At 44.1% G+C, this 72,089-nt stretch overlaps 1 protein-coding gene across 2 annotated transcripts; it reads right to left on the bottom strand.

Moving 5' to 3' along the window:
• Positions 1-27,901: 27,901 nt before the first annotated feature.
• On the bottom strand, positions 27,902-67,310 carry LOC147628708 (protein CNGC15b-like). 2 transcript variants are annotated; one of them, XM_086813936.1, is made up of 8 exons: positions 67,022-67,310; positions 66,241-66,438; positions 54,741-55,284; positions 54,454-54,657; positions 30,035-30,321; positions 29,441-29,552; positions 28,860-29,096; positions 27,902-28,765 (listed from the first exon to the last, which is right to left on the bottom strand). In XM_086813936.1, the coding sequence occupies exons 2-8, from the start codon at positions 66,294-66,296 to the stop codon at positions 28,061-28,063; spliced, it is 2,145 nt and encodes a 714-aa protein (XP_086670062.1). In that variant the 5' UTR covers positions 66,297-66,438; positions 67,022-67,310; the 3' UTR covers positions 27,902-28,060. The 2 variants fall into 2 exon arrangements, with proteins under 2 accessions (XP_086670062.1, XP_086670063.1); XM_086813937.1 differs by lacking the exons at positions 29,441-29,552; positions 30,035-30,321 and having other exon boundaries at positions 67,022-67,272.
• Positions 67,311-72,089: the final 4,779 nt, after the last annotated feature.

Raw genomic sequence — 72,089 nt, 5'->3', positions numbered from 1 at the left:
TAGTACTTTCAAACCACTTAACTGTACTTCTAAACCACTTCGTAGTACTTTAGGACCACTTAGTAGAAGTTCAGGACCACTAAATAGTATTTCAGGACCACTTTAAAGAAGTTCGGGACTAGGAAAAAGTACTTTAGGACCACCTAAAAATACTTTAGAGCTCTTAAAACTACTTCATAGCCTTTGCAAAAAGTACATTAGAATTAGATATAAATATTTTAGGACCATTTGATAGAACTTTAGGGTCACCTTGAAAAACATACAAGTTCTCTAGAGATATTAAAAGTACTTCAAGATCACCTAAAAGTACTTTAGAGCTATTAAAAGTACTTCAAAACCTTTTCAAAGTACTCTAGGATCGTGTATAAGTTATATAGGACCACTTGTAAGTACTTCACAATCACTTTAAAGTACTTATAAGTTCTTTTTCATATTGAAAACACTTTAGGACCACCTAAAAGTGCTTTAGAGCTATTAAAAGTACTTCATAGATTTTGCAAACTACTTTAGAATCTTGTAGAAGTACTTATCAATGGTCCTAAAGTAATTTACACTAGCCTTGAAGTACTTTTAATTAGGTGGTCCTACAAAACTTTCAATGGCACAAAAGAACTTGTAAAGTATTTAAAAGTGATATCGAGTACTTCCAAGCACCGAACTTGTAAGTATTTTAAAGTGATACTGAATACTTCCAAGTGGTGCTTAGAAGGACTTAGTATCACTTTAAAATATTTACATGTTCTTTTGTATCATTGAAAGTTGTGTAGGACCACCTAAAAGTGCTTCAGAGCTATGGCTAGTGTAAAGTACTTTAGGACCATGTATAAGTACTTTAGGACCACTTGGAAGTGTTTCAGTATCACTTTAAAATACTTACAAGTTCTTTTGTGCTATTGAAAGTTCTGTAAGACCACCTAAAAGTGCTTCAGATCTATTAAAAGTGTTTTAGGGCCAGTGTAAAGTACTTTAACTCTACATTATACAAGCTGAAGAGTGTCTTAACGTGCTCTGTGGCTACTTTTAATTTAGCTTTGATAAAAGTAAAGTATGAATATGAGGCTCCTCAAGAAAATGTATGAAGAGGGTGATGCCAGATAATTGGGGCAACATTCTTGCTGATCACTAGTAGTTATAAGATACTACTATGAGAGAGTCCATGATGATGTGTGGAAGCTACTTGTCAACAAACCTCCTGTTCTCATGTACTTATACCTAGTGCGGGCCATCAACTTGTTAGAAATTGTGCATCTTAGTGTATTTGGGGAATGCCTATTTATGGGTTTTATCCTATTTTTCTTCCTTTTTAGTTGGTCATGGGTGGTCAGCTAAATCCTATGAAGTCGGCTAGCTCCCTTGCATTAGTATATAAAAGGGCCCCTCCCATATTCGCTTGTTATCCATCTAACCTATTTGACAGACACATGTTCTACACCATTTGCTGGCTGATATTGCCATTGTAAAAGCCTCTTGCTATATAACATGATGTTCATTGTCTTCTCTCTCTCTCTCTCTCTCTCTCTCTCTCTCTCTCTCTCCTATGTTTTGCTTTTGCATTGTGTAACTTTATCATGGCATCTATCGCTTAGGTGACAGGTGGTGGGCGATGAGTTTCCTTATTGCTAGAAGTTTAGCATTTTGGAAGCAGAAGAAGACTTTCATTTTTACTCCATATGCAGCAGAGGGTTGCATTTTGTTTAAATTTCCAGGTAGTTGTGTTTTTCCTCACACTTGGCTATTGTGTTTTCCTCTTGAATGCTGCATTTTCACATTGGTGGTTGCATTTTTCTTCTAGGGTGCTGTGCTTCAGCTTTGGTGGCTACGTTTTTTGTGGTGGTAATAACAGCTCTTTCTCCCCTATGCTATCTTCTCCATAATCCACTGTTGTTGGTGGTGTGTGGGTGCTTTTAGCCCTTGGTAGCAAAGTGGAGGTGTTTCTTCCTATGTGCTTGAACCTTGCCTTTGCTTGAGAGGGGCTATCGCTCGGCTATCGGTCATGTGCTTCTGCGGTGTTGCCATTTGGAGAGCAGATCTTTGGACAATAGTTGGTGGTCCTCTTCTTCGCGTGTGTGGAGCATCACAGACTTGTGGCATCTTCGGCTTGCCTCTTCTTCGATGGATCCACCTACTTTGTGGATGTTTTTTGGTAAGATTTGGTGGACTATTCACTTCTATCTAGCCCCTTCCTCTTAGTTTTTGGAGGGGGCTGCTTGTTCCTCATACCTTGTTCCATTGGCGAAGTGTTGGAGATTAGTTGTGGAGTGTTTAGATCATCAGTGGCACAAAGGCTTGCTTGCAGAGGTGTGTATGGGTTCCCTCTTGGAGGAGGCATCTATCCTTGTTTCTCAAGAGCAGGTAAGGTTCCCTCCTAGTGGATAGGATCAGTCACTATACAGTGCAATAGACAGGACGGTGTCACTACGACTCACTCTTTTGAAAAGTAGGTTCATTTAGTCAAGGATTACAAGACCAAAGGTAAAGGCTAGGCTAGGACCAAGTTCTCAAAGACGGGCAATGATCATATACAGGATGATGACTCTGATACTTCTCATGTCTCCAAGAGGCTACAAAATCCAGGGAGGACTTGGATGGTCAGCTTCTATAGTTATATAGATAGTTCTCCCCCATGTGCTTCTAGCCAGAGGAGGTTTGTGGGCGGGAGAGGGGGCTATTAGTAGCTCCATGTTTGGTGCATGGGAATCATGAGTCGGAGTTCTAAGCATTAAAAATATATGACGAGACAAGTTCATTTTAGAGCTATGGACTGGATGTGTTCCATGTCTATTGCTTGGCATAGCAGAGATTATGGACTGGATGTGTTCCCATGTCTATTGCTTGGCATAGCAGAGATTATGGACTGGATGTGTTCTAAGTTCCTTGTTTAATTTTTTTTTGGGACACAGTGTGTTCACAATCCATTGTTGGGGGATATATAAGTAGTCGGCTAGCTCCTATAACAGCTGGACAGCTCCCTTGCATCACTATATAAAAGGGACCCTCCCATCCATCTAACCTATTTGACAAGCACATGTTCTACACCATTTGCTGGCTGATATTGCCATTGTAAAAGCCTCTTGCTACATAACATGACACCATTTGCTGGCTGATATTGCCATTGTAAAAGCCTCTTGCTACATAACATGATATTGATTTTCTGATGTCTCTCTCTCTCTTTCCTTTTCTCTCCCTCTCTCTTATGTTTTTCTTCTGCATTGTGTAACTTTATCACAAATTTCATATGGATCCCATCCTAGGGGAGGAAAATCTATTCAGGTTATCACCTGAGGTTGAAGAAAATATATATAATAGCATACTTTTCATCAAACAACTAGGTTCAATTTTATGCAACTCTCTTGAGCAAGACAAAACTTCTTCAATTTTGCAACATCATGTTGGGGTGTAAAGGCCCTATGTAACATTTGTAGTTTGTATACAATGTGAAACCGGTTCGTTGAACCGGTTCCACCCTAACTCTAACACATGAATAAAACTCATGGGTTGTGGTGTGCCCATCATCCATTCTTCACACCCACACATTGTTGACTCTCGTCTCCTACTCTCCTGTCCACTCTCTCCACTCACGACATCAACTGGTATCAGAGCTCGGCTTCTCGACACCTTGAGCTTGGCTCGTGGCATTCTCAGCTTCCCATCGACTCCCTACTCGCATTGGGTCTCCTTCCTGCCGCCGCCGCCGGCAGCCATATCCGACTCCTTCGAGCTCCCGTCACTCCCCGGCTTCCCGAGCACCTTCTCGGCCCCTTTGGGCACCCTCACGGCATTCACACAGAGGTATTGCTTCATCCCCCACAGGGTTTTACTTCAGTTTTTCAGTCTGCAGGTCTGAGAAAAGAAGGGGCAGCCACCATTGAAGCTTCATTGCTTCATATCTCCACTTGGGCCTCTTAAGGGGCACTAAGGCTTGACTTGTGGCTTCATTGGCTCCCTATTGAGCCCCCCTTCACCCTCCCTTGTGCCACGTTGGCTGCAGGCCATCAAGGAGCAGCAGTGCAGATTGCGCCAGCCTTACAGGCTGTGACAAATTTGTTTTACTGCCCACCCTCCTTCCTAGCATTCAGAAGCAACCTTCATGGTCCATTTGGCTTGGTTAAACACTTGCCAACAACCCCGGGACTTGGCATTGAACATTGAGGCTTTTTGCTTCAGGTTTGGGACTGTGTAAACAGTCTACAAACAGTCCAAAACAGGGCAGCACTTATCTCTTGAAGTCTATGCTTACCGGGATTGATCACTTGTTGATGCCCGTATGATGTCTACATGTATGGAGATGCTATGTTAATGGTTTGCCATCATTTTGGCCATGATTTAGGACTGAGAATACTCAGTTTTAAGCAGTGAATCACTGCTGTCATACAGTGGGCTGAAGCTATTTTACTCATGTATGCTTATGCCTATGCTATTCGGGTTATGTCTTGGGTATATGCTTTGAGGTACTGACCATCGGGGATTGGAAAAGAGTTCGACATTGCTTCTTACTCATTGGTTGAGCTTTTGAGCTCGTACATACAGCTTTTGTGCCAGTGGGAGCATCTTTGGATGCTTGACAGACATTGAGCAGGCGGTCTATGCTATTTGAGCTTTTGAAGACAGAGGTGTTATTGTGCATTGGACAAACTGCAGCAGGAAGTACATGCCATAAATCCTCGTCAAAAGTGTTCAAATCAAGGGGCTTTTGCCTATTTGCAGTTCTGAATTGTTTGCCACAGTTTGGGGGACTGTTACATGCCTTTTGGTCACTAATTGAGCACTTTAAGTTGGGGAAATTGTGCCATTTTCTAAGTAAAACAGTCATTTACTGTTTCTGGACAGTTTTGGTGGAGCTTTCCTACTGCTGTACCGCATTTCGAGTGCTATAAGTGTCATTAAAGCTTGCTGTACCGTTTCTGCAGCAAGTGGGAGGTGTTTTTTATCTGGGAGTGTTTTCGTGCTTTGGAGATACTTTGCTGAGCACTTCTAAGTGCTTGCAGGGAGCCATACACTTTATTTCTTGGTTCTATTTGTTAATATGGCTTCATTAGGAGAGAGCTCATCTTTGCTCCACATCTGGAAGCTTGAGGGTGCTAAGAACTACGACGTCTGGAGGACCCAGGTGTACAATGTTTTGTTGCAGAAGAGTCAGCATCTCCCTATAAGAGAAAAGGGTGTCAAGCCCTCCGCCATTAGTGATGAGCAGTGGCTCAACAGTGATGAGCTTACGCGTTCCACACTCATGCTATTAGTTGTGGATTCTCTTCTTCCTGGGGGATACGAGATATGCCCAATGCATGGGCAATGTGGCAACAGCGGTTAGAGAACACTTACTCTCAAAAGAGTGCCACAGGCAAGGTTTATTGGCTCAAGAAGCTTACAAGCCTCGAGATGAAAGAGGGAACATCAGTGAGTGCACACATAAATGAGTTTAAAAGCATCTTCAACCAAGTTCTTGCACAAGGGCTGAAACTAGATGAGGAGGTACAGGCTGTTATTCTCTTAGGTTCATTGCCAGAATCTTGGGACACTTTCAGGACAGCCACAAGCAACTCCAATCCTCTCTTAAATGTGGCAGATGTGGAGGGTGCCATCCTGCAGGAAGATATGAATCGAAAGAACAACTCAAATGGGAAAGGGAATGCATTGCAAGCACGTGGCCGAACCAAGAATAGAGGCAAGAGTCAGGACAGAAATGGTAGGAGCAAGTCCCGCTCCAAAAAGGATGTTTAATGCGATCATTGTGGCAAAAAGGGACATCTTAAAAAACAATGTTGGAAGTTGAAAGCAGAAAAGAAAGAGGGCAAGCAAAAGGCAGATGCAAGTGATGATTCGAAGGCCATTGTGCCTCATTCTAAAAAGTCTTCTGTCAAGATAGAGGAGCTGAATTATGTGTCTAATGGCAGCCACTGCTCTTCAGATCTTCTTTTTACCTCTACTATCAGTGCACACTCTCTACATGCAGGATGTCTCTCAGATCTTAACACATGGCTGATTGATTCAGGGGCTTCTTTCCATGTTACTCCTTTCAAGGACAGCTTCAGCAAGTACCGTGTTCGGAAGCCTTAATATGTGTATTTGGGAGATAATCATGCATGCCTCATAGAGGGAATGGGTGATGTGAAATTGCAGCTCTATGATGGTTCAGCTTTCATGCTTCATGATGTTCACTACATCCCTGAACTTAAGAAGAATCTCATTAGTACGGGACAGCTTGATGATATGGGATATCACACCACCTTTGGTGCTCAGAAGTGGAAGATAGTAAAGGGCTCCATGGTTGTTGCTAGGGGTCCTAAGATGGACACTCTCTATCCATTAGTTGCTGAAAAAATTGTTGTATCTGGTGATGCTTCTATTGCCGAGCTGCCAAAGGTTTCATTGTGGCATAGCCGGCTTGGACACATGAGTGTCAAAGGAATGGAAGAGTTGTCTCGTCTTGGTTACATCTCGTCTCTTAAATTTTCAGATTTGAAAAATTGTGAGCACTGCATTTATGGTAAACAGAATATGTGTCCTCATAAGAGGGGTTTGGGTAAGAAAAGCTCACAGTTAGAGCTTATGCATACAGACACATGTGAAATGCCAAATCTATCACTTGGGGGGGCAAAGTATTTTATTATATTCATTGATGATGCCACACGTAAAGTGTGGGCCAGTCCTCTTTGTTTGAAGAGTGATACCTTCATGAAATTTAAGAAGTGGCTTGCCTTGGTTGAGAAGACACTCAAATGCCTGCGTTCTGACAATGGAGGGGAGTACGTGTCGAAGGAGTTTGATGCATTTTGTGACTCCAAGGGTATTAAAAGAGAGATCACTGCTCCTTATAACCCACCTCAAAATGGAACTGTAGAGCGTATGAATCGAACCATTCAAGAAAAGGTTCGGTCAATGTTGTCACATGCTGCACTATCCCATGGATTTTGGGCAGAGGCCATGCAAACGGCCATTCACCTCATCAATAGATCGCCTAATAAGAGGCTGGATAATAAGGTGCCAGAAGAGATATGGAGTGGAAAGCCTCCTTCTTATTAAGCATCATGCACAAACAGCCTATGAATGCTCCAGAAGGCAGAAGGGTTATATATGATGAAGATGCACATCCTGGACAGCAAAACGAGAGGGCTGTACCATAGAAAGAACAGCCCCAAAATCAGCCCAATCATACTGCAAATGATGGTCTTGATGACCAGCAGGAAGAGGGAAACGATTTCCCAAATGTTATGCCACCACTTGAGGAGCTTCCTGACATTATCTTACAACCGTACCTTGAAGGACACATGCCAAATGATGATGATATGCAGGCTGAACAGCCAACAGGAGGTCAAGAACATAGGGTTCAGAGGTCCACTAGGATCACAAGACCACCTAATAGGTTTGTCCCCAGGGGCTGATTATGTCATGCTTATGGATAGTGGTGAACCCTCATACTTCAAGGAAGCAATGCAGAGGCATGATAAGCTCAAGTGGGAGCTTGCCATGAAGTCATAGATGGATTCTCAGAAGAAAAATGGAACTTGGGATTTGGTGCCATTACCTAATGGTAAAAAAGTATTGCCATGCAAATGGGTTTACGGGCTCAAAGAGATACCAAATGCTAGGCCGAGGTATAAAGCCAGACTGGTTGCCAAAGGCTTTAAGCAGGAATATGGTGTTGACTTTGATGAGATCTTTTCTCCTGTGGTTAAGATGACTACCTTGAGGACTGTCTTAGCCTTGGTTGCACATGAGAACATGGAATTGGTCCAGATGGACGTGAAGACTGCTTTTCTTCACGGTGATCTCCATGAGGAGATATACATGCAGCAGCCTGAGGGTTTTGCAGTAAAGGGGAAAGAGGATCTTGTGTGTAAGCTCAAGAAGAGCCTTTATGGTTTGAAACAGGCACCAAGGGAATGGTATCATAAATTTGATGCTTTCGTGAAATCCCAAGGCTTCAGGCGAAGTGACACAGATCACTGCTTGTACACCAAGAGGGTATCAGCAGATGCTTGTACACCAAGAGGGTATCAGATGGTAGTTTGCTAATTCTCATTTTATATGTTGATGATATGCTTATTGCCGGTAAATCTCTCAAGGAGATGGATGTCTTAAAAAAGGGTTTGCGTCAGACCTTCGACATGAAGGATTTGGGACATGCCAGCCACATTTTAGGTATGCGTATCACTCGGGACAAAAATCAGCATTTGCTTTATTTGTCTCAAGAGGAATACATTGGCAAGGTCTTGCATAGGTTTCATATGGAGGGGGGAAAGACTATTTCTACTCCGTTGCCTCCACACGTGAAACTCAGTGCTAAGGACAGCCTGCAGAGTGATTCTGAGAGGGCAAAGATGGCCAAGATACCTTATGCTTCAGCTTGCGGTAGTCTCATGTATGCCATGGTTGCTACACGGCCCGACATTGCCTTTGCAGTGGGAGTCATTAGCAGATATATGGCAAACCCTAGAGGAAGAAACATTGGGATGCAGTGAAAGGTGTCATGAGATACGTGAAGGGTACGAAGGAGATGTGCATTTGCTTTGGTAAGCATGATGCCATTGTTCATGGGTACACAGATTCAGACTACACAGGTCATCCAGATAACCGGAAGTCTACTACCGGTTATGTTTTCACTTTTACAGGTGGTGCAATTTCATGGATATCTCGTGTACAAGGATGCATTGCCTTGTCTACTACTGAGGCAGAGTATGTTGCAGCTGCTGAGGCTTAAGGAGGCCTTATGGCTTGCTCGGCTTGTGGCAGATTTGGGATTCCCTGGTGATGTTCCGTTCTTGCATTGTGACAGTCAGAGTGCCATCCAGCTGGCACGAAATCCTATTTTCCATGCAAAGACGAAGCATATTGATGTGAAGTACCACTTTATCCGTGAGGTGATTGATGGCAAGTTGCTTCAGCTTGTCAAGATTCACTCGGATGATAATCCTGCAGATCTTCTGACGAAGAGTTTACATGCCGAGCGGTTTGCACACTGCAGATCACTCATGGGTGTTGGATGAGGCCATTTACAGATTTGTGTTGGTCTTGTATATCATTGTATACTTGCTGTATTTTTTTTCTCTCTCTCTCCTACGGGCATATTGCCTTTAAGTGGGAGGTTGTTGGGGTGTAAAGGCCCTATGTAACATTTGTAGTTTGTATACAATGTGAAACCGGTTCATTGAACCGGTTCCACCCTAACTCTAACACATGAATAAAACTCATGGGTTGTCGTGTGCCCATCATCCATTCTTCACACCCACACACATTGTTGACTCTCGTCTCCTCCTACTCTCCCGTCCACTCTCTCCACTCATGACATCACATCATAGATTAGAAGTTCCACACTTACAACTCAGCGTGATGTGTCTTTGACATTGGATAGAATGAATGTCCAACTATTCTGAGGTTCTGAAGCTCTGAATATTTTGATAGGTTGTCCAAAAACATGTATGATTTTGGGATATCAATGCATAAGTGAGTTGCGATGATTGGTTTTGGGTATATGATGCTTGATGTTTCTCATATTTTGTAATGGTTAACATGTGGGCTAATTGGTTACACTCTAGATATGGGTGAGTCTGTACAAGAAACGTGGGCTCTCTGGATCTAGTAGTCTTCAAGAGATGAGGAGACTCTCTTGTCTCATATGTATTTCTGTATTCTCATATCATATAATTCTCACACATCAGATCTATCTATTCTCCCACAGCAGATGCAATTCCGTATTCCGTATTCCTCACTGAAAAAAGAACTAAACTTACAAAATTTAATTGTGAGTTCCATGGAAGTACCTTATAGCACTTGACTCAATAAGCTGTACAGCACTTTCCACTTTTTACCACTGCATTTGAAGTAATTCATTATAGTTTACAATATTTCTAAGTATTTTACAATACTTTAAACCACTTTACAAAACTTTAAAGTATTGTAAACCACGTTCTTTAAAAGAAATATGAAGAACTTACTATAAAGTACTTTTTATAGTACTGTAAAGTATTGTAATTTTTTTTCCTTGAAGTACTTTAGACTACTTTATAGAGCTTATAAAGTACTTTACAATACTATAAAGTGTTTCATGAAGAACTTACTATAAAGTACTTTTTATAGTACTGTAAAGTATTGTAATTTTTTTCCTTGAAGTACTTTAGACTACTTTATAGAGCTTATAAAGTACTTTACAATACTATAAAGTGTTTCACAAGTAATATAAAGTACTTTACAAGTACTTCATAAAACTTTACAGTTCTATACAAGTAATATGAAGCTTATAAAGTACTTTACAGAACTGAAAATTACTTTGAAGCTTATAAAGTACTTTATAGAATTAAAAAGTACTTATAAGTACTATAAAGTGCTTATAAATTACTTATAAGTACTATAAAGTGCTTATAAATTACTTACAAGCACTATAAAGTACTTATAAGTACTATAAAGTGCTTATAAATTACTTACAAGCACTATAAATAACTTTAAAGTATTTTTCAGTACTTTACAGTACTATGTATCAAGCATATATAAAGTACTTTAAAGTATTATTTAGTACTTTATAGTACTACGTATAAGGTATTGTGAAGTACTTATATTGATAGTACTTTATAGTAATATCAATATAAGTACTTATATTGATAGTACTTATATTTGATAGTACTTTATAGTAATATCAATATAAGTACTTTATAGTACTACGTATAAGGTACTATGAACTACTTATATTGATAGTACTTTACAAGTACTATGAAGCTTATAAAGTACTTTATAGAACTAAAAAGTACTTTCATAGTACTTTACAAGTACTATGAAGCTTGTAAAGTACTTTACAGAACTAAAAAGTACTTTCATAGTACTTTACAAGTACTATGAAGCTTGTAAAGTACTTTACAGAACTAAAAAGTACTTATAAGTACTATAAAGTGATTATAAATTACTTACAAGTACTATAAAGAACTTTAAGTAATTTTCAATACTATTTATAAGGCATATGTATAGTACTTTAAAGTAAATTTCAATATGTACTGAGAAGTACTTTTTTGTAGTACTTATATTGATAACAAAAAATTACACATGAAAAGCCATTGAAACTAAGAAATTACACATAAAAGTACAGTAATGCTAGAAACTTCTTTTATAGATACCAGCAAACTATAACAAATTACATATATGTGTTCACATAGTCAAGGGAACATATGTACATAAGGTATAAGGAGGGGTACATAAATTTCTCTTCCTTCTCTTTTTTCTCTGCCCTAGCCTATTCCATGCTATACCATTCTTCATAAGCCATAATCATTCCTCAATTGAGCAGAGACTCATGTACAAGCTCTTCTTCAACCCATAGGGATGATGTATCCCGCACATTAAAGGGGTCCACACTGACGCCCATTCCACATGATCAATTGTTGCTAACAACCACTTATACAATCTTGGCCCAAGCTCTTTCATCATGAACTATGCTTCAGAATGATCCTCCATCGTTGCTACTATCACATACGTTTCAGGACTATTTTGGCTGCACTTGTATAGAGAGTCATCCAATAACAGAGTGTTGGACTTATTGTACCACTACCAAAATTGCCTAAGGTGCATAAAGAAGATAGGTTTTCCTATTGGAAATTTGAAATTTATTGTTGGAATGAATTCTTCGCTTCTCATGCTGCCATGTAGTAATCAATTATCCCACATAGTGGGTTGGTGTCAACTTAACCCCTCTATATAGGCGAAAATTCCCCTTGGTCTCCCCTGATCCCCCCCCCACCATTATTGGTGGTCTCATGGGATGTTTGGGTGGGGGGGGACCCGACTGGTTGATGGTCATCTTTCGTGTGCTATACCTCTGTTTGTTTGGTGCTCCGCGCTCCGTGTTCTTTCATGATATCAAAGCCTCATTGGCTCCTGTTGCTCGGCTTCAAGCATCACATCCAGGGGGTGTTAGTAGATGAATTCTTGCCCTCCGGTTCTCACGTTGCCATTTGGCAATCTATTATCCCACATAGTGGGTTGGGGTCAACTTAACTCCTCTATATAGGGAAAAATGCCTCTTGGTCTCCCCTCACCCCCCCCATGTTTATTGGTGGTCTCATGGGATGTTTGGGTGGGGGGACCTAGCCTGATGGCCATCTTCCGCGTGCTGCACCTCTGTTTGCTTGGTGCTCCATGCTCCGCATTCTTTCATTTACAACCAAGCAAGTTTCTTGCCCATCCAACCAAGCAAGTTTCTTGCCCATCCAACCAAACATTAAGCCTATAGCTCTTGGAAAGCAACTTACGTTCTACATTACGAAGCATTCCAGTGCTCTAGATAAACGCATTGGCATATGTACTCAATATAGCTAAAAATAGCTCTGTATCCTTCCGCACACCGTACACCTTCTTTGATAATGTCTCGAGTCAAGCCATCTCCCTTCTCAGCATGGCCTAAACTCCTTGCTCCTAACACTACAGGTCACTTCCTTTCTCTGTTTTGCATCCGTGTGTGCTGCTTTTTCTTTCTTATGTCACTCAAATTCATAAAAACAAAAGATCATTAAACTCTATCTTACACATATATTTACAATATTTCTAGATAACATAACAACATAACACGACATACTAGCTTAACTGTCATTTTGTTTTCCTTTGCCTACTCTCTTCTTTGATAACTTGTCTACCATTTCCTAAAGGGTCTCCTTTTCTACATCAAGGGAGGCAACAACGTTAGAATGTAGTTTTAAAGTAGCATGTCATCTAGATTTGCACCTTGCTTTAGATGTGTAGGCACCTCCTCAAACTTCTTTGTCTTCTCTCCTACCTTCTCGGTAGTACTCTTAGCTTCCTTCTCTACCTCTCCCACAGCAGTACAATTAGTAGCTCCATTCACATACTATACACTCCCTTCTGGTGTATAAAAGCTAGACCTACTTGTATCTTATCCCCATCAAATTTCGAGCCATCCTCGTCTGAATCAGGTAGTACGAAATGTTTCTTGGTAGTTCTTGCATTATGCCCTAAATTTAAAATAAAGAAACAGATGTGCTTCTAGTAAAGGTATACATACGAAGTGTAGAGTGTAGCACAAAGAAACATACTTACCAAACATGGATGGATGAGCAGACACATATTGCGTTACAAGCTCTAGGATTCTTTGCCTACATCCAGGCTTCACACAGGTCGATCTGCCTCTACTTGCACTAGCAATGCACAGAGGGTGGTGTTGGTGTCTACATGCAAGCATGTGTACACTAACCACATCCTCACCCTCTAAAACGGTAGACCATAAGCAACACATTACCCATCGTTGGCAAGACTGAAATGGTGGCAAATCCAAAGGGTTCATGATTGTGGCTATGGGAACAATGTTGAATATCTCGCCAAGCTTCAGTTTGTTGAAGTAATGCCTATGTAAATCGGCATTGGCTCTCTGCATCTCTAACTTTAGACATAACAGCTTCATGTTTTCTCTGCATGGGCATATTAAATAGAAACCATGATCAGAGAGAAAGAACACTTAAAAGAAAGGATGTGTTTCACTATCTACACACTTTCAGAGAAGATCAAGCACAGTGTGCTGATGAGACTTGCAAAGTAATTTTAAGTGGTTTGAAGTACTTCAAAACACTTCAAAGTGCTTTGAAGTGCTTTTAAGCACTTGAAAGTGTTTTCAGGTGCTTCCAAGCACTTAAAAGTGATATTTAGTGATTTATACTTTGCTTTCAAGCACTGGATATCACTTTTAAGTGCTTAGAAGCACTTGAAAACACTTTTAAGTTCTTAAAAGCACTTTCAGGTACCTGGAAACACTTTCAAGTTCTTAGAAGCACTTTCAAGTTCTTTTAAGCACTTAAAAGTGCTCTCCAGCACATTGGAGTGTTTTCAAGTGTTATTACTTACAATAGATAAGAAGCTTACAGTGTAAATGTACTTTGAAGCACTTTAACATGCTAGAAAGCACATTAAAGCACTTTTGGCTGTTAGAAAGTATATTAAAAGCACTTTTAGCTGCTGCTAGAAAGCACTTTCAGGTGTGCTTGAAATCCCATACATTTTCTTGGAAACACTTTCAAGTTCTTTTTGGAACTAAGAGTGCTTTTTAGCATTTTGGAGTGCTCTTCAGTGCTTAAAAACATATTTTAAAGTAGTCAAAAATACTTTTAATAATAAGATTATGTAATAAATTACTGAAATCCTAGTGTTGTTACCTCTAATGACTCCAGATTTTTTTTCATTGGCGAGAAGCTCTGTGGGTCAACCTTGAAAAATCTTAGAACCTTCTCACACATTTGGATTTGCACTTCTAGCTTTTCGAACTCCACCAAGTCGAGCCTCCGGGCTGCTTGTATTATGGCCATTTTCTTTTTTAACATTTTCAGCTCTAAAATGAAAAATGTAGCTGTGCTAGAAGCACCTTCCAGCCAAAGCATAGCATCTCTTTTACTTTCATACTCTATTTTTACTGTCCACAATGCTTCTTCTTTATTAGCCAACCTAAATTTCACCTTGGCAAGAATTGCCTCTACCATTCCTATATGTTTCACAGAGGTTGCTCTTTGAGCTTCTTCTCTCACGTCCTAACTGAATGGAGGCATGCCTCTTGAAGTGTCCTGCTTTGACATTGAGCTCCTAGGAGTGGAATGGGAGCTCAATGGCCCATTGGCTTTTCTCCAAGTGTCTAACTTCCTATTTAGGCCACCCATTTAGCCCTGCACAGTCTTTAACACACTGTTGCCAAAAAGAGCCCATGTAATTTTGCGGCCCTTTGGATCATTTTTAGTTGCTTCGCATTTTGCGAAGCACTTTGCAAACTATGTTGTGATTTCATTGTTTGGAGGAATCCCATGGTATACCTTCTGGTAAAGTAGTCGGTACTCAAGTAAAAACTCAAGGCGAACCATGCCCAAGAAGGCTATCATTGAAGACCATCAACCACTGGCTCTCTCAAATATCCTTGTCACACTGAGATGTATTGGGAGATTACCTATCAAGCTAAGTCCATACTCAGCATCAATTCAACTCCTCGGTTGTATAGCGAAATTGTGTGAGGCAAGGATATTTAAAGTTAGGGGACTGATTACCACTCCTTGCATAGAAAACCATAGAACATGATGAAGAATCAAGACTAATTGCCTCAATTAGAATCCTGTAGAAACCATGAAAGAATAAGCCATTTAAACTAATATTAATAGAAACACCTTATCTTAGGAAGGAGCTGGATGATGACTTTCTTGCTCCAGTGTCATCAGGGGGCTGTGGAAGGTTTTTGTTGGAGCGAGAGAGAGAGAGAGAGAGAGAGAGAGAGAGAGAGAGAGAGAGAGAGCTGAACTTGTTGTTTTGATGTTTTGCACCTCCTTAGGTCCCCACAAGTGCAGCTGTTGTTTGTTTTGCATTCCTTTTTTTTTTTGGTTTTCCCTTTCATCCATGACAAGAATCATGTGTATTCTTGCCTTTGTCAAGATAGGCTATGCCGTTGCTCCCAATAGTGTTGGTGAAGGAGTATAAATGTAAAAAGCCCACACCTCCCATGGTTAGACCCAACATCCCACTAGTTCTTTGATGACTTTGCATGACACAGAGAGAGAGAGAGAGAGAGAGAGAGAGAGAGAGAGAGAGAGAGAGAGAGCTACAACCAGAGTCTGAACTGGGCCCGTGAGAGAGAAATAAAGAGTTGAGAGAGAGGCAGTTGGCAGATGTTCCAAACCACCACCATGTAATGTTTCATCATCATGAAGTGATTTTTTAATTATGAAGTTTTTTGATCTCCTAAATATTCATTCCCACATTTAAAAATGCGTCTTTTACACCCTAAAGAATACTTGTGAGCCTTGGAAATGCAAATGAGGCTCCCATCTCAACTAATAATGGCTCTCTATGCACAGCCCATGAGGGTGTATCAATGCCTTCTATAATTAATCATGGAAATGCTATGCAATACCCTAGCAATGTGCTCTTTTGGGGTAACCAAACCCAGGTAACCTCTCAATTGAGCTCTTCTCAAGGCTGGGACAAACCTCCTTCTTCTTCTTCTTCTTCTTCTTCTTCTTCTACCACTACAAGATCTATACCCCAAATCACAGTAGAGATTCCAACAAGGCAAGACGATTTCAGGAGCCCTGGCTGCCTCTCTTTGTCAAGCTGGTCAAGATGCCCATCTGCGAATGAGCAAGCGTGCTCTTCTCAGCCAGTCAAGTCCCCAGGTCTCCGAATGTCCATCAAGAGAATGCTAAGCAGCAGACAATCAAGCAAAGGAAAGAGGATCTTTGGTTCTAATCAAGGAGGTGGAGATTCCCCAAGAGACATAGCAACGTTGCCAGTCTGAAAGAGAGCCCGTGTGTCTACAAACATTGGGATAAGTTGATGTATATGGTAGAATACACTTCGTGCCCGTTTACAGTGTATGTGTATACCACTTCGTCTGTGAAAAGACCCCCGCCACAAATTTTTACTCCGCAAACACCACTTTAATTGGAGCTACTATTATTAGCTACGCTGAAACTCCTAATCTTTAATATTGAATGAGCGATAATATATGGTGCCAAATTTTGTTTTAAATGAATTTGTGAGCTAGGTTGTAGTCCTTGGAAGTTTTTCGAGCCTTAATGTAGGTGAGTGATGTGAAATGTGAAAACCTTAGATATGTTTTTTTTTCTTTGACGGGAGGAAAAAAGAAAATTGGAGGAACTATCATGAAGTTTGTAGAGGTGCCTGTAAAACCTCAAGCTCAAGCCGAGAGCGAGAGCGAGAGAGAGAGAGAGAGAGATTAACATGAATGTTACGCAGTCTAATTGAGATAAATGTGATTAATTTCAATACGCAGTGTGTAGTTGTTATCTTGTTTTTTTTTAAATTGTCATCTTGTTTTTTTTGTAAACCCTCTGCTCAAATATGAGTGGTGATCTAAACACCTGAGAGAGATGCGCCTGAATATTACAAACGAATGTTACATTTTTTAAACGTGCTTAAAAATGTATCTTAAAGAAACTAAGGTTCATCGCTATTGTATAAACCTTAGTGTATCCATCACTTAGTTCCCGCTAATTAATGGATATTGGCATAGCGTGAATATGGGCATGTGATTTGGGTAACCAATCAATTGGAAATGCCTCAACTTATATGTAGCAATACGCATAGGGTTAATAATTTGTACAACTTTCTCTTTACCCTTCAATAATGTAGTAGAATGGGGTAATTAATATTTTGGGCTTGTTAATGTCAAAAATTTGATTTTTTTAAAAAGAAAATGTTATTGCACTCCGATGGTATGTCAGATTTTTGAGCATTATGCATTTCTGGGTGGGCTTATTCAGCAATGTTTAACTAGTATCCAAGGTCTCAGTCATTATAAAGGCAACTCGAAACTTTGTTAAGTATCACCTTACATTAGGCAATAGCCTATCATTGTAAAATCTCTAAAGTTTCTTTGCCCTCAATTTTGGGAAATTTGTAAAATCTCTAAAGTTTCTTTGCCCTCAATTTTTGGGAAAATATCGTTTCCCAAATGGCAAATCCACCTTAAAAAGAAAGTGACTATTTTCATAATTAGGGGCACAAATTGTGCTTATTTTAGGATGTGGGCTAGGAATCACAACTTCTTTTATGAATTTTATGTGGGCTTGTACTACATATAAAACAGTCCATAAATATTAAAACAAGTGCATCTTTTATAGAATTTTGTGTCATTTGGTTATGAAAGAGGAATTTTGCACTTATCATTACTCTTTTCAATATGTACAATAAATTTTCACTTTCTGTATGACACTTATGGCTATTTGGCCTTGGTTGCTTGAATTGTGTGTTCTCTAGTTTTGAAAGAGGAATGTATCTCAAAATAATTGTGGCATTTAGAAACACCTTTTATTGATATCATGACAAGCTTTGTTTAAATACAAAAAGTAAGTACATATTTTATTGAATTGTGGGTCATTTGGTTATAAAAGAGGAATGTATCTCAAAAGAAGTGTGGTGTTAGAGACACCCTCAGGGGGGGGTGCACTACTAATCAGAAACCCTATGTATCATATGTGTTTAAGGGATATTAAAAAAAACCCTTACCTGTGAAATTTTTATGAATAAAATGACCCCTTTTTCTTTATGGACTTATGGAATGTTTTTCAAAATCGGTTTTAAAAACCCCTTCTATAAATGTATTTTTGTAAATTTATCCTAAAATTTTGAATTTAAAGTCCTTCATTTGAACTCACATGGTATACTTACATATTTTTAGGTGAACCCCCCAAGGTGACCCCTTTTATTGATCTCATGATAGCATTGGTTGATATATAAAAACAAGTACATGGCTTGTTTACCACCTTCAAGGTCACCTTCAACATGTCTTCAAAAGGTTACATGGATATACCCAACATTCGCTTGATAATCCAAAAACTTCATTGCGATGGAGACAAGATCCACATATATCAAAACTATTTAAAAATAACACAATTTAAAGCCCATCATTGAAACACCTTCAAATATGCTGCTTGTGGCTTCATGGAAATGAGATGTAGGATAAAACTTGCTTCAAAGGTGTCTCCTTCATAATTGCATGCAATTTTCCAAAGGTATCTCATACATGTCCTTGCACTTGCATCACTACATCACATGATATTGGTTTTCTAGTTAAAGTGAGTATTACATGGACATACCTAACTTTAGCAATATAACCCACACACTTAGTTGCAACATAGTTAAGAGCATATATCAAAACTTCAAAAAATAAAGTTGAGTCCAACATTGAAACACCTTTAATAAGCCACATGTGGCTATATGAATGTGAGTTACAACAAAAGAATTTGATTAACACTTATTGTGAGCGCATACCCATCATGTATAAGAAAAAGAGATATGCTTAATTACAACAAATAATGTAAGATATGGCTTTGTAGTTTGGATATAAAAATAATTTAATGGCTTATTTGACACTTGAAGGAATTTGGGGTGTATAGAAATACCAATCAACTTTGTGTATATCCTTTCAAAATAAACTCTCATCACATACTCGATCTTAGGATCTATAGAAGTTGTTAAAAATGTGTTACATATGCATCTAACCATCTGCATAACCCTATAATAACTATTTTTTAAAAGCTTTGAAGTTGTTGAGTTATTTGACTGCTCATCTTTGGAAATATAAGATAATAACCTAGCATGTTCCACATCACTTCATATAAAGTGTCATCCATAATGACCATGTTGGTTCCATCAAACTCATGAAACATTGCCCAAAATTGATCTAAGTTCTTATGAATGAATTTCTTGCAGCCAATAAATATATTGGCCTTTTGACATGCCTCTTGGCCCATTATAACTTTAAATTTCTTGTGGTGGTTTGGAAAGCACAACTCAATAATACGACAAGCCTTCACTATCTTATAGCTACTCCATATGCACACCTCAGACCACTTAAAGCAAAAGTCTAAGAAAACTTCAGCATTAGGTTGCACTACATGGTGTACTTTGTCATCCTCATTGACAACATGCATACTATTAGCCCATGTCGGCATCACATCACCATGTTGCATCTCTACTGACTTTGTAAGCATGCCATCCAATCCCAAAATGAGAGCTCTCTTTTGGTGTATGGATGGTAGTGGTACAGGTAGCAAATTTGGCCCCAATGAATAATGCCACTCTAATAAAAATATATTGGATGGGTGGCAACACTTAAGATTTGAAAAACCTTCTCCTAAGTATGAAAAAGAACACACATAACCGATCAACAAAAAAAGTACATCAAAGAACTCTTATCAATCATGCAAACAACTATACACTCACCAACAAGCAAGACATAATAAGTTTTGAGACATTAAAATGAGAACTCATACCATATCTAACAGATACAAACACACTCTATCACAAAAACTAAGGGTACCCCACTCTCTCAAAGCAAGAACAACATGAGAAGATTAGAGCCACTCAAATAATGGACAACATACAATTAAAAAAGAGACAAGATTAATGTTCATAAATCTTGTTAGTACATATGGGTAATTTCCAACAAAAAAGAACATTTGTGGTTTCAAAGAAACTCATAATCACCAAACAAATATGTCCCAAGCTCATTATCAAACTAGTTGAGACCATATTGCTTGCGTAGTTGTTTCAAAAAGCTCTTTACTTCATGAGGCTTGATCAATATACCTTTGAATCCTAAATTTTTTGCAAGCATTATGGCTTTTACTCCACTCATTTTTTATATGGATGGAGCACTGTTTACTAGACTTAACTTTTCATGCTCTGAAACTGTCTCTGAATGACGATCTTGACTTCGCGTAGAGTACACACTTGAAGTGCTAGAACCAGTACCCTTGTCTCTACTGAGATCTCGTACATGTGGGGGAAGCTTTCATGTGTTAGAGTTTACCTGACCACGCTTTATTTTCTTCCTCCCACTCTCCCACAACCACTTCAACCAACTTGTACCATTGATGATCTTCCAACACTGGTCTTTGTTCATAACGGAAAGAGCTTATCACAATGCGCACATCAAGAGCATAGCCAAGTTGAACGTATGGTATGGTAGAAACCCTCCCATGAGAACGTCATCATCCTCATCAATACTGAAAGAAGGTGGAAAGATAAAATTCGATGTAGGGTTAACACATCCCTTGTATGGAGTGTTATCAATAAGGACAGTTCTTCTTCCATCACATCCAAATGTCTTTGAGGCAATGGCCAATGGTTTAAACAAGGCTTCAGCACACCACCTAGATTGTTTGGGCGACATAGTTTCCTTTTCTCACAAGGGTCGGCATGCACCTTGTCCCCAAATCATAAAAAATGGAAGTTTTCCTCCTACCTCTTTCTCTAAAATGTTTATGATCATTTGCAGTTGACCAACTTCCTACATTAAAATTGTCTAATAATGTCTTCAAGAAATCCATGCATCCAATTTGAAGAACAAGATATTCATGGGCCACACTACTGGAGGCTTCGATGCTTCTTGGATTTTGGCCAACAATGCTTTAGAAGTAATCCACATAAGTTAATTATGATTGTTAGCATTGTCTTGTCACTAGTTGACCACTTATCTTCTTGAGTATGCTTGATGCTTGCCATTAATTCATCTGAACAACTTACCACAAAACTCCCCTTTTTGACTCATTAGATAGTCTAGGCATCACATCGTCCTTAAAATCCATTGGGTGCATCATCGTCTGTCCCAACTTTTTTGAGACTTGTAGTGGATGTGCTAGGCATATGAGTTGCATTCAACTCTAATGGTGAGGCAACTACCACATTATTGTTCGACACACCACTAGTTGATTAGAAAGTATACTATGCATTGGCTTGCCACAATCTATATTATTTGGTAGCTCCAATATATGGGTGGCATTTGTATCATAATCTGTTGTGTTCAGTAATAAAGCACTATCATGGATGTGCTAGGCAAATTATTCTCTACCAACTCCATTACTAGATCATTTGAGCACATTGCTCCATTGCCATCTGTTGCTTTGACTTCTTTGATATTGTCATCCATTACTCTATCATCTTTTCGCATTACATTGGACAAGCTATGTGGCTTAATTTCTTTGAAATCTACGAGTATTGTCACCAATGTATTGGAAACTAATTCCACTTGTTGACTAGCCACTATCATATTGACTACATGGGGTTTGATGTGTAAATCTAATAATTGACAAACATCTCTACAATCTTTTATTGTTCCAACTTCTTTGATCTCCACTTCACAACTTTGTTTAACAACTGTACATTAAGAGTAAAATCTAGTCAAGTCCAAAAAAGACCATATTAGGGAGTTTAGGAAAATCTTATTACTTTGGGAATTTTCTTCTCAATAAACTTTTTGGTGTATCTTGAGCATACTAATTTAAAAGTTGTCGGAGAATGTGGATTTAGTACCTACTCTTCAAGAGCTTTCCAACGATATGTAACATGAGGGGGTTTTGACAAAATCTTAAAAGGGTTTACCATGCCCCCCATTTTTTGATCTTATAAAATGGGAATTGGGATTTTCCCAAACTCCCTAATATGGTCTTAAAAGTCATCAAATATCCTAATTTATAAAGACAAGACCATTAAATTTTAAACCATCTTACTTTATGCTCCTCCTTAATCATAAACCCTTGTGGTCACACGAAGGCCTCTATGATTGTGTAGCCATAAGATCACTTGGGTTTATGACCTTGTTACCATGTCCTCATGCCATGGAGTCTTGGGGCTTTCTCAAGCCATGGAGGCTTTGGATGCATTAGGGACTTAGGCCTATGACTGTTTGGCCAATAAGGGTCTCCTCAAGCCAGCAAGGAATCCTCAGGGTGCCCAAAGTACCATTTCCACCTCCAGTCCTTCAACCACAACCTCTGTTACCTTGAGTGACCCCAATTACCAGTTGATCTTGACAGAAATCTTTGAAGAAGATGAAGAGGGAGAGGTGACTAACAAAACTACCTTCAAGGCCCCTGAGCCAAGCAGCCCTCCCCCATAAATCTTGATTCATTATGTGATGGAGGGTGAGAACATGTACCCCATATACCTACAACTAAGAGGGTGAGACTTGAATGGTATGTCTAAATGACCACCTATGCAATGCTATCACACTATGTTGGACCTCACCAAATAGCTAAATGCCCAATCAAGAAAGAGATGGTGAGTACTCCTATGAGTACTCCCTCCTTAACTCCCTTATGCGATTGCACAGGTTGTGCAATAGACCACATGTATAAGGATTTCCCATTTAGAATGGGTGTACTTGGAAAGGGAAATGAAGCTAAACCAAGTACCATCATTAACTTCTTGGACGTGTGCGGGATGGCTTCATCCACATAGTGCCTCTTAATGATGCAGTCACATGAATGCAAAGCAAGAGGAGAGTTGCTGCTCAAGCATCCACTTTGTAGAAGCAGGGAACCCCAGGACAAGCAAGGATATTGTCTTCTAAGGAAGTAACATGAACAACTAGGATCACTCGAAAGCAAAAGGCCACAAATATTGGCAAAGGAGATAGCTCTGTTACTATAAAAAGTGGATCTGACAAAGAGACAACTATGAATATGTCACCTTCCTCATTTGATGAACAGAAGATATTGCCATCCGCACCTCAAAAAAGGGAGAAAATAGACCCCAATTGTTTGTCCAAGAAGTTGGCTGAATATCTAAACCCAATTGAGGAGAAATGTAGGTTGAAGGTTGCTAAGGATCTAGTCAAGGAATGTCAAGCTCGGTTGGAAGAGGAACCTTAGGCAACTCAGGCTGCTAGAAGCTACTCTATGCCTAACGTAAAACCAATGATGAAACCCAAGAGCTAAACAGAAGCCTCAACCACCTGAGGATATCACTCAAGAGGTAGAATGAGAGCCAGTATGAAGGTATCCAATTAGTGGGTTGATGATGATGTCATGCTACAAAATAGTACGTCTTGAAGATGTATTTGTTGGCTTGCCATTTTGTCCTTGGTTGTTGTTGCATAACTATTTGTAAAAAAGTTATATATCTTCATCAATATAATTTTTTTGATTTTTTAATCTCATCTATCTTAGTTATTTTGATCAACTATCTTGTCTCATCTATTTTTCATTATTTATTATCTCATTTATTTGATGTCATTGATGTATGGTGTGAATGTGCCCTTAACATTTTACCTATAAAAGAGACCTTTAGGCCAAAATTTACATCATTTCGAAAAGCCAAAACACAAAACCAAAAAGAAGAAAATGTTTAACCTATACATGCATAGGTTAAATCTATACATGTATATTCCAATGACAAAGTGTCCTCCTAAGGTTAAGGATATACAAGAGAAAAGAAGAATGTATTTTGATGTGAGAAATTTGGCCTTAATATTTTTCAACCTCATCCTAAAATATAGTGGTTGTTACAAATCATTGTGGATAAAAGTTTGGGATTAATCATATAATTAACTATGAAGATGATAATAAGGAAGCTAAACTTAGACCATCAAATCAATCTATTAATAAAACTCTCCTAAAAAATGAGAGTTCTAGTTACATCCTTATAGAGCTTAATGAGCATGGCACAAACACTCTACACGTGTCTTGCATAAGTCATGTAATTAGTGGTGTGAACCATAACATTTTTCCTATTACATCATCCATGACATATAGCATCTCTACTCTTTTACATTTTCTTTCATCAATTACTTCTAATTACAAATCACCTTTGTACCAATGAGCTAAATGACTCATACAAATATCCAAATAATCATGCTCCCCCTCGATCACACCACATTGAAAGTGTCCCCTAAAGGTTAAGGATATATATGAGAAAATAAGAAATTATTTTGATGAGAAATGTGGTCTTAATATTTTTCAACCTTCATCCTAACATGCAATGGTTGTTACCAATCATCGTGGATATAAAATTGGGATTAACAATATAATTAATAAATGAAGATGATAATAAGGCGACTAATGCTTAGACCATCAAATCGATCTATTAAACAAACTCTCCTAAAAAATGAGAGCCCTAGCTACATCCTTATATAGCTCAATGAGCATGACATGAACACTCTCTAGTGGCTTGCATAAGTCATGTGATTAGTGGTGTGAGGTTATTTGAAAGAATTGAGATCTCTCCTCACTTGCATGCCACCTTTTCTACCAATGAGCTATATGCCTCCTATAAATATCCAAAGAATCATGCTCTCCGTCGATCACTCCTCATTTCCAACATGCATCCTTAGTAATGGGAATCCTTGACAATCCGTATGTGCTAGAGTCTATGTTCCAAAATTGTGACTTGGAAAAACTAGCCTAGAACCTCAAGTCCTTGGCCACCCTCACCAATGATAGGTTTAAGCACGAGGATGAAGCCATGCCCTTCGCACACTTGAAACAAGCTCTCACATTCTCACCATCAAGAGATGTTTTTCATGGTTCAAACCATGCAAGTCCTTTCTAGCAAGTCCATCATGGAGTATTATATTGGCACCATGCAAGTCCTTTTTTCTAGTGTAGCCATTGACGAAGTGTCTTACCTTCCCACAATAGTGAAACTACAATAGTGAAACTTTACCTTTGTTTTCTCACCATCAAGAGATGTTTTTCATGGTTCAAACCATGCAAGTCCTTTCTAGCAAGTCCATCATGGAGTATTATATTGGCACCATGCAAGTCCTTTTTTCTAGTTTAGCCATTGACGAAGTGTCTTACCTTCCCACAATAGTGAAACTTTACCGTTGTTTTCTAAAAATATGCATGTTGTGAGGTAGAAGTTCCTTTGAGACATTTATCTTCCTTCATAAAAGAGGATTTAATTTTGTCATGGTTTAAATTAGGAAAATTTGTAAGCATGGATATAAGAATGCCAAAACTTTTTAGCATACTCTTCAAGCATGGATACAAGTGTTCCAAATGGATGTTGCACTTGTCATACTCAATGAGGGACCCTATAATCCCTCGCTATTGCATTATGTTTTCATGTTACTTATGTAGTTAGAAAATTACTCATTGAACTTCATTTAAGGCCAAGGAATTTCATTGTTAGGCCTATTTTTTTAGTGATTACCTTAGCTCAAAATGGTTTGTAATGTGGATTTGGATGTCCTGTGATGTATAAATGAATCCAGTCATCAACGAAAATGCTAGAAAGGATAATGCTTGCTCATCTTTTGTTTTCCATGTTTTTTCTATCTGACTAATGCTTGGACACGTGTCTATAATGCCCCAAAGTCCTATTCTCTTGGAAAGTATCTTTATTTTTCCTAGCCAAGTTTAAAAACTCTCCCCATTAAACCTTTTAACTAGCACGAGTGGCATGCAAGTGAGGAGAGATCTCAATTCTTTCAATGCACAAGGTTAATGTCTAGATCGTTTACAAGTATCTATTACATCCCAAATTGGGATAGACTAGTGTTAACGAGGGGTGGATATGCTAACCCAAATAAGGGTCAGGGCTGATATGACCCATTGACGAGGAAGATAAAAAAATTGGGGTTAATCATATAATTAAGTATGAAGATGATAATAAGGCAACTAAAACTTAGACCATAATAAGGCAACTAAAACTTAGACCATCAAATCAATCTATTAATAAAACTCTCCTAAAAAATGAGAGTTCTAGTTACATCCTTATATAGCTCACAAACGAGCATGGCACAAACTCTGTACATGTGTTTTGCTCAAGTCATGTGATTAGTGGTGTGAACCATGACATCATTCCTATTACATCATCCATGACATAAAGCATCTCTACTCTTTTACATTTCCTTTCATCTCTTACTTGTACCAACAATGAGCTATATGGCTCATACAAATATCGAAAGAATAATGCTCCCCCTCGATCACCACATTGACAGAGTATCCTCCCAAGGTTAAGGATAGATACGAGAATAGAAGAATTTATTTTGATGACACATGTGGCCTTGATATTTTTCAACCTTCATCCTAACATACAATGGTTGTTACAAATCATTGTAGATATAAAATTGGGATTAACAATATAATTAATAATAAAGATGATAATAAGGTGGCTAATACTTAGACCATCAAATCAATCTATTAATAAAACTCTCCTAAAAAATGAGAGCTCTAGCTATATCCTTATATAGCTCAATGAGCATGATATGAACACTCTCCATGTGGCTTGTATAAGTCATGTGATTAGTGGTGTGAACCATGACATCATTCCTACTACATCATCCATGAACTAAAGCATCTCTACTCTATCACATTTCCTTTCATCTCTTACTTCCAATTACAAATAACCTTTTGTACCAATGAGCTATATGCCTCATGCAGATATCCAAAGAATCATGCTCCAAGATTGTGACTTGGAAAAACTAGCCTAGAACCTCAAGTCCTTGGCCACCCTCACCAACAATGTGTTTAAGCATGAGGATGAAGCGTGCTCCGCCATAACCATACTATAATTAGTGGTAGAGAGTCATGCGTAGCATATTCAATTGAGTGCGTAATCTTCAGTAGAATCCTCATTAGAGAAACCTAAAACATTAGAGAATCCTCATTAGAGAAACCTAAAACATCTTTTGTAGTCGTGTCTTCACCCATGGGAATCCAAGTGTTGCGATTGATTGGAAGTTTGATCCTTTACATACCATTCATTGAAAGGCGATAACCGCACTCTTCATGAACACTCTTGCAACTGTCGATGTTTGGTTGTGATGAGGATTAATCTAACCCTAGTGAGTTTTCCAAGTATGTGGTGCTTACAATGTCGATGGCTAAAATTCCTTGGCTTACATCACCCAAGGCATGAAACCCAACACAATATATTGTGAAAAACTGTGTTTCACATATGTTTAAATAGACCTCCACATGTCTGTGAAAGCCGCTCCAGCGATTGTTGGGAACAATGTCCAAATACTGTGTCTACATATATCACACAGTGCTAATAATGTCAATCAATGGCTTCTGTGTACTTTCCTATATCTTTACCCATTTTATTCATCTCCATAACACCAATTATCTCCTCCACACTCGACCACTGCATGAGGTTCCTTTAATCTAGGCAAAAGAAATTGTAATAATCAAGGCTATTTTCTTGGGCTGGGACTAGTGGTCCAATGTGTATACTACTAGGGATTGAGGTGCTAAACACCTCTACACTGCTCTCGCTATGCATCACGTCAAAACACAAAGTGGTGGAAGCATAGAGAGGAGCTATTAACAATGCAAGCAATGAAGTATATACCCTTTAACTCTACTATTATGCTATGTAATTCATCCAACTGCAAAAACTAAACGTAACAAATCAAAGAGACATGATGACATGATAAGAGGAACTGTCTATTACAAGATGTCACATCTTGTGGCTTATATTTATTCAATGCATATCTAAGGGCTCTCATTTAAGTCTTGAAAAGTTCTTTGTATATAGAAAGATACCTCAATTCAAAAAATACTTTCAGACCATAAAAAGCTTTGAGAGGAACTTGAACATATAAACATAACTTACATGCATGCATATAAATATACATATGTACACACATAATACATGTAGAATGCAGGCAGCAGAACATATGAGGCTATGAGCACCTGAAACAGATTCAATTGCAGTCATACACAACTTACTAATTCGATGGTTAATATTACAAGCAACAACAAGCTGTATAAAGGTCCCAGCAACTTTTCGATGTAGTTGAAGGTAAAACCGCATTGAACTAAAAGGTACATTAAAAAAACATTGTTCAATCACCTTCTTCCGCAGAAAAATCAGGCTCGGATGGCTTACGTAACTTCAAGCTTGAAAGGGTTTCCTCTGCCACCTGCAGATCCCGTAGCCTGTGGACTGCACGCATCGCATTTGCAGCAAAACGAGAGGCATAGAGGGCAGTCCCAAGGCTAGCATTAACAAGAGGACTATTCTCTTGCATTGCTGTTTGCAAGTTGTATTCCTCCTCTCGCCTGCGAAGATCTGCAAGCTTGCGTCTCTTGTACCTACGCCAGGCCGCCTGTATAGAGCATGCGGCCCATGTTTTCCACTGTTGTGAGTAGTGGCGGAAAGTGTGCTGCACTTGCTTGCTGTGCAAGCGTCGGAACTGAGAGGCCACAAACTTGAGATCCTCTGCTCTTAGGGCAAATGCCTCCACCTCGATTTCTGCACAAACAGATCGGGTCGAAGAAGGGAGATTTCCGCCTGACTTCGGGTCCAATGCCCAGGTTAGGAGCTCTTCACCACAGAAATCGCCAGGTTTCAGCTTACCCACATTCAAAAACCCTGTCCGGCCTCCATTTGTCGTCTCACTCTTCAAGTGCCCACGAATGATGAAAAGCATCTCAATGACCGGATCTCCTTCCTGTACCACATTTGTCCCAGGTGTGAAAAGTGTGGGCTGAAGGCGCTCGCAAATGGCATCCAGAAGTCGGTCGTCCATGCTTGCAAACAAAGGAACCTGCAAGACAGGCAAGAGACGCTTAACCCTCGAGTATGAAACCTATTCAAAAATAAATCAAAGAAAGCCTACAAAATCAAAGAGGAGATTATACCCCTTTGACAAGATTCAAACAAAGATGCCGCTTGATATCTCGGCGCAGGTCTTTTGGTAAGGTCTCAACCAGCTCTTTCTCCTTCACACCCCTGGTTTCTAGCCACTTGTATTGCTCATAGCTATGGACGCGTTCACGTAATCCTTGAGGTAGCTGCCGATGCTGCATCCACTGCTCCATATCACGCCTCTTAAGCCTCATCTCCTCCAGTCTCACTGTTAGTGATTGCAAATATGTCTGCAATTTATTAATACATCCAATAACATAAGATGGTCAAGGCCTTCCAAAACCCCTCTTCCAGGTCTTCAAGTTAGTGATCACAAGTTACATGTCCTACAATTACAGGATTTATGATTGAGGGAATCTAGAGGGGTAGGCCAATGCTTGACGTGGACAATGCAAAGAGGAAATGCTAAGGGGGAGCCCAAGGCATTAACTAATGCGTAAAAGGTGAAAGGCCCACAGGATATGCAACATTGCAAACACGTCTATAATTTTGCTATCAACCAGCAACATGCACAATGATTAAAGGTCTTATGGAATTGCCAATATGGGCAACATTTTTAACTTGATGAGATTACCTGCATATTACCGATTAACCGAGCAAATAAAGTAAGCCCAATAATAGCAATGCTTATTGAAAAGACCACTTCACCAACAAAAGAGCTTGTTGTCAAACCCTGTCCCAATGTGCTGCAAAGAGGCCAACACCAACATAAGCGTTCCCTTCACTAATGAGATGAAAAGACCATAGGATCCAATCATATTGAAATTCTAGATCCAACAAATCAATGGGAGTTTCACAAGTACAGCAGGATTAAAGCCATCTAAGCCACCACCAACACCTTCTGCAGAATCACCCAGGCTATCTGGACTGATCTCATGCAAACTTTTCACAGCTGCTGGGAGCACATTCAAGGCAGCTCCAGGGCATGCAAGAGAGGCAGTATGTTTTTCTACGCACTTGGAACCCTGGCCCTTTTTTGACCAGAGGTGAGGACAGCATCATCTGGCATTACTGGACCCCTCGTGTGGCCATCCACACAACATTCTCCCCCCCCCACCACCACATGTAGTGTCCCTCTAGGAGCAGCCAGTCATTGGAAAAAAAAGGGGGGGGAAGGGGGGTGTGTGGGGGGGGTGGTTTAGCATACAAAAGAAAGAGCAAACCTCACCTTAGATTTTGCAGGCCCCACCAAAAACAGTAAAAATACTTTATGAAAAACTTCTTCGTAGACGATATATTATACTGCAAAGCATTCTGGTAGATTCCAAAATTAAAGTTCCCATTAGGCTGGCACTGCGTTTGAGCGGATGAGCTGTTCCATTGATCTCGATCCTCCTCATCTAAGGTGCTACAATCAAGATAGTTTTTGTGAAAAGTAGTATCGTCTTTTGATACTAAGCGCCAGCAGGTGTCTTGTCGCTCAAGTGCAAGAAGGTACCAACAGGCACCAAAGAACTGAAAAGGCAAACAAATCCATTATCAGGCGTATGCTTTTATCAATGTGTGCATGTTCATGCACGGATGTGGTACAAATTTGGCCTAGCACTTGCATACTATTCCAAATATCATGCGAGTTTTCCCTCTAAGCCCACTTTTTAGAAAGAGTGCATCCCCCTTGTTCTTACAAACTTTTGATAGCATCCCCTATTCTGACAAGTTGGGCACCATTACAGCAAAAACAAGATAAAAGTCTTGGGCTCAATCAAACTTGCACATTCAATGTCTTTATGCTCTCACTTGTCCCACCACCAAAATTGATCCACAAATGCAAACCAAAACCTTGGTCTACAAGCGAGGCATGCATCTGGGGGCAGAGCCATGGAAGGACTATCTAACAATCATACAGGCTGTACCTTGTACGCATGAAAAACACTGAATGCAATTCAGGATGTACTGTGGAAAAACACACATGCAGCACTGCAGCCCAAAGCTGTGGAATAGTGGCAGCTGAACCCACATGCCTTTGACCTTAGTGCATCCCGTCTAGAGATTGCAGCATAGTTACATGGAACAGAAATGGAAACACAGATGTCTGTACAACAGAAACAGCAGGTCTCTGACATTAAAAAGAAAAAAAAAAGAATATGCACACAATAAATGGAAAAAAAAAAGAATACGCGCACACACAAGAAATGGAAAAATGTTAAGAGGGAAATATAGGAGAAAGTTGAAAAACAATCGGAGGGATAGTGAATAGCTGAAGCAAGGCCCTAGGCACCCTAAACTCTGACACCAATGTTACATGCTAATGTGGAAGCGTGTTGACTATGCACTTGATTAGCGTTGAGTGGCTTCTGGTTGGCCAGCAAAAATAGCCCAAAAGAACTTCTTAAAAGCCCAAGCTTTGGGTGCCTGGCCTAGCAACATCCAACTTTAGGACTAGTTGGCTGCTGGTTGGCAAGCAAAAATAGCCCAAAAAAACTTCTTAAAAGCCTGAGCTTTGGGCCTAGCAACATCCACGGGCCTATGTGGGGCTGATTAGCAATTTTAAACCAGCCCGAAAATTTGTAGCATGTCTATGTGGCACTCAATAAGAATGTGCACATGACAATAGGTTTTGTCCTCATTGGTGCCTTGTCCTACAGTTTCCACAGTAACAAGTTACAACTTGGGATCTTTTGAAGGGGATATAATGGAGTGGCTGATAAAGTCGCTACTTTGTCTTGAATTCGACGCATGTCCGTGCGGCGTGGGATCTCCTGCTCTGTGGATGGGGACAATGGTGTTGGTGGTCCAGGGGGGTGGGAAGCCTTCACAGAGTGCTCTGTTGAAAAGACTGGCAAGAATGGGAGCCAATACATGATGCCCGTGGGCGAAATGTTCCGTGCGTGGATCCTCATGATCTTTTGCTCTCCCATTATGCAGTTTTTTAAGAGCCCTAGTGACATTGGGAGAATCAAAGAGATAAGATGATGTAGGCCTAGGGATGTGTGACATTTGTGGTATAGGCTGGTTTGGCACATCATACAGCTGTTGTGCATAGGCTTCCCAAAGGCTAGGATCTGTGATAGGTGTAGGTGCTCTTTTTTCTTCTAGAATGCGCCAAGTTTTTGAGTTGTCCTCGCTCAAAAAGAGTTGGTATAACTCTTGTTCTCGTCTGGCGAGAAATGCCCGTTTCTTTCGGCGAGTGAATGTACGGAGGATGCGTTGCATCTTATGTGCTGAAGCCTGAAATCAGCCCATGTTCCCTCTCGCGTAAGAGGCGAAGCCTGGTGGTTTTGCACTCTTCATCATATCATCCATTCTGGGGTTGGAATCCCACTGGCAAACTTGTTGTGGAGCATGTGGTGTAGGGGAAGCTGGCATGGGTAGAGTCATGGATGATGGAGGAAAGTTGGGATGTGATGGTGGAGATAGGGAGGGATAAGTCGAGAGCTGAAATGTGGCAGGAGAGGTGGTCCTCATAGATGTGGTCAAGATCATGATGGAAATGAATCCGGGTGAAGGTGGTGACAGGGGGTGTGGGTGTGGGCAGTACGATGGGGCATGAGATCATGAAAGAAAGTAATGCGTGGTCAGCTAGTATGGGGGGAGGAGGGATGGTGAAGTCTGAGATATGTGGTATAAGAGCAGGAGATCCCATGAGGTAATCCACCATACTAGTGCCTCCCCCATGTGGAAAAGATTTAAGGCTGTCCGCCGACTGCAGCCATCTGGACAACTCATTATACATAACCAGCTCATGCATAGCCCCTGGAGGCCCATCTCAGCCAAGTCAATTTCTGATAACATAATGGCATCTCCTTGGAAGTCATATGTTTGCACTTGTTCCCCTTTTGTCCGTGCATTAAAGTCTCTCCTAATAGGAGGACCTCTCCCTGCTGGGAGAGCTCTGCAATGTCTGCAAATAATGGCGCATAGGGAGTCTCCCCTTTCTCTGTCAACCTCCATGCATATTCTGATTTCTCTGGTGGGAAGCAGCACACTACAATATGCATCACTCTCAAGCTAGGCCTGGCTAATCGCATCCACATAAAACGAGCCTCCTCATCGTGTCTAACCATTGTGAGCATGCCTCTCAAATGAAGGCGAAACAAGCATGCCACTCCGGAGCCACGCACCCCTACAGTGGTGCGTGTTTGTCCTCTGAAAGCTGATTCCCATGTATAACCCTCCACTTTGGATAGCCCTCTCAGGACTTTGATGCGTTTCTGTGTAGAAGATAATATCCCTATCTGTGTAAGTCTCTGTGAAGCCTCCTGTGTCTAACCATAGAGTTCCATTGCAATTCCATACTCCCACCCTCAATGCATCTATGGTCTCATAGGCCCCGCACCATCATGTGGGGCGTTTATCTGTGACGATGACTCGGTCATCACGATAAATGGCCCATTTCCTTGCCTTCCGGGCTTCCATAACTTGAACCATCTCGGCTTTCCTGTGTTCCACCTGTAAGGGGGTGAGGTCATCTCCAAGGTATATTTCGGTGGTTCGGAGGGTGGCCCTCTTCTTCAAGAAAGCCAAACGGGACTCCGTATCTTTGAACTTGAGGAGGAGAGGCCTCTCCCTCGTCAAGTCCTTCCCGGCTCGCCAAGCATCTACAAAAGGTGTGTCGGTGAGGCCCATCTGTCTACATAAAGTCTCATCATCCTTTTTTGGTGAGTTGCCCGCTTGCAAGCCTCTTACTTGCACATGTAGAGCCCTAGATTGGCGACGCTTCTTTTCCTCAAGCATGGCCATCATGATGGATGTGGCATTCGAGGTGTGGACTGTTTTCTGCCTTTTCACAACCTCAACCCATTTGGAGGTTTCTCCAACCTCTTCTTTGGTTGCCTCCATGTCTTTTCATAGGCTTGCATGCTCCTCCCGGAATCCTGATTTGGCCTCTTGAATCTCTACTGTGATTGCCTTCTTAGCCTTCTCTAGTTCCGCCTCAAGTTTGGCATTGATGTCTCTCGCAACTGGGCAATCTCTAGAGCAAGAGCTTCTTGTGTGGCTAGCTCTCCTTCCTCTTTGCCATACTTGTGCATCTCTTCCTTGCATAATTCCATACATTTCTCCATGCATGCAGCCAGGCATGCATTCTTCCAGGCTTCCATCTCTTCTCGCATCTCAGCTTGCAGTTGTTTGTACATTTCCTCTTTGCCTTGAATCTCAGTTCTGACAGCATGAATCTCCTTTTGATGCTGGTTGTTTCTACGTTACTAGGACCAGGGGCGCAACAGAGCCGGGCGGTGAAACGACGGCGAAGCAAGGGCGCAACAGAGCCAGGCGGCGAGTAGGGGCGAAGGCGGCGGCGGCGAGTAGCGGCGCGAACAGGGCGGCGAGCAGGAGGGAGAAATGAAATGAAATGATATATTAACGTCTTCAAAAGGCCAAAATGACCTATGAGACCAAAAAGGTTACAACAATTGGTGGATCTGATACAATGTCTGTGGAGAGAGAGAGAGAGAGAGAGAGAAGAAGAAGAAGAAGAAGAAGAAGAAGAAGAAGAAGAAGAATGTATTATCGTCCTCCTCTGGGAGCCGATAAACGTCTTCCAAAAGACCAAACTCGGCCTATGTGTCAAATCCCCACGGATCCCCTCGTGATCGATCTTGGTTCGAAACTCGAATCCTGCAAACAAACGAACAAACAAACAAGCAAGGGGGTGCAGGCCTGACTCACCTCCCAACCATGACAGCCGTGGGCGAGCCCACAGTCTTGGCTGTCCCCACCGAGCCACGAGCTGAGCTAACTAGGATGACGTACCGACCAATCTCCTCCTCGCGACGTCCCATACCGCCACGAAGCTGCCCTCGCGGGCCTCGAGACTGCTGCCGGCCTCGGCTGCGTAAAGCAGGTGCACGTCTGCACTAGATCCAGGCTCCAAGACCATAGAGCTCTCACAAATTCGCGAGATTCTCTATATCCCAATAACTAACCTTGGCCACCATTTTATAGGCTCTTGGCCGGTCATCGGGCGTCCACACTTGGCCGCCCGCCCGTCCATACTTGGGTGCCCGCCCGTTAGTTTATCCCTAACTCAGCTCGTCAATCAGCCTGTCTAGTTCCAAGCTTCCCCAAGCCTCGAAACTAGTTTTGCGTGCGTGTAGCACACGGTAGATACACACTGTGCACATGACACTATGAGACAAATCAGTGTACCTGTGTGGGGTATCCTCTGTCATCCCAACAAAATGAAAAAGTATTGAACTAAAAAAAAGCTGAATCTGGGTGTGCAATAAGTACAATGAGTGGGGGGGGAGGGGATGGAGCTCTACTACTAGGAGAATGCAAAGCTATATGCATGGAGTATACAATCATGATATGCAACCTAGCTAGCTCCATCCTGTACCATACTGGGGGTATAAAATGGTATACATCAATGAAGGGGGTGTCCACAGCTCCCTGAAGAACATGCCTGGGTCTGCTCTGAAGCGAGCCAGTCGCTCCGCACCCTCTCTGTGAAACTGATCTCTGATCTCTCTCATCTCTCTCTGGTATAGGCGTGGTGTCCGAAAGCCAGGTGTCCTCTGTCTCCTGTGGGCTCTGAGTGTCTCTGCTCTCTGGAGAGTAATTCCCTGCTGTGTAGGGACTGGGAGTGGGATGGATCTTTGAAAAAATGTAGTAATCTGTGTCTCTCGTCCCCCCTCTGGAGCTGTCTAAGCCTGTAATGATGTCTCTCTGTGACGCTGTATGTCTAGAATGAATCTCCCCAGTATGCGCTGGTCTGTTGCCTCAAAGATCTGGCGTAGGGAATGTGGCTCTCTGAATAAAATGGGATATCTCTCTCTGATGGCTGTATATGCTCTGCATCTGCATACATAATGCTCCTCACTCTCCACCTCCTCTCTGCACAATTTGCATACCCTCTCCTCTCGGGGGATCCGTGCTGCTCTGCCAGTCTCGATCTCCAATCGATGTGATGAAACTCTAAGCTGACCAATAGCCACTCGGGAGCCATGTGGTAAAAAGCCCTCCATGTATCTAGGCCTCTCTATAAATCCATCATCAGTGATACTCATGAAGTGGTCTCTGTAGTATAGCATCTTTGGTGGAAGAGGCTGTGTAGGCGATATCCATGTCTCTCGTGTATAGAGCTGCCATAGGTCCTGTCTCAATACTCTGTTCCTCTCACTATGAGAGACGGATATGTGGTGCATCCCTGTCATACTGGAATGGTGGTAGATGATCCATGTCTAGGCCATGCTGTGAGAACCAATGTGTGACCTGTGCATACCATGATCCTCTGTCTCTTGCCTCAGCCACCTGTCTAGATGCCTCAAAAGCTCTGTATGACAATCTGTCCCGTGGCATCTCTCTCAATCTGTCTAGCAGGCATATAGTCTGGAATATGGCCTCTACCATCATAGGAGGCGAAGCAAACTCTGCTCGGATAATGTCATGAGGTACTGACGGTTTGCTGCGTATCATGCGTGCCATCATGAGGGCCTGTGGTCTCTCTATCTGTGTCCACCAATGGGTAGCAAGGCCTGGCGCCCATACCGCTGCTCCATACATCAGTGCCGGTGTGACTAATGTGTCAAATAGCCACCCCTTCGTCCGGGGCTCCTGAAAATGCGCCTGGTGGCATTATCTCTCTAGCATAGCCAATGCTGCATATCCCCGTGTCAATCTAGCTCTGGCTGCTGAACCCATGGTGAAGCGCGTGGCTGCTGCAGAGAAGGTAACCCCTAGGTACACGTATGATGTCACAACCTCCACCTGGCGTCCTGCGAGAGTGAATGTCAGCTGACTCCTGCCCTGTCTCGATGTATGAGAGAGAGAGCTGTATTAACGTCTACTAGAGGCCGAACTCGACCTATGAGACGAATCAATGTACAACTGTCAATGTCTTCTGGATGTCCAGAAAAAAAAAGGACAAAATGAACATGAAATAAACTATGAAAGTACTGAGCTAGTGGGGGGGTGTGATGGATGGAGCACTACTGCTAGAGGCTCAGTATGCAACCTATATGCGCAGGGTATACAAGAATGCAATGCAGATCTGTCTAGCTCCAACCAGTACCATAATGGGGGTGTAATATGTGATACATAGGCGATGGTGAGGCAAAAATACCTCGGAGCATGATCTCCGGGTGTGAGTGTAAGTGAGCTAGCCGCTCCTGGATATGGTGCTGATGTCGAGCCCGTATCTCTGTGATCTCCCTTTGATGTAGTCTGGGAGTCTGGTAGCCTTGTGCTCTCGGTCTCCGTCTGGCTCGGAGGTCCGCAGCGCACTGAAGTGTAACCCCCTCCTGTGTCAGGATAGGCACTGGGATAGATCTCTGGAAGAAATCAGAGAGCTCGAGCTGTCGCCCACCTCTCCCTGTGGTATGAGTCCGTAGCAGTGTCTCTCTGTGGCACTGTCTCTCTAGCAAGAATTGGCCAAATCTGCGCTGGTCTGCGGACTCCATGATCTGGCGGAGTGAGGGATGTCCACTGAAGATGGTGGTGTATCTCTCTCTAATGACACTATATGCTCTGCATCTGCATACATAATGTTCCTCACTCTCAACCTCCTCCTGGCATAGTCTGCATATCCTCTCTGCTCTGGGGATCCGTGCTACCCTACCTGCCTCAATCTCAAGCTGGTGTGATGACACTTTGAGCTGGCCAATCACCACTCGGGCACCGTGAGGCATGTACACATCCATGTGTCCAGGTCTCTGTATGAATCCATCCGTTGAGATACGCATAAACTGATCTCTGTAGTATAGCATCTTCGGTGGTAGAGGCTGATTGAGTGTAATCCAAGTCTCTTGAGTGTATCGCTGCCATAAATCCTGCCGAAGGACTCTGTTCCTCTCACTGTGAGAGAGCTGGATATGTGGTGCATGTATATCATACTGGAAAGGTGGCAGGTGATCTATGTCAAGACCATGCAAAGTGAGCCACTATATCATCTGTGAATAGCATGATCTCCTATCTCCACTCTCTGCGAGCTGCCTGGATGCCTCAAAAGCTCTATGTGAGAGTCGATCTGATGGCATATCTTTGATCCTCTGTGTGAAGCAGATCGTCTGGAAGAGGGCCTCTACTAGCATAGAAGGTGCAGCAAACTCCGTCCGGACAATGTCATGTGGGACGGAGGGTTTGCTGCGGATCATCCGTGAGAGCATGAGAATCTGAGGCCTCTCTATCTGAGACCATGTGGAGGTGGCAAGCCCAGGTGCCCATACTGCTGCAGCATACATCAAAGCAGGGGTGACTAGTGTGTCAAACAACCACCCCTTCGTGCGGGGCTCCTGGAAGTGTGCCTGGTGACACTGTCTCTCTAGCATGGCCAGAGCTGCATACCCTCGTGTGAGTCTATCCCTGGTTGCCTGTGCCATAGTAAATCTTCTTGGCGGAGTCGTAAATGTAATCCCTAGGTACACATATGAGTCTACCACCTCTACCTGTCCTCCTGCTAGTGTGAAGATGGCCTGTCGTCGAAGGTGTGGAAAATCATGGCCTTGGTTTTCCTAAGGTTCACTGTAAGCCCCCTCTGTGTGCAGAAGTCATCGAGTGCATGGAGATGGTGCTGTAGTCCCATCTGCAACTCAGAGACCAGAATAATATGATCTGCATATAGCATAATGTGGACTGTGGTACCTGAGATGTCTACCCCGTCCCCACCACCGTGACCAATGAAGTCAGCCACCTCATCAATGTATAGCCCAAATAGTGTAGGAGAGAGTGGGCATCCTTGCTTCACACCTATGGTGCTAGTAATAACATCAGATAGCCCCCCGGGGCATGAGAGAGAGAGAGAGAGAGAGAGAGAGAGAGAGAGAGAGAGAGAGATTAAGCGTCTACTAAAGACCCAATGGGCCTATGAGACCAAAGTGGTACAATAATGTCCATGGCATATCTCATCATGGAATGGAAAATAAAACAGAATGAAAACATAAATATAGCTATCTCACTGGGGTGATACAAAACTGTCCATGGAAACTCGTCATGGAAAACTAAGAACATAAAAACATGGGAGCAACATCAGCTCTCCGAGTAGATGGTATACCACTCTCCAAAATGTCAAGCATGGGGTTGACGAGTATGGCCGAGAGGTCTCCCCCAGCTATGTCACGTGGAAAGGTAGCTCGATGGCGGTGGAGCATGTCCTAGATCTGGAGCTAACGAGGTGATCGTGGCCGACAGGGGGGGGGGTCGAGGGCGTCGGGCACGCTAGAGTGCAGAGGCTCGGTCCGAGGTAACTCCTCTCGGGCGAGGTAGGTCCAGAGCAGCTCGTGGAGGGTCCACAAGATCCACTATGTCGGTTTCCTCCACCTCCTGGGTCCGGAAGAAACTCGTGATGGTTGGCTGGGGCGGGGTGGCTGGGGCCTATGTCTCAAGAAGGTGTCCCTGTGTCTGCGGAGCTCATGCAGGAAGAGGCCCAGGCAACGCTGGTCTTGGAAGTCAATGATCCTGGAGAGTGGACCGAATCCCTCACGAAATAGACAGTGAAACCTCCCGCAGATCTCATAGTATACTAGGCAGCAGCATATGTATTGCTCCTCTGTCTCAACCTCTGTGTGGCATAGTCGGCAAATCCTCTCCTCTCTGGGTGTCCGTACGAGCTTCCCGGCTCTGAAGATGCGCTCAGCTCTACCTCTCTCCACTCTGAGGCGGTGGGAAGAAACCCATATCTGGCCAATCGCAATCCGCATGGCATGGGACATGTGAACACTCAAGTAGCCCGGCTGTTGGATGAATCCATCCTCAGTGAGTGTGAGGAAGTGGTCTCTGTGAAAGTGCATCTTCGTGGGGAGCTCCGGGGGTGTGATCCATGTGCAGTGTGTGTAGAGGCTAAGAAGATCTGACTGGATAACCCGGTTGGTATCCTCGTGAGACAGCCGAAAAAAAGGGGAGTCCAAACTGTACTGAAGGGGGGGTAGGCGGTCCATGCAGAGCCCGTATACTGAGAACCAAGTGGAGACCAGTGCATACCATACTCTAGAGTGCCCCTCAAGTGCTAGCTGTCTAGAGGACTCCATGGCAAGCCTCGGGTACCTGTGGGGATCCATGTGACTGATGCGATGAAGGTACGTGACTGTTTGGAAGAGGGCCTCCACTACCATCGGGGCTTCAGCAAACTCTGCCTGGATAATCTGGTGTGGGACTGATGGTTTGCTGCGGATCATACAGGAGAACATCATGACCTGGGGCCTCTCAACTCGCTGCCAATCCTCATCGGATAAATCTGGCCCCCAGAAAGCTGCTCCATACATCAAGGCTGGTGTGACGAGAGTGTCAAAAAGCCAACCCTTCGTCCTAGGCTCCTAGAAATGTGCCTAGAAGCACTGCCGCTCAAGTAAGCTCAAGGCTGCATATCCCCGCGTCACTCTGGCATGTGTTGCGGGAAGCATGGTAAAGCATGGACCACTGAAAGTGACACCAAGGTAGACATAGGATGAGACAATCTCCACAGGATCCCCTCTATAAGTGAAGCTCAATCTGGATGTGATGGGGCGGGAGGTATTGAAGACCATTACCTTGGTTTTACCAAGGTTAACAGAGAGGTCCCGCTGAGTGCAAAAGTCATGTAAGGCATCCAACTGTCTTTGAAGCCCTTCGGCTGAGTCTGAGAGGAGGACGATGTCATTTGCATAAAGTAGTATGGGGATCAATATGCCTGCCAGTGTGGGACCAGCCTTGCCTAATCCATCAATGAAGCTCGAGATCTTGTCAATGTAGAGGCCAAAAAGAGTGGGTGAGAGAGAGAGAGAGAGAGAGAGAGAGAGAGAGAGAGAGAGAGAGAGAGAGAGAGAGAGAGAGAGAAAGTTATATTAACGTCCACGGGAGGCCGAATCCGACCTATGGGACAGATCAGGTACATCCATTTACATTCCACTCTGGGTATCAATGCCAAAGAGGTATAAAACTGAAAAAAAAAATAACCCAAAATGAACTCTTAAGAGTTTAAATTACAATGGGTTCTATTGCATCTAGTTCGAAATTGAGGTTCAAAATAAAAATAGCTATATTTCATCCATGGATGGATTTGCGAGAGAGAGAGAGAGAGAGAGAGAGAGAGAGAGAGAGAGAGAGATTTTATTAACGTCTTCTAAAGGCCAAAAAACGGCCTATGAGACAAAACTTGCATCATGTCTCAATGGACATCAAATGGATACAAAAGAAAAAAAAAAGTACAAAGTACTCTATAATGTGGAGATAAATCACATACAAGGCTTTGGTTAACTACTGTGGGGTGGGTGGGAGGGAGGGAGGGGGGGTAAATACATCCAATAAAGCATCTAGCTCCAACCGGTGCCAATGACTGGGTGTAGGATGTCACACATCGGGTTAGGGTCAAGATATCTCCCAATCTGTGCTAGATCAATCTAGAATCTGTCCTCTCTGCTATATCTCCTCAAGATCTCATCAATCTGTGTTTGCTGGAGACTTGGGGGGCGAGGGCCAGGTGGGCAGGGGTGTCTCCTAGATCGTAGCTGATGGGGAGAAAACCAGAATTAGGGTTAGAGTTCATTCATGGGAGACATACACAGAGAAGCAAGGGAGAGAGAGAGAGAGTTGTGGGGATAAGTCAACTCATAAGGCATGAGTGTGTGACTCCCCTATCACACATGTATATTGCACTAGTACACATAGTGCACTTAGTACATTAAAAGTACTAAGTGTACTATGTACTATAACTTATGGGCTTGTACACACTATAAGGGTGGTCATTATGCCTTTACCCCAACAACCTCCCACTTAAAGGCAAAGTGCCCTTAAGTAAAGGAAAAGAAAAAATCAGCATGTACATGATAATATACAAGGCCATATCAAGGCTGAAAATGGCCTCATCCAATGCCCATCAAGTGTCTGCAATGAGCAAACCGCTCCGGAGGCAAACTCTTCGTCAACAGATCAGCCGGGTTGTCATCCGTATGAATCTTAACAAGCTGAATTTGCTTGTTCTCTATCACCTCTCTGATGAAGTGATACTTCACATCCACATGCTTCGTCTTTGCATGAAAAACAGGGTTCTTTGCCAACTGAATGGCACTCTGACTGTCACAATGCAACAATGGAATATCCCCTGTATAACCCAAATCAACCACTAACCGAGATAGCCATAATGCCTCCTTGCAAGCCTCTGTGGCTGCAATATACTCGGCCTCTGTAGTAGATAAGGCAATGCACTTCTGCATCCTGGATATCCATGACACAGCACCTCCTGTGAATGTAAATACATAACCGGTAGTAGACTTCCGGTTATCTGGATGACCGGCATAATCCGAATCCGTGTAACCATGCACTAATGCATCCTGTTTGCCAAAGCAAATGCACAAATCCTGTGTGCTCTTCAGGTATCTCATGACACCTTTCACTGCTTCCCAATGCTTCTTGCCAGGGTTGGCCATGTATCTAGAAACCACTCCCACTGCAAATGCAATGTCCGGCCTAGTAGCAACCATGGCATACATGAGACTGCCACAAGCTGAAGCATACGGAATCTTGGCCATATCAGCCCTGTCACTATCCGACTGTGGGCTGTCCAAGCTGAAGCAAGGGAGAGAGAGAGAGAGTTGTGGGGATAAGTCAACTCATAAGGCATGAGTGTGTGACTCCCCTATCACACATGTATATTGCACTAGTACACATAGTGCACTTAGTACATTAAAAGTACTAAGTGTACTATGTACTATAACTTATGGGCTTGTACACACTATAAGGGTGGGCATTATGCCTTTACCCCAACAACCTCCCACTTAAAGGCAAAGTGCCCTTAAGTAAAGGAAAAGAAAAAATCAGCATGTACATGATAATATACAAGGCCATATCAAGGCTGAAAATGGCCTCATCCAATGCCCATCAAGTGTCTGCAATGAGCAAACCGCTCCGGAGGCAAACTCTTCGTCAACAGATCAGCCGGGTTGTCATCCGTATGAATCTTAACAAGCTGAATTTGCTTGTTCTCTATCACCTCTCTGATGAAGTGATACTTCACATCCACATGCTTCGTCTTTGCATGAAAAACAGGGTTCTTTGCCAACTGAATGGCACTCTGACTGTCACAATGCAACAATGGAATATCCCCTGTATAACCCAAATCAACCACTAACCGAGATAGCCATAATGCCTCCTTGCAAGCCTCTGTGGCTGCAATATACTCGGCCTCTGTAGTAGATAAGGCAATGCACTTCTGCATCCTGGATATCCATGACACAGCACCTCCTGTGAATGTAAATACATAACCGGTAGTAGACTTCCGGTTATCTGGATGACCGGCATAATCCGAATCCGTGTAACCATGCACTAATGCATCCTGTTTGCCAAAGCAAATGCACAAATCCTGTGTGCTCTTCAGGTATCTCATGACACCTTTCACTGCTTCCCAATGCTTCTTGCCAGGGTTGGCCATGTATCTAGAAACCACTCCCACTGCAAATGCAATGTCCGGCCTAGTAGCAACCATGGCATACATGAGACTGCCACAAGCTGAAGCATACGGAATCTTGGCCATATCAGCCCTGTCACTATCCGACTGTGGGCTGTCCAAGCTGAAGCAAGGGAGAGAGAGAGAGAGTTGTGGGGATAAGTCAACTCATAAGGCATGAGTGTGTGACTCCCCTATCACACATGTATATTGCACTAGTACACATAGTGCACTTAGTACATTAAAAGTACTAAGTGTACTATGTACTATAACTTATGGGCTTGTACACACTATAAGGGTGGGCATTATGCCTTTACCCCAACAACCTCCCACTTAAAGGCAAAGTGCCCTTAAGTAAAGGAAAAGAAAAAATCAGCATGTACATGATAATATACAAGGCCATATCAAGGCTGAAAATGGCCTCATCCAATGCCCATCAAAGGTCTGCAATGAGCAAACCGCTCCGGAGGCAAACTCTTCGTCAACAGATCAGCCGGGTTGTCATCCGTATGAATCTTAACAAGCTGAATTTGCTTGTTCTCTATCACCTCTCTGATGAAGTGATACTTCACATCCACATGCTTCGTCTTTGCATGAAAAACAGGGTTCTTTGCCAACTGAATGGCACTCTGACTGTCACAATGCAACAATGGAATATCCCCTGTATAACCCAAATCAACCACTAACCGAGATAGCCATAATGCCTCCTTGCAAGCCTCTGTGGCTGCAATATACTCGGCCTCTGTAGTAGATAAGGCAATGCACTTCTGCATCCTGGATATCCATGACACAGCACCTCCTGTGAATGTAAATACATAACCGGTAGTAGACTTCCGGTTATCTGGATGACCGGCATAATCCGAATCCGTGTAACCATGCACTAATGCATCCTGTTTGCCAAAGCAAATGCACAAATCCTGTGTGCTCTTCAGGTATCTCATGACACCTTTCACTGCTTCCCAATGCTTCTTGCCAGGGTTGGCCATGTATCTAGAAACCACTCCCACTGCAAATGCAATGTCCGGCCTAGTAGCAACCATGGCATACATGAGACTGCCACAAGCTGAAGCATACGGAATCTTGGCCATATCAGCCCTGTCACTATCCGACTGTGGGCTGTCCATAGCACTGAGTTTCACATATGGAGGCAAAGGAGTACTAGCTTTCTTCCCCCCGTCCATATTGAACCTCTGCAAAACTTTGCCAATGTATTCCTTCTGAGACAAATACAACACATGCTGATTTCTGTCCCGAAGTATCCGCATACCCAAGATGTGATTTGCATCACCCAAATCCTTCATATCAAAGGTTTGATGCAGCCTCTGCTTCAAAGCATCCATCTCTTTACGAGATTTCCCGGCAATCAACATATCATCAACATACAAAATGAGAATCAATAGACTGCCATCCAAAGCTTTCTTGGTGTACAAGCAGTGATCTATGTCACTTCTCCTGAATTTCTGAGATTTCATGAATGTATCAAATTTATGATACCATTCCCTTGGTGCCTGTTTGAGCCCATAAAGACTCTTTTTCAGCTTGCATACAAGCTTCTCCTTTCCACTCACTGCATAACCCTCTGGCTGCTGCATATATATCTCCTCATGGAGATCACCGTGAAGAAAAGCAGTCTTCACATCCATCTGAATCAAGTCCAGATCATCATGCGCAACCAAAGCCAACACAGCTCTAAGTGTGGTCATTTTGACCACTGGAGAGAAGATCTCATCAAAGTCCACACCATATTCCTGCTTGAAGCCCTTAGCCACTAACCTGGCTTTGTATCTTGGCTTTGCATCTGGTGCAACTTTGAGCCTGTAAACCCACTTGCATGGCAAAACCTTCTTGCCTGCAGGCAAATGCACCAACTTCCATGTTTCATTTTTATGCAGAGAATCCATCTCTGACTTCATGGCACGCTCCCAAAGAGCTTTGTCTGCCCTCTGTAAAGCCTCCTTATAACATGAGGGCTCCCCACAGTCAGTGAGCATCAAGTAGTCAACCCCTGGAACAAACCTGTCAGGGGCTCTGGAGGGTCTAGTGGACCTCCGTACCCAATGACCATCATTTGCAGGTTGCTGTCCGGCCTGCATATCACCCATTGGTGGCTCCTGTTCCATGCCATAAGGCTGAAATATCATGCCCGGTATCTCCTCTAACTGTGGTATATCCATAGGGATATCTTCTGCCATCTCTGGCTGTCCATTTGGACCATTTTCAGCACCATTTAAGGGCTGGTTTTCCTGCTGTAATGGCTGATTTACAGCCCTTTGTTGTTGTCCATGATGTCCATCATCATCAAAGATGACTCTGCCAGGCTCCTGTTGCCTTGCAGGCTCCTTATACATGCATGTTTCATCAAAAATGACATCATTGCTGCGTATGATCTTTTTATTCATGGGATCCCAAAGTCTATACCCCATTTCACCTCTATCACCATATCCTAGGAATATGCATTTATGAGACTTAGGATCAAGTTTGGTGCGCATTTCCCTGCGTATGTGCACGTACGCAACGCAACCAAACACTCTCAAGTGCTTGTATGACGGAGGCTTCCCTGTCCATACTTCTTCTGGCACTTTCCCACCAAGCCTCGTGTTAGGTGACCTGTTTATAAGGTGAACGGCTGTCATAACAGCTTCAGCCCAAAAACCATGAGGTAATGCAGCATGTGACAACATAGAACGGACCTTCTCCTGAATGGTCCTGTTCATCCTCTCTGCTGTCCCGTTTTGTGGAGGATCATAAGGAGTAGAGAGCTCCCTCTTGATGCCTTTAGCATCACAAAAGTCCTGAAACTGTTTGGACATATACTCTCCACCATTGTCGGAACGCAAAGCCTTCAGTGTTTTGCCAGTTTGATTCTCAACATGAGCAACAAACTTCTGAAACACTGAGAATGTATCACTCTTCAAACGAAGAGGATAAACCCACACCTTGCGTGTGGCATCATCAATAAAAGACACAAAATATTTTGCCCCTCCCAAAGAAAGCTGAGGCATCTCACATACATCTGTATGCACAAGCTCTAACTGAGCATCTTTCTGTCCAAGAGCTTTCTTGTGGGGGCACTGTAGTTGCCTACCATATATACAATGCTCACAAAACTGAAAACTTGAAAACTTTAGAGAAGGCAAGTAACCCAAACGAGACAATTGCTCCATTCCCTTGACACTCATGTGTCCCAACCAGCTATGCCACATAGAAATTTCCGGCAGCTCGGTTGCATTTACATTAGCATGGTGACAAACACCTGCATGCATGAAATAAAGAGTGTCCACCTTAGAGCCTCTGGCAACAACCAGTGAGCCCTTACTAATCTTCCACTTTCCACTACCAAATGTGGTAACATAATCAGCATCATCAAGCTGTCCAGTAGAAAGCAGATTCTTCTTGATCTCAGGCACATGCCTGACATCATGGAGCATAAGCTGTGAGCCATCTGAAAATACAAGCCTCACATCACCTCTGCCAAGAATTTTGCATGCATGGTTATCACCCAAATAAACCACTCCTTCATTGCCAGCAGTATACCTGACAAACAAGTCTCTGCAACCTGTGACATGAAAGGAGGCACCTGAATCAATGATCCATGAGTGCATACCATGACCACCTGTAAGAAGTGAATGGGCATCAAGTGAAGAAGTAAAGAGGACCTCATCCTTACTGCCACCTGCATGTGACACATTGATTTCTTCGATCTTGACTCCACTTTTGCCCTTTGGCTTTACATCTTTGGCTTCATCCTTCTCTTTGTCTTTGCCTTTTCCCTTTTCCTTTTGATCATTTTTCCATTTGTAGCATTGCTTTTTGATGTGTCCCTTTTTGCCACAATAATGGCATTCCAAATCCTTTTTGGAGCGAGACTTGCTCCTTCCCCTTTCTTGGCTTTTCCCCCTTTGCTGGGATCTCCCACGTGCATTCATTGCATTGGACTTGCCAACAGAGTTGTTTTTCCTGTTCATCTCTTCTTGAAGAAGAGCACCCTCAACATCTGCATATGACAGCATAGCATTCGAATTGCTAGTGGCTGTCCTGAATGTGTCCCAACTCTCTGGCAAAGTGCATAACAAAAAAGTGGCTTTGAACTCATCGTCCATTGCCAACTTTTGATTAATGACTTGGCTGACAATACCATTAAACTCATTGAGATGGGCTGTCATAGAAGCCCCTTCCTTCATCTGAAGACCTATGAGTTTCTTCAACCAATACACTTTGCTTGAGGCACTTTGTTGGGCATACAAGTCCTGCAATCTCTGCCACATTCCCCAAGCTGTCTTCTCTTCACGAATGCTGAAAAGTAATGAGTCTGACACAGACAACATGATAGTAGATCTTGCCAGCTCATCCATATCTTCCCACTCTTCAGCAGTAAGAGAAGCGGGCATCACACCCCTTTCTTTGATAGGCTTGTGCTGCTTTTTCTGGAGCAACACATTGTAGCATTGGGTTTGCCAAATATCATAGTTATGTGAGCCTTCAAGCTTCTTGATGTGAAGCAATGAAGAGCTCTCACCTGTGGTTGCCATAGCAAAATGCAACCTGTAAATGCCTGACTCCCTGCAAAATGTGCAAACACTGCACCCAAGATGTGCAAACACTGCACCCAAAGCACACAAAGTGCTCACAAATGTTTTCCCAAGCTTTATCTCCCACTGCGGAAGCAAGAATGCAACTTTTCTCCCACTTTATGTGATGAAAACACCAAAATCTGGTTGCTGCAGATTTTGGACAGCACCTTAAATGTGCTCTTTTGCCCTTCCAAAGTACTGTACAGCAGTACCAAGTGCTCACCAATGATGTACCAAACCTGTACCGGCAATTTCAGCAGCTGAATTTGAACCTTTTGATCACTCAAAACAGTGTACAGCCATGCCAAAACATGCACAAAGCTGTGCCAAATCTGTACCAGCAGGTACAATAGCAATAAATGCTCTCCTGGCTGTCCAAATGAGTGAAAATCAGACTTTTACAGTCCCGTACACTGCATACAACAGTCCCGAACAGAAATTGGGCAAAAGCCCCTTGACTGCAAGCTGATTTCTGAGGATTCAAGGCATAAATGTCTTGCCTGCTGCTTTGCCAAGCTCAACAAGCATACAAACTTGAAAAGCCCCTTGATTTGAGATCAATTTCTGATCATGCATGGTACATTGGGACACATGAAGGCATCCAGAGTGTTCACGATGCTTCCCCCTGGCCACATATACATCAAATACATGAAAGCCCCTTGATTTACAGGCACATTGAGTGCTTGTAAGGCATCAGCACATTTTCCACAGCATCAAATGCGATCGCCTGCATGCAAATCAACCAAATCGGCACAAAAGCCCCTTGATTTGCACTGCAATTTGCTGCAATTTTGCCCAAATGTGCGATTTTTCACATCATACAGCATGTATGAGTGCTTAATTGCACAATTACATCAAAAGCCCCAAATTTCGACATACAATTTCCTGCAAATTGATCCTGATTTGACCAATTTCCTGCAAATTTATCCTGATTGTGACCAATGTCACCCAATTTTGCCAATTTTGCTCAAAAATTGAGCAATTGGGCACCTGTACCTGCTCAATTGATAATTGTACCTGCTGAATTGCAAGTCCCAAAAAAAATGAAGCAAAATACCTTTCAAATTTCTGATTTTTCTCTGATTTGCAGGCGGGTTGATGAATTTGGTGCTGATGCTCCTGTTGTTCTGTGTAGGCATTGACAGGTTGCAGGTTAAGGCTTCTCCCACACAGTTGTGTGGGATGATGATGCTGCTGCTGATTAGTAGTTAGGGGCTTGGGCTGGCCGACTACATGCTCCACGAAAGCCCTGCTCAGCAGCCTCCTCTCCAAGCTCCAGCACCTGCAAGCTTTTACGCTGGAAGCTATTCGTGAGGAAGCCTGCTCCGCCTACGATGCGCTGAGCTACGCCATCGCTTGGTGGTTCAACGCTCACTTCGCTCCACGCTGTGATTCACCGCTCAGCCGACGACTATGCCCAGCACTTGTTGACGTATTCGCCTAGCGCCTACACGATTAGAGTCGCTCACGCTTCGCCTGGCTGCTGTTCGCTTCACTCGCCTAGCGCCTTTACGCCCAGCGCTAATGCGCTTTGCAGCCACTGCTGGGAGTTCAGTGCGTCGGCGCTATTTGTTGCACAGAACCCGCCTCTGTGTGATCCTTTCGCACACGCACCCGCTTATGCTGCCTTGGCTCACGCCTGAAGTTGACGGTCTATCCTCTTCGTTTGTTGACGCTTCTGCCAGGTGCTCGTTTCTCACGCTGAAGGAAGGGCCAGCGCTACACGTATAATTGTGCATTTGCTTTGCTGCTGCCTTCGTTCACGCCCAGCACTCAGCTAACAGAGGTTTCTTTGCTCGATCAAAGAGAGAGGACGGGCCTGCTCCAGCTCCAGCTCCAGCTCTGATACCAGTTGATGGGGAGAAAACCAGAATTAGGGTTAGAGTTCATTCATGGGAGACATACACAGAGAAGCAAGGGAGAGAGAGAGAGAGTTGTGGGGATAAGTCAACTCATAAGGCATGAGTGTGTGACTCCCCTATCACACATGTATATTGCACTAGTACACATAGTGCACTTAGTACATTAAAAGTACTAAGTGTACTATGTACTATAACTTATGGGCTTGTACACACTATAAGGGTGGGCATTATGCCTTTACCCCAACAGTAGCTCTCTCGCTCGAGCTGATGTCACTCCTCTAGTAGTAGATGTAGAGATAGTGTGTCTCCGAGTGACCCGGGTTTGGACCGAAGGAGCTATGGAGGATGTCCCACCACTGAGTGGCTGGAAGAAGGTAGTGATCCGTGTCTGAGATGTAGTATCCCTCTGTTGTGGGAGCTGCTGTAATAGCCCCTCTCTATGACGTCATACCTCCATCAAAAATCCCCCCAAGCATCTCTGATCATGAAACTGCATAACTCTGCTGAGTGGACCAAATCCCTCCCTGAAGAGATAGTGGTATCTCCCCCCAATCTCATAGTATACTTGGCAATAACAAACATAATGCTCCTCTGTCTCCACCTCTATGTGGCACAATTTGCAGATACGTATCTCCCTCGAGGCTCCTGTAGCTCTCCCTGCCTCTATCTCTAGAGTGTGTGAAGATACCCGAAGCTACCCAATAGTAGTGTGCATGGCATGAGACATATATACATCCATGTAACCTGGTCTCTGCACAAACCCATCCTCTGTGAGCTGTAAGAAATAATCGTGGTAGTGCTGCCTCTTCACAGGAAGAGGCTGTGGAGGATCAATCCATGTATGACATGTGTATAGCTGTATCAAATCCTGACGTATCAATCGGTTCCTCTCCACACGGGAGAGTCTCATGGTCGGATGGTCCTCATCATATTGAAACGGAGGGAGCATGTCCATACTCATCCCATGTAGTGAAAACCACTGTAAAACCTTTGAATACCATGACTGTCGCCCTGATGCTGCTACTCGCTCTGATGACTCTCGGGCCTGTCTCGGTAATCTATCTAGGGGCATGTGCCTAACCGGCTGAATAAATGTCGCTGTCTGAAAGAGTGCCTCCACTAGCATGGGCAAAGCCGCAAACTCTGCCAAAACTATCTCATGTGGTGTCGAGGTTTTACTATGAATCATCCGTGAGAACATAAGTATCTGTGGGCGCTCTAAACCTCGCCATCCACTCGCTGATAGTCCGGGAGCCCAGATGGGGGATGCATACATCGAGGTTAGTGTGACCATGGTATCAAAAAGCCATCCCTTTGTACAGGGTTCCTGAAAATGCGCCTAGTGACATTGCCTCTCAAGTAAAGCTAAAGCTGCATACCCTCTGGCTACCCTATCCTGAACTGCCTGTCTCATGGAGAACCTCCCCGCCAGGCTAGTAAAGGTGACACCCAAATATACATATGAAGTCACTACACCCACATGTCTGTCCTGGTATATGATGTGGGTGGTCTCTCGCCCTTACTTTGTGGTATTGAAAATCATAACCTTGGTTTTACCAAGAGTAAACGTCATGGCCCCTCTGATTACAAAACTCTCCCAAGGCATCCATGTGCCGTTGTAACCCCTGCTGTGTATCCGAGACAAGTACTACATCGTCTGCGTAAAGCATCAAAGCTACATATAGATCTGCCAAAGATGATCCCCTGCCCCCCCTCTCTATCCACAAAATCTGCTAGCTCATCAATGTATAATCCAAACAGGGTGGGAGATAATGGACATCCTTGCTTAACACCAATAGTGCTAGCAAGCTCCTCTGATAATCTGCCCGGGCATCGCACACGACCCACAACTCTCTCATACAAAGTAATATTCCCCCATATCATCTCTGATGGTACCCCAAGTGTCTGCAATCTCTGCGTAAGTCTTGTCGCGAGGCACAGTGTCAAATGCCTTGCGGAAATCCACAAAGCAGCAATAAAATCTACGTCGCTGTGCCTTTGCCTCCTCTATGAGGCTCCTGAGAGTGAAGATATGATCAAGAGTGGAGTGGTTTCGGCGGAAACCAGCCTGCCCAGTAGCTCTGAATCCAGAGATCTCTGCCAATTTACTGAGCTCATGCTCAATGACCGGTCACCAACCCATAAATGTTGGCCAATGTGTAGCCTACCATCAAGGGTCTGCACGGACTGTCGGCCAGCTATGGAGGGCTGCATAGCCAGTCGGCCAACTTTTAGACAGCCAGGCAGCAGGTCGGCTAGGCCTAGATGGGCTAGTGGTCCAGTTGACCAGCCCATAGGCCCTTGACAAGCTGTCGGCCAGCAGCAGTCATCTCTCTGCAGAGAGCGAGCCTGTGCAGATAGCAGAACTGGATAAAAATCTGATGCAATACTCCTCACCTTTTCTGGATCAGTTTGAATCTCTCCCTGTGAGTCCTGCAAGTATCTCACACATTCCCTACTATGGGTAGGCCCATGTGAGAAGAAGTGTTTGGTGCATCTTCCACCCATCTGTGCCCAAAAGGCCTCGTTAGCATGAAACAAAAATTCAGCCCACCTATTCTCTTCCCCACAGTGCTGGATTGGAAGATGCTTAAAAGCCTCACAGAAGATCTGAGAGGGGTACTCACAAAGCACCTTGGAAGGGCTTCATCACTCATGGTTCGGAATTTTCTCCGGGACAAGTGTACCCCTTCAAGTTATGGGCATCCCACTCCGGGGGCGGATGATGCACCAGTCTTTTTCTCTATACAGGATGGGTGGTATTTGGAGAGAGGTGATGTGCAGGATATCACCAAGGGCCCTGTCACATGCACTCTACACTGTAGTGCATGGTGACAAGCTGGCTTATCATCATCAGTGCAACATTGTACAGTATTAGTTCCTTGTAGGATGATATTTGTCGTACGCCGTGACCCCATTGTAATCCTCAGATCAGGATAAGTCAGGCACGAGCTACATAGGTCATTCTCAGCCTTAGATAGTCAGTCAGTCAGTCCAAGTCCCTTAACCCACTCATTCATGCATGTAGAGTCAGTAGAAACCTTAGGGTTTGCATTAGAAAGCACTCTGCATATTGCGTATCATTCATCCATTGCATCTAGGCCATTGCAGAACCCCTTAGATATCATCTAGTATTTATTAGAATATTTATTAGGATTTATCTGGTATTTTTTCCACAATTTTCGGCATTTAAACACCATTTATCAGTCGTGTAGCATTTTATGTCCAATCGGCCAGCATTTAATGCCAAGCCCTCAGTGTAGTATAAATAGGCATGCTTTGCTCATTCATTCATATCATCTCATATCTCAGCAATCAGCATTTCAGTCTTCAGCCCATAGTTCACTTCAGCAACCTGTGTTTTGGAGAAGCGTTTCATCCTACAGCCCTAGGAGCATCAACGCATGTGCATCCAGCCCTCCATCAGCAAAACGCAACAGTTTTCAGCATTCAGCCATCAGTAAACCTTGCGTTTTCAGCATTCATCTCTTCATCGTTTTGCTACAGCTAATTGGTGAAGGTGAAACTCAGCATTCATATTCATTTACAACATTCATACATAGCCTAGAACAGTCCCAAACAGCCCCTATCTCAGCCTCAGATTTGCAGCCCTTCCTCGTTCCATTGGGAAGAGTGCATAGGCTCGAGATTGGACATCATTGGTGCTTCTGTGTACAGTTCAGCCCGACTCTTGCTCTCAGTGATCTTGCGTTTGGCTTATCGTTAGTCCACCGTCAGTCTCTTCAAAGTTCAAAGTAATAAAGCAAATACTATTCCGGTAACAGGATAGGGGGCCCTTCAGTGGGTAATTCGGGACCCCATACGGTGTACAGTTTCCATCTCTCTCTCTCTTAAATCTCTTGAAGTTTGAAGTCTTAAAGTGGATTGCTAAACTCGCGAAACTCAGGATACAGAAGACGGTGTGAGCATTTGTGCGACAGGATCCTCAATTACGAATACTTCCGCTGCATGTTAAAGGCCCGGTGGTGTGTCTTGTGACAGTTGTTGGCAAAGTAGGTATGTTCTTTTATATTGATCTTGCCCCAGGGATAGTCACCGATGCTTGGAGCCTTTAGTTGTATGGTGGTTGCCCTATCAAGTACTTGCATTGGGATCCTGGTGAGTGGGTGTGGAGGGATGCTACCAACCCGATGAAAAGCATGCCTTTCTTCAGTTATACTATGTTCTAGGACACATTCAGAGAGACTATTCTTAGACCCCATTGGGAGTTTTATGGTATCACACCTAACATTCAAAGGACTTTTTGGAGGAGGTTGTGGCACTCTTATAGGAGGACACACAAATCCTCCTTTTTTGGCTTTCTCTTCTTGGTGGCCCTGCCACTAAATAGTGGATATCGGTCCATTGGTGTTAGCCCAGCAGGCCCAAGATGTGCAGGAGCTTTAGAGACAGTTTACCATTGCTTATCGGAGTGCAGGGAAGCACATAGGATTTGGATTGCCATAGCACATCTCCTTAGAAGGATGAGGAAGCATTCTCACATTTCTTTTGGTGCTATCATTTGGCTGACATGGTCAGGCCCACAAGTCAAGTATGAGGGGAATGTCATGGATCTGGTCATTATGATCAATCAAGGAGTTGCTTGGCAGTGCCGTCTTCAGGACATGCCGTCAGGATATGTCCCCCCAGCACATAGGTTGAACTGAGAGATTATTGCTAGTATTGCATCTCTCATTGCTAGTATTGCAATCTGGCACATTTGGAAGGCTAGATGCACTGAGGCCATTGAGGGCAATTTGGTTTATGAGTCACGGTGCATTTGCAGGATGTAGAGTGATATCATCCACACACACATGGACACTTCGGTAAAAATCCAGGGATCTTCAAGGGATGAGACACTCACATGACTAATCAGCATGAAGAGAAGCAAATTATAAGCAGCTCCTGCCCATGCTGTCTCAGTAACCAAATCTGAAGATTTTCCAAATTGTTGAGTCAGTGGGTACAGTCTTGGTATGAGCTGAAATAAAATGATAAGCCACAAGGCGTTCTTTGTGTTCTCAGCTGTGGTTCCTGCCAATGCAGGGATGACTGCCCAGATGATAATCTGCATGCCATCCAACACTTAATACATTTAATAATTAACACGCCACAAACATGTTTAAAAAATTTGTGTTACATGAAGCATACCTGAGGAAGAGGCAAAACCGCAATCAAATCTACAATAAAGCTCCTTGCCAGGTACCGTTTTGCTATAAGCACTGGATTAGTGACAAGCTCTCCTCTACCAAGGACGTGTGAAGATGGAACTATAAAGCCTGTTCGGAACTTGATTCCCATGTGAAACAAGAAGAAGAGGTCCGTTATGCTTCGCAATATCGTGACCACAATTGCCAAGCGTGTATCGATCTCCAAGCACACCCTCTCGTTTACCACTGGTAGGTAATAGAAGAGAGGGTCTATGAAAAGTGCAGCTAAGCACGAGAGAACAAACACCCGGTTCCACCTATTCAAAAACTTGTCCCTTGGATCCCATATCTTGCTTTGCTTCGACTCATAGCCTTCTGAATGCACCTTTGCAGCTCCAAAACGGAGGAATCTTCTAAGCCCACCTGAGCCTGTAGAGCTTCTTTCAGGCCCTTTCTTTGCTAGAGAACCTTGTAGGTAATTATCCTCGACTTCGAACGCATACTTACTATACACATCAGTGCTTGCTACTGCATTATTATGGAATCTGGCCAAAAACACCATAATGAGGTGTAAACAATCAACTCATAATGGCACTCAAGAGGCATGCCACCACTACTAAAAGTGAGAGCCAGATATGCATTTACAAACGTAGTAAAATTTACACATAGGGCAGTCCGTGAAGTGTGGACAGGTGGGCTATGGAGGGGCTGGATTGCTCATCCATGAGCAGCCACCTCCTGCCCATCACTAGATGCTCTCACACCAGGGACAAGTGAGTTATATGTGTAAGGGGCCATAAAGAACACTTCAAGAACGGACAACAAAAATGCAAGAATTCAATGCCCATGTTCAACCACCCCATTTACTACACGGCCAAAAACCTGTTTTTACGCGTGATTTTTTAAATTACTAAATCACCATGGTCTCAAAGAGTATGTCAGCTTGCCTAAACCTTACCAAACACTGATGACATCATATGTGTCATCCTAAGTCATTGGACGCATGTGTCATGCTAGGCTACCAGTCAGGGTTAGGGTTAGGTGTGGACATCGTTAGACCCATGACATCATATGCATCATCTTAAGTCATTGGACGCATGTGTCATGCTAGGCTACCAGTCAGGGTTAGGGTTAGGTGTGGACATAGTTGCCAAATATTTCAGAAATGCTCCATAAGAAACGGTGACGTTTTTTAAATTACTAAATCACCATGGCCTGAAAGAGTTTGTCAGCTTGCCTAAACCTTATCAAACACTCATGATGTCATATGCATCATCGTAAGTCGTTGGACGCATGTGTCATGCTAGGCTACCAATCAGGGTTAGGGTTAGGTGTGGATATAGTTGCCAAATATTTCAGAAATGTTCCATACGAAATGGGCTTGTTCAAAAGTTTCAAACAGGTGGTTTTTTTTTCTTTTTTGGCTTTTTTTTTGGGAGGGGGGGGGGTGTCTTTAATAATGTTTTGGATGGAATTCTAACATAGATTAGCAGAAATCATGCAAAAAAATTCTGAGCCTCGGGTAAGGCAACAGCGCACACCAACCCAAGGCTCGTGTGGCAGCCTGGTGGGCACCCTAGATAGCTGTGACCAATCCCGTCCTGCCCACGTATGAATTGGCAGGACTGGCAGGCCAACAAGCCCAGTCAGGCTGTTGGAGCAAGTCAAGTAGGAGCAGCAACAGGCTGATCCCCTTCTCCCAACCGACCAGCACTCCCAGGGGCGTACAAATAGAGCCCCCTGCCCCCAACATGAATCATCCAATATTCTACATCTCAAAGAGCTTCTCAGCACACCAATACACACATGTTTGGACAGCAAAGAAACCATCTGGCAATCAGCGTTTTCTTGAAGATCTACACACACACACACACACACACACACACACACATAAGATCTTTGCATGTGCATCTGCAACAACTGAGAACAGCACGGATTGATCGCCTTTTGTACTTACAAACACTCAATTGTATTTTCATTCTTTGTACATAAAACAAGATTTAGGATAGGATTATGTGTTTGTGTTTGTGTTTGTTCGCCTTCCATGACACATCTATCTCTTTTCATGTGATCACGGCACTAGTAACTCTCCTGAGCACTCCTGATAGCATCCGATGCACTGACTAGCTATCCTCCCGGAAATCTCTAGCTGAATCAATCCAAATACCCTTAAGTCCCATAGTTACTAGAAATGCAGCTTGAAAACCATACATCACCATACTCAAACTGTAATCAGTACCCGAATGCTAGTCAGCTTACATCTACGTTTTGGTTCAGCAGACATCAGCGCTTTGCTTCAGCAGCCATCTGCGTTTTGCTACAGCATACATCAGCACTTACATCAGGCTTACGTCAGGGCTTATATCATCGTTTATCTCAGCCTTCATCAGCGCACATCTGCGCTTACCTTCAGCATATCTTGTGCCAGCCCTTGGGACAGCAACCCTCTCTGCTACATCGGGACAGCAGCCCTCTCTGCTACACATTGGGACAGCTGCCCTCTCTGCTTCAGGTACGCAATACCCGTGTCACCATAGCTTGCACCACTCGGGACAGCAGCCCTCTTTGCTTCAGGTATGCAGCACCCGTGTCATCAAAGACTACACCACCATTGTCATCGGCGTTACCTTTTTCCGCTGCCACTATCACCTCGGAGTGGTTTGCCTCACATCGACGCAAGCCTTCGTCATCGACCGTGCTTCAGCTCCGACGTCATCTCTGCTTCAGCACTGGTCTTCTTTCTGCTCATAGTCACCTCTCATATGAGGGCTCTTGTACATACCTGCACTCACCCTTTTATATATATTCACTCACATATTTCATGCTGTGTGGTTTTACTCTGATCTCTCGTATATCTGGTCCTTCCGTCCTTTTGCCCTCACATGGTATCAGAGCAATCGTGAGTAAAGGGATTGAAGACCTCAAGAGCACACAGCATGGATCGTTTGCCCGCACTCCCGCAGGACCGATTCTTCTCACCAGAAGATGCTTCTCCAAACTCTGATCTGGACCACATAGGGAATGGGATTTCTTCCTCAGCGGAGAATCCTGTTCAAGAACATACTTTGGGAGACGATCAACCCATGCACATCACCTCATCCACACCACCTTTGCTACGTCAGGGCTTATATCAGCATTTATCTCAGCCTTCATCAGCGCATACATCAGGGCTCACATCCGTGCTTACCTTCAGTATATCTTGTGCGTTTTGGCACAGGCCTTGGGACAACAGCCCTCTCTGCTACTTCGGGACGGCAGCCCTCTCTACTACACATCGGGATGGCAGCCCCCTCTGCTACTTTGGGACGGCAGCCCTCTCAGCTACACATCGGGACGGCAGCCCTCTCTGCTACACATCGGGACGGCAGCCCTCTCTGCTTTGGGTACGCAGCACACCTGTCACCAAAGCTTGCACCACACGGGACGGCAGCCCTCTCTGCTTCAGGGACACAGCACCCGTGTCATCACCACCATCATCGTCATCGATGTTACCTTTTTCCGCTGCCACCATCACCTCGGAGTGCTTTGCCTCACATCGACGCGAGCCTTCGTCATCGACCGTGCTTCAGCTCCGACGTCTTCTCTGCTTCAGCACTGGTCTTCTTTCTACTCAGAGTCACCTCTCATATGAGGGCTCTTGTACATATCTGCACTCACCCTTTTATATATATTCTCTCACATATTTCATGCTGTGTGGTTTTACTCTGATCTCTCGTATATCTGGTCCTTCCATCCTTTTTCCCTCGCATCAAGCCCTATGTGAGCCACTCTGGCATGGCAGCTGTGAGCATAATCTCATTGAAGGCAGCGCGAAGGCTACCTTCCATGAGGTCCCAATGGCGAAGAAAGAAAGAAGCAAGAAGCCCATCCGCCCCTTTGCATTTGCCCCTGGGTAATGCCTTCACCGCCTCCACCAGCTCCTCAACAGTGAAAGGGGTCAATAAGAAAGACCGAAGGGAGGGGGGAACCACCTCTCTCGTGTGTCTCTAGACTCTCTCGCGTGCATCCATCACCTGGGGGGATAATGGGGCACTAGTGAGAAGAGACCGGAAGAAATCCGTGGCGATGGCACTCACCTGCGGGGGATCGGAAACAATAACTCCATCGTAGCCTACCGTCTCTCCTCCTGTGAGGGCTGGCTATCTCAAAGAAGTCTCCAGTAACTTTGTCACTCACCTTAGTCCAAAATGAGGCCCTGGCATGGTATCTATACTCCACCCTCCTCTCCTCAATGGACCGAATCTCCGTGCAGGTAGCAGTGATCTGACTCTCAATCCACCACAGGCTGTCCGGGGAACTCTCCTGAAGACGCTGAAAAGAGGCTAGGCCCCTCCTCAAACTCCTCTCCTGCTCGCGAAATCCCTCCAATCTCCTCTAGGCTGCCTCCTGTAAGAAAATACTGACCTCCCCAAGGCCCTCATCCAAAGTGCATGCTGCAGATCCTGAGGAAAAGTCCAAACCCGCCCATATCTGCTCAATCCGGCTACAAATCTCGAGGTCTTGAATGAGGTTGTCTGGAATCTTGGAGCTCGCATGTTTGTCATGCCTCCATGGGTCGTCTAGGGACAGAATAACTAGGGCATGATCTGAAAATGTAGTGCCTGCCAGAATACCAACCATGCCTCCATAACATAAAACCTGTCCAACCGAGAGAGGTTGGGGCCAGTGCTCTGCCTATCCGATCGAGAAAAGCTAAGACTCCCAGGGCTGCGCCCAAACTCTGGAAGATGCCAAGGGTCCTATCCCCTAAGAATCAGTATCATCTTCTCCCATGCAGAGTACTCCACCCCTAAGACAGTGGCCGTGCCACCTCCAAGTCTGTCCTCTGCTGCCTCTATCATGTTGAAGTCACCGCCCATGCACCAAAAATCAGCCTGGGGAAGGGCCTGTCGGACAGTGCTCCAAAAGATAGCTCTACCTGCAGTCACATTCAGGGCATAAATGTTGAGGAAGCCAACACTATCCTCTCCAATCAGAATGGTACCCCACTGAGCACGTCCTGGAACTATGACTCCCGATCCTGTCCCAAATGGCAGAAGCTGCTCACTGACAGAGAGAAACACTTCTCCCTGCGTCCCTGAAGGGCCGAAGGATGGAGACCCTGGTAGAATCTTCCCGCAGTGGCGGTACGCCCCTCGGTAAGATGGTGCTCCTGAAGGAAAAGAATGTCAATAGATCCCCCCACCATAGCTCCATGCAGCTCTCCTCTAAGGACGCCTCGTCTCTGAAAGCACTGAGGCCCCCCCAAGCCCTGAATGTTCCATGAGACAATCCTCATATCAATCTGTGTGAGGCGGAACTACCAGAACTGCCCTCAACTCGAAGAGTCTTGGGCGCGGGCTTAGACGGGGAATAGTCACAATCTGTCCTGGTGCAAAGTCGCGCCAAGTGGGCGTGGATCCTGCCCTCCATGTACTGCCACTCTGCGCGAGCGCGAGAGTATGCATACTTCGTGCTCCATCGATCACAATGGAGGTATCTATAAGAAAGGGGGAGAGGTACTGTGAGAGAGGTATGCATGAACACAAAAAGCAGCACCTCCAGGCTGGAGGTCACCATCTCCCCTCCCTAGTCTCTGTGTGCTGATCCACCAAGCTCCATCTTGGCCAAAGGCCATAGATAAGTAAGAACGTCGATGATCCGGAGATCCTGCAGATGATGCAATAGCTCAACTGCCTAATTCTGTATGGTAGCGACCACCAACTCTGGATCCCACAATCTCGGGGGCTGCGCTCAAGAGGAAAAAGAAGATCATCGTGCCATTCTCTGGTGTAGAGGGTCTGGAGTGGTGGAAGACCACACATACCCAAATAGGGGCTACGGTCTCCTTGAACCTGTCTGTCCCTTCAGTCGGAAGACACCAGAAGAAACTATAATCCATAGGCTGCCCCAAGATCTTGGGGGGCCCGCTTGGAGACTCAAGTGGGAGAGCCCTCACTGGTGAGGCCGCAATGGTCATCTCCATCGGCTCTACAAAACGATGAATCAGGTGGCAAACGGTACTCGCCGGTTGTCTCCTCTCCCGGTCAGGGGCTGCAGGGGGCCTGTCACGTGCATGCCACGTGGACATGCTTCCGCCCTGATCTAGATAGGCAGTAGGACAGAATCAGACACCTTTTAAGGCTGAGTGGGACAAAGAGAAGGCGTGGACCAGGCAGCAACCCGACAGGAGGAATACGCCAAGAATGTGCTGGTCAGCCAGTTTGGGTCTAGTCGGCCAGTTTTGTAAGGGGCTATATAAAGAGGGCCAAGGTCTTTGTCATTCATTCAAGTTCCCACTTGGAACTTGGGTCATAGGTAGGAGTACAAGTGATCTTTTTCAAGGGAAGCTAAGCTTCCAACATGGCATTGTAACAGACAAGTATATGAATAAGATTTTGAGTAGGTTAGGTCACTGCATTCTCTCTTGCGTTTTTACCCAGTTGTTTGTGCATCAAGCATCCAGTGGGAGTGCTGCGTTTTCCATTGAGTGATGATCTGGCCACAGAGGCTTTCGCATGTGACATTGGTATCAGAGCGCCAGCACTCAGCAGAATTTTCAGTGCTCCAAGAGCAGGCCCAAGAGAAGGTGCACAGACTGAGGCAGGGAACACAGCTAAGGGTAGATCTCCAAAGGAGGATGGTCGGTGTTCAGCAAAGCCATAGGGAAAAGGCAGTCCATGGGTGGGTGCCAAAGGGCATACCAGTGAGCCCATAGGAATACTGGTTCCAAGGGATGGTAGTCATCCAAGGGGGGAGCGAAGATGCCAGTGTGATCGGCCTTAGGGAAGGACACCAAGACCCCGTGTTCAAGGGATAGGGCATGAAGGCAGGGGGACTCAGTGGATCAGGATGCAAGTTCTTCAAGTGGAGCAATCGCGGAGGATAGCAATGTTTCCAAGTCAAGTCAAGTTGCCAGACGTCCAAGGATGATAGTGAGGAGACACGGCAGGGAATGAGGGATGATGACAGTCATCCAAAGAGGTAGGTTGGATCCCTGTCATCAAGTTTAGCAGGGGGGGATGTCACGTGCATGCCACGTGGACATGCTTCCGCCCTGAGTTGGACAAGCAGTAGGACAGAATCAGACACCTTTTAGGGCTGAGTGGGACCAAGAGAAGGTGTGGCCCAGGCAGCAACCCGACAAGAGGAATACGCCAAGAATGTGCTGGTCGGCAGCATTAAATGCTGGTCGGCCAGTTTGGGTCCAGTCGGCCAGTTTTGCAAGGGGCTATATAAAGAGGGCCAAGGTCTTTATGTCATTCATTCAAGTTCCCACTTGGGACTTGGGTCATAGGTAGGAGTACAAGTGACCTTTTTCAAGGGAAGCTAAGCTTCCGACATGGCATTGTAACAAACAAGTATATGAATAAGATTTTAAGTAGGTTAGGTCACTACTTTCTCTCTTGCATTTTTATCCAGTTGTTTGTGCGTCAAGCATCCAGTGGGAGTGCTGCGTTTTCCATTGAGTGATGATCTGGCCACAGAGGCTTTCGCATGTGACAAGGCCAACGGGAATGCTCTAGAGAGGCGGAGGGCGGGGGAGTCGTAGCCATGGAGAAAGAGGAAGGGGCAAATGGAGTGATTGCGGGAAGAGTCGGAGGCGAGGGTGGGGGGGAGGCAAGGGGGAGTGGGAAGGCGGAGAAGGATGCTGCTGAGAGGTATCCATCGAAGAGGAAAGCTACTGGGGAAGGCTCGATGAAGCGAGGGTGGGGTCAACCTGCCCCACTGGGCACCAAAGGCCAGAGGAGAAGTCGCAACAAGGAATCGGCCGCCACCTTGGGGGGGGGGGGGGGGGGGGAGCCTCTCCGACCGGAGGGAGCCCACCGTCTGCAGGTGGGTGCTGTGAAGTGCTCGAAATGGTTCTCTGACAAAAACAAATTCTCCTGCATGTTGCCAGCCTAGCACGCATGGCGGCGACGCTCAGCTCTGGTGCTCGGCTGGCGACCAGGGCGGGGGCCAACCGTCTGCCACTCTCCGGCTGATGGGTCATCCATGGTCGGAACCTGGTGCTCCACGGCCTGGGAACCTGCTCCTCCCCTGGCCCCCTGATGAGGATCTGAGTGGGAAGTAGGAGGGGGAACCACCGGGGGCGATCGCCTAGTCAGACGCCGAGGGCAAACTCTGGCTAGATGACCCATCTGTCTCCAAATAAAGCATTGGCCTGGACGGCCGGAATACTCCACTCGCTGCATAATGGGATCGCCCCGAAGATTGGGAATAGATATCATGTAAGGCACAAAATCCGGCGAGGCAATACAAATGCGAAGAGATGGAATCCCCGCTGCTCATGTGAGGGCCGCGGCAGCGGTGGGGGGGGGATTCCATCACGCTCCCGATGGCACCACCAATCATTGGGAGAAGAGGAAGGTATTCCTTCTTGAGGCCTAGAAAGCAGACTGTCACGGGAAAGCGTGAAACTCCAACTAATGGGTCAGATGCCAGGTCGAAGCCGTGCTGCCACCGTGCAAAGAAGGCCTAGGCCGTACGCAGTGCAATGGGGCTCAGCTGCATGACAAGATCAGACACCGTTAGTGAGTCGAACTCAACCTAGTAGTAGCCGCGCCCCAAAGGATGAATATCTACGATCTTTGCTGGCGCACCTAGGAGGCTAGCCTGAAGATCTCTGAGTTGGCCACGCGTGGGGCGGCTACCGACAATCTTGCATACCAAAGTGGAGGCCTCTAGGGATGCGACAGTTGTAGCGAGAAGCTGCAGGTCCGCTTCGGAAAACGAAAGGCAGGTAACGGCGGCCTCGATCGGGGGAGACGAAGCGGCTGCCATGGAGTCCTCCTGGGGGCGAAGACCAGAAGAGGCTGAAACTTGCCGAGACAATGAAGAAATACCCACAACCTGAGGGCGCTGCCAGAGGAACAAGGACAGGCTAGAGATGGCGGAGAAGAGAGGAACGGGAGGGGCGGAGGGCACAAAAAGGAAAAGAAAAGAAAAAAGAAAAAAGAAAAAAGAAAAAAGAAAAAAGAAAAAAGAAAAAGAAAAGAAAGAAAAAAGAAAAGAAAAGAAGAAGAAGAAGAAGAAGAAGAAGAAGGAAAGAAAGAAAGAAAGAAAGAAAGGAAAAAAACAAAAAAAAACAAAAAAGGGAAAAAAAAGGCAAAAGGAAAAGAAAAAGAAAAGAAAAGGAAAAGAAAAAAAAGAGAAGAAAAAGAAAAGAAAAGGAAAAAAGAAAAGAAGAAAAGAAGAAAAGAAGAAAAGAAAAGAAAAGAAAAGAAAAGAAAAAAGGCGGCGAAGGGTAAGAGGGCGGGCTAAGGGAGGGGGGGGGGGGCGGGGGGCGCGCGCACACGGAGAGGGGGAGGGAAGGGCTAGCGGAGAGGGGCAAGCGAACAGAAACAGAGGCTACGGAGGGGGTGTCTCTGGCGGAAAAGAAGACAGAAGAGAGGGGGGGTGGGTCGGCGCTGAGAGGGGGGGTGGGGCAAGCGCAGCTACTAGCAAGAGGTGCCGAACAAGTGTGCTTATCAGCGTTTCTAGAGGGGAACTTTATGGGCTGATTCTGGGCAAGATGCAATCAAGGCCAAAAGAGACTTTGATGCAGGTGAAGAAGCCATGTGAGAAGGCAACTTCAGGGAGGCTTTAAAGGTTTGACAAGTATCACTGTCATGTGCATGATCAATGCCATGTACCATCCTCAGGTGCTGATCCAGAAGAGGCAGCCAGATAAAGACTATGAACCAGATAAGAACCAGAAGCTAGAGCAAGGAGTGTAGATAAGGTAATAGATTGGACTTGGAGCTAGGAGATGGAATGATGCACTGTCGGCTGAAACTGAACCAGGAAGCGCTGTCGGCTACTTACAGAAGGTGGGCGGCTGGACCAACCAGAGGGCAGCGCTGGATTTTATGGATTTAAGGGGGCAAGACTGCTGGCCGACCAGCAGTCAGCCAGTTCTCCAAGAAAGTAGAAAAGCTATATAGAGGCCAGAATGCTCCTAGATAGAACCATTCAATCCTCTAGGGATTGGGTCTTAGGGGTCCGAGTAGGGACCAGATCTAGGGTGTTTACCACCTTTTTATGAAGGCAGCCTAGGGCTATAGCAAAGTACCCTTTTTGTACTATATGAAATATACTGAATTTTCCAGCACATCTCTCTCTCTCTCTACTCTCTCTCTATATTTGCGTTTTGCATCAGATGGTTTTCAGGAGTGTTTAGGGCTGAAAGAAGACTCCCAGAGCTTCCGCGTGTTACATTGGTATCAGAGCATCGGGCAGTTTGGAGACCGGGCCGGGATTTCAGAGAAAAGGGTTGCCAGGGATGGATGGATGACAGAGGGACTTCGGGAAAAAGAATGGGATGACGACGGTCATCCAAGAACAGGTTGGAATCAAGCCATCAAGTTTAGCAGAGGGGGACACCTTCAGTGGGGGTCTGAGCTTTTATTGCAAAGACTTGTGAGGAAGCTAAGTGGACACTACACCAACATGGTCAAGCTGTGGTGTTTGACACACGTGATTGGGTTCTATAGAGCTTTTGAAAGGAAAGTCAGAGGCAAAGTTACACTTTGTTATCTTGCGTGATGCAAAGTGTATGGAGGAGGGTGACTTGGCAGATTCACCTCATGGGATAGAACTTTACCTCGAAGCTAGCTTGGAGCCTACCATGGAAAGTGCTCAAGCAACAGAGTGGGAGTCTAAAGCATTGCCTGATGCTCAAGAGGGGGGTTTCTCCGTTCCCTTGTCATAGACGCACTCAAATGGGATCTAGGAATCGCTTGGTGATCTCTATATGGTCCACCCGAGGTTCTGAGAACTGACAATACATATGCTTGCAGGACTTCTATGATATTTTATGGTATCTTTTGGCTTGGTTATGGTTGGAAAAAGATTGGGACGCTAATCTTTACCATATGGTCTTGGATGTACTCATATTTGTGTATGGAAATATTTGTACATGGAGCATCTTGCATGTATTTGTCTGTGATGATAATGCTAAGTATGGGTCCTATGGGATGGCCATATTTTGGAGCAGTTGGGACATCACCTTGAGACATGTATATTGCATGGAGTGGATGCTTGGTTTTTTATGACCCTTGTTTTGTGTTCATCTTTCTTTGTGGTGTTATGTTTCACGTTGGCAGAACTTGAACATTCTGGTTGCACTATGGAGCGCAATCGAGGACGATTGCATTCTTTCAAGAGGGGAGCTGAAAAATATATGAACCACCTCTTGCTGCCAATCCGGCAGCCATCTCGCATGTCCAATTGGTGACCACTTCTCCGTCCATCTTCCCATTGAACTTATGAGGCTTCAAAAGCTTCAATAATTGAACTCATTACTCACAAGGGATGGAGGAACCGGTAGTCCCCGAAACATCAAGCTGGTGAATGCGAACACAAACATTCCTACAATGTTAGCATGGTGTGTGGCAAGTGGTGCTTGGCAACTAACTATTAAATTTATAAAAAAAAAATGGGTCTCACAAAACTAACTAAAAAGATTTCCTTCATCAAATGGAAGAACTAGGAGTACATCACCAATTTCTCAGAAAAAGCTCCGAGGACCGAAATACTACCTGACAAATCTTTTGCTTTGCCCATCCATCTTTAAAAACTTGCTATCAGGAAACATATTGCAGACACCTTTTGCTGTTCGAACTAGATTCGATGATTAATCTCAGAAGTGGAACCTCGTTATCTGGGCCGTGGACAATATTAAAGCAGCAGCTCTAGCAGGTAGTCCGTAAATGCACATCTCCTATGAGTGATCCATTCTGCAACAACCCATCAAGACAAAAATTCAAGCACATAACAATAGGCTCGAAACACATTTCATGGATGTATGCCCGCCCATTCCCATGAGCTATGAACTAAAGATCTGCTCCATACATACATTTATCATTTGAAGGACATGGGCAAGTATGTGAAACATTTTTTATAAAGGACTAGGTAATGATCACATCGAAAGTCACTGTACAAGCCAGATTTAAAAGACTAGAAGCAGATACAAGAATGAGAATAATTTCATGCGCTTAGGATTAATTATGTGATTTGTACTCTAGATTTCTCTCTGGAATTAGAATAGATTCTATGTATTAAGGGTTATATGTAATTAGTGTTTACCTCTGTATAGAGAATTACATTATGAATTACAAGATTTATTATAGCTTTGTACGTTTGATATGGCAGTTGACCCCATGGCAAGGAACCTTGATGACAGCAAAAAAAAGAGCCAACACACACAGACACACACACGCATAATTAAAAAAAAAAAAAAGGACAATTTTCACCACATAGATATGTGAGGAGAAATTGAACGACGAATTAACCTCAATTCACAATTCTGGGTATGCTAACCTGCACAAGGCACGTCTTCTGAGAATAGAAATTGGGCAATCTAAGCTTGGTTAGGTTAACAAAACCAGGGTTGCTTAAGGCCGTGGATCAGCTCCGTCTTGTTGGTCTGCAGAGTGAATCCATCTGAGAGATCGGCGTAGACTTGGTCGACTGAGGAGAAGTCAATTCCCTTTGAGAACCTCATTTTTATCCTTATCAGCTTTACCTCATAGTAACTTTTCTCCCCGTGCACAAGTTCGATTATTAGCAAGATATTTCTGCTGTGATTGTTAAGTTAATTATATCCGTGCATACTTTGTCTAAACTATAAGAGGGAGACCCATACATTTCAGAGTACATTGTTGAGCCATGACATGTAGCTAGCCTACTCAATGAAAACACATATTTTGTTCGTGTGTTTAATCACATCTACTCTATTATCCACACTAAAGAAATACTTATCTCCCCCTAACGCTCTCACCCTCGAGCGTGAGGGGGAGTGTGAGAGGGAGTGTGAGAGGGAGTGGGGGTCCAGCGTGAGGGGGAGTGTGAGAGGGAGTGGTCGTCTTATCGCAACCTCCATTTTCAGCAGTGCCCAGCTTTCCTTTGGCCAACAACGTCAATAGCTTCTACTCGAGCCTCAAAGCGAACAACATCAACTTCGTCAACACCTACTCCACACTATGGACTATGCTCTCCAGCCTTGTTCACGGTTATAGAACTACCAACCATATTCTCACAACATCATAGCCTCTGTTTTTAGTGTTTCCCACCTTTCCCTTGGCCAACGATGTCAACAACTTTTACCCCAGCCTCAAGGCCAACGACATCAACTTTGTCAACATCCACAAGCTTTCCCTTCGTCTCAACACTCCACCAACTTTGTCAACAACAGCCTGCTCCACACACTGGGGGCTATGATCTCCAGCCCTGTCCGACCTTACAGAATTGCCATCCGTCTTCTCACAACACCACAGCCTCCATCTTCAAGCATTGTCCAACTTTCCCTTGGCCAATCATGTTAACAGCTTCGACTCGAGCCTTAAGGCCAACGACGTCAACTTCGTTAACATCTACAAGCTTTCCCTTCGTCAACACTCCACCAACTTCGTCAATAGCCTGCTCCACACTGTGGGCTACGCTCTCCATCCTTTTGTTCGGCCTTATAAAACTGCCAAGGCTCCAACAACACCTTCATCCATCAGCAACATCACCTTCATCACACCTAATGTCTCACTACTCCTCCAAATAGGGGTGGCAGTTTGAGCATCCCTTTCCTAAACGCAAAAGACTTCTACTACCTAGCCTATTATCGGTTTTGCTCTGCTGAGAAGAGAAGGCAAAATTAGTATGAGAGAGAGTGATGTATGCTCATGTTAATCTACACCCATTTACTATATAGGCAAATATAAAACATCTACAAGCTCACCAAGTGATGACAACAAACTTATACCCAAAACTCTGGAGCCACTGAACTACGTTTGTATACCATGAGTGACTGTCCCCTGACTCTGCAAGCTGCCTGGATGAGCTGCCTGGATGCCTCAAAAGCAATGTGCGGGAGTCGGTCCACCGGCATGTCACTGAGTCTGTGCAAGAAACATACTGTCTGAAAGAGTGCCTCCACTAGCATTGGTGGTGCAGCAAACTCTGCTCTCACAATGTCATGGTGGGGAACGGATGGCTTGCTTTACGAACCATCCGGGATAGTAGTATGACCTGTGGGCGCTCTATCTAGCTCCATGTGGAGGCTGCAAAGCCTAGTGTGTCCAAGTAGAGGTCTCTACATCTTATGTATATTTGGGGATTACATTCACCAACAGAGCCGGGCGATTCTCTATGACGCAGGCAGCCCATGATCAACTCACCCGAGCCTATGGAGCCTTGGCTATGCTAGAGAGACAGAGCCATCAGGCACATTTCCAGGAGCCTTGTACAAAAGGGTGGCTTTTTGACACTTTAGTCACCCCAGCCCTGATGTACGCATCCCTAGCAAGCCATATGTTCCCCATGACATTGTGAGAGCAGAGTTTGCTGCACCACCAATGCTAGTTGAGGCACTCTTTTCAAACAGTATGTTTCTTCCACAGACTTAGTGACATGCCGATGGACCGACTCCCGCGCTTTGCTTTTAAGGCATCTAGGCAGCTTGTAGAGTCAAGGGACAGCTGCTCATGGTATACACAGGTAGTCTAGTGGCTCCAGAGTTTTGGGTATGATATGGACCGATTACCACCTACCCATTACGATCTACATGCCCCACACCTCTCCCTCACACACACTGAGAGGAATAGAATCATCAGGCAGGAGCTAATTCAGAGACATATCATGCGCACATGGATGACACCATCACAGCCTCTCCGTACGAAGATGGCATACTACAGAGATCATTTCTTGATGCAGACTTATGATGGTTTCATTCAAAGACTGCACTACATGGATCTATATCTTCCACATGCTGAGAGAGAGAGAGAGAGAGAGAGAGAGAGAGAGAGAGAGAGAGAGAGAGAGAGAGAGAGAGGATATGGAGGGTGAGACAAAAAGAGGAGAGGATATAGAGGGAGAGAGAGAAAAAGGAGACGGATAAGGGGGGGAGAGAGAGAGAGAGAGAGAGAGAGAGAGAGAGAGAGAGAGAGAGAGAGAGAATATGGAGGGAGAGAGAGAGAGAGTAACAAAGTGAATAGTCTCACATGATTAATGGGCCCAAGGCCAATGGACCATGCCCATGGACAATATTAATGATAGTGTGAAAGGGGTGGTCATGTATATATACCAACATAGACCATAAGTGGGGCCTAACTTTGATAATCATTGGAATATAAGACATTACTCTCTTTTCTCTCTAAACCTAGCCTAATCTCCTTAATCTAGGCTAATCAAAGGCTAAGCTAGATGTTGCTTTCTTTCATTAGTATCAAAGCTTAGTTTTGATCCATCTTCATCTTGGTACCTTTTCTCCCCCTTGAATCATGCTCATTATAGTAGCAAGGTATTTCATTGTTGTGATTGTTAAGGTAATTATATCCGTGCATACTTTGTCAAAACTATAAGAGGGAGACCCATACATTTGAGAGTACATTGACATGTAGCTAGCCTATTCAACGAAAATACATATTTAAGAAATAAGTGTTCGTGTGTTTAATCACATCTTCTCTATGATCCACACTAAATAAATACTTGTCTCCCACTTCACGCTCTCACCCTCAAGTGTGAGGGGGAGCTCTCACCCTCGAGCGTGGGGGAGCATGAGAGGGAGTGGGGGTCAAGCGTAATAGTGGTCGTTATATCGCAACCTCCATCTTTAGCACTGCCCAACTTTCCCTTGGGGCCAACAACGTCAATAGCTTCTACTCGAGCCTCAAGGCCAACGACGTCAACTTTGTCAACACCTACAAGATTTCCCTTTGCATTAACACTCCACCAACTTCATCAACACCTACTCCACACTGTGGGCTATGCTCTCTAGCCGTGTTCGGGGTTATAAAATTGCCATCCGTATTCTCACAACATCATAGCCTTTGTTTTTAGTGTTTCCCACCTTTCCCTTGGCCAACGATGTCAATAGCTTTTACCCCAACCTCAAGGCCAATTGTCAACATCTACAAGCTTTTCCTTCGTCAACATTCTGCTCCACACTGGGGGCTATGATCTCCAGCCCTGTCCGCGACCTTACAGAACTGCCATCTGTCTTCTCACAACATCACAGCCTCCATCTTCAAGCATTGCCCAACTTTCCCTTGGCCAATCACGTCAACAGCTTTGACTCGAGCCTTAAGGCCAACGACATCACCTTCGTCAACATCTACAAGCTTTCCCTTCGTCAACACACCACCAACTTCGTCAATAGCATGCTCCACACTATTGGCTATGCTCTCCAGCCCTGTGTCTGGCCTTACAGAACTACCAAGGCTCCAACAACACCTTCATCCATCAGCAACATCACCTTTATCACACCTAATGTCTCCCTCCTCCTCTAGATAGGGGTGGAAGTTTGAGTGTCCCTTTCCTAAAAGAAAAAGACTTCTACTACCGAGCCTATTATCAGTTTTGCTCTGCTGTGAAGAGAAGGCAAAATTAGTATGAGAGAGAGTAATGTATGTGATAAAAAACAGAAGCAGGAAGGAACACACACAAGAGAAGCAAACCCTAATCCATATCCATCAATCATAAAGAAGGAGAGAAGCCATAGACACCATCTCTCTCACACACACAAAGGAGAACACAACATAGTGTTATGTCCACACTACAAAGTAAACCTAATGTAATGTCCACACCACACATGACCAGCTGGACGCGGTCATAAACACACCACACAAAATCTATCTACCATACTGTCACTCTGTCAGCACCCATGTGCTATCCTCCAGCTGTATACGAGCTTGACATTTCAACACTCCCCCTCAAGCTCGACATGTCCATCTCTAGGACTCCCAATCTAGTACGGAAATACTCGAACTTATCCTTACCAAGTGCTTTGGTAAAGATATCTGCAACCTGCTCATCTGTCTGTACATATGTCAGATCAACATGCCCATCTAGCACCTTCTCTCTGATGAAATGATAGTGGACCTCAATATGTTTGGTCCTGGCATGATAAACTGGGTTGCTAGCAAGCTGAATACTACTCATGTTGTCACAATGAATGACAACTCTCATATCACTCTGTAACCTGACATCATCTAGCAACTTCTTCAACCACATAGCCTCACATGCAGCTATGTGGTTATGTGGCTGCTCCACGATACTCTGCCTCTGTGGTAGATAAAGCAACTGTAGGTTGCTTTTTACTGCTCCAACTCACAGCTCCACTACCAAGGCTGAAAACATAGCCACTGGTAGACCTCCTGTCATATGCACTACCGGCCCAATCTGCATCTGTATATCCATAGACATGCATGTCTTTTCCTGCCTCATAGAAAAGACCATAATGCACGGTAGTTTTGACGTATCTCAGAATACGTCTCACAGCATCCAAGTGAGGTTTACGAGGACTCTGCATAAGCCGACTCACCAAACCAACTGCATAACTGAGATCTGGCCTCGTAATGGTCATGTAGATAAGGCTACCAACCATTTTCCTGTACATGGT

This window comes from Cibotium barometz, chromosome 19 (assembly GCF_041138505.1).
Source record: "Cibotium barometz isolate CiBa-2024 chromosome 19, ASM4113850v1, whole genome shotgun sequence".
In the NCBI taxonomy this organism is placed as follows: Eukaryota; Viridiplantae; Streptophyta; class Polypodiopsida; order Cyatheales; family Cibotiaceae; genus Cibotium; species Cibotium barometz.
The sequence above is the reverse complement of the archived record's forward strand: the minus strand, read 5'-3'. Positions and strand labels throughout refer to the sequence as shown.

Excerpts from the sequence above, each read along its gene's own strand:
- LOC147628708 (XM_086813936.1), bottom strand. The coding sequence starts at position 66,296 with ATGTTTCCTGATAGCAAGTTTTTAAAGATGGATGGGCAAAGCAAAAGA. Across the intron at positions 29,553-30,034 it reads TGGGGCCTGCAAAATCTAAG|CACATTGGGACAGGGTTTGA; the intron begins GTGAGGTTTGCT and ends GCCTCTTTGCAG. Across the intron at positions 29,097-29,440 it reads GGTTAATCGGTAATATGCAG|ACATATTTGCAATCACTAAC; the intron begins GTAATCTCATCA and ends AATAAATTGCAG.